At 36.4% G+C, this 72,089-nt stretch overlaps 1 protein-coding gene across 1 annotated transcript; it reads left to right on the top strand.

The window, feature by feature from the left end:
• The first annotated feature begins 47,535 nt into the window (after positions 1 to 47,535).
• LOC125240438 lies at positions 47,536 to 48,552 on the top strand. Its single transcript, XM_048148330.1, has one exon. It carries the CDS (start codon positions 47,536 to 47,538, stop codon positions 48,550 to 48,552), a length of 1,017 nt encoding a protein of 338 aa, XP_048004287.1.
• Positions 48,553 to 72,089: the final 23,537 nt, after the last annotated feature.

Below are 72,089 nucleotides of genomic sequence, written 5' to 3'. Positions count from 1 at the left end.
GACAATTTATATACTTATATTGAACCCCACCAAAATACAAGTTCATGGTAAATACGGTTACCCAATAGGAGGATTTTTCTCCCGCGGACGCGCGTTATCCTGCGAGCTAGCTGAGGACTGTTAAGGGTGCCTTTTCACCAGAGATGTGTTATGGATGCTTCTGATATCCACAATCAGCTTAGTCGAACCCGTTCCTACTAGCGCTACGCTTTGTGAACAGTGAACGTGATTGGTGGATATCAAACACTATCACGTTGCGCATCTCTAGTGGAAAGGTACCCTAAAGGGCCAGCAACGCGCATGTGGAGGCTCTAGATTGGCAGGCGTCATAGGCTACCGTAACTGCTAATCACCAGGCGGATCGTACCCGTATTTACCATGGTGTGGGACATATGAAAAAAATTACATTGCTGAAATTTATGTTTTAATTACTTCCTTTCATCAAATTTATGATTTTTATCATTTTTTTATTTTACCATAATAGTGAAAAATATTTATATTTTTGCTAAACATCAACGCTATACAAAAATTTGCCGCCTAATTCCCCATAAGTTGATACCAGAGACGATTTTTAAATTTTAGTATTATTTTTCATACAACTTTTCGCGGTCGAAAAAACGCATTTTGCATAAATATATTTTACTATATTTTTAGTATGTCAAAAAGACACACACAAAGAACTAAAAAAAACAAACTTCGGTTCTGTGGTAATTATTATGACCCCCAAGGCTATATCTCCTCTACTAACCGCAGACTGGCGATTATTGATTTTAAGAAAATGATTGACATTGTTTCTTAAAGTACTTTAATTGTACTTTCAAATGATACCAATATTGATAGGTTATGATGAATAAGATTAGAGGTATATCTGCTTGAAACGAATTTTGCGCGAGGTGTAATTTGGTAGACGCCGAATGTATGGGAACGCGTGTCAAGCGGTACTCCCCGCCTACAGGTATGTGCTTGTAGTTTGCTTATTTATTATCCGATCGTAGAAATTTAAAAAGCAACAGATAGCTTAATAATGTAGTTAAATGATTTATATCACATATTTTTTAGCTAAGTGGCCGTTTTCATTGCCTTTTTGAGTCACAAAAATCAAAAAAGAGAGTAAAAAAAAAGTATTTTTTGCATTATTGTTAATTAAAAAATAACTAACAAAACTATACTTTTCAGTTATAAGAAATCTTAATCAGCATGTTATACGCTTTCAATCGACACTTCATTTTTCAAAATTGGATAAGGGTTCTAGACAAATTGACAAAAAATTGAATCCCGGGACCGCGATCTTTGTGACGTCATAGTTAACCCCCCCACAGTCTGAGAATGCGACAAGTCATTATTTCGTACTCAGTAAAGTCTACCGATCACAACGATACCACTTGTCAGCAGTATACTCTCCAGTCACATCAACTTTTTCCGAGACCCTCTCGCCGCTCTACTAAATGAAAATACCCGCTTTCAAATAACTAAAAACGGTTAAAATCGGTTCACGAAATAAATAATTATCCCATAAAAATAACCTTCCATACTTTAAGCTCTCGCACATTAGTTTACTTAAATTGCCGATAGATGTCGCTGTACGAATGACCGGTCATTTCCTATATATATATATATATGTCAGAAAATTCTATAAGGAATTGAAAATCATCATTTCCTTAGTCTTTTCTAACCCATAAAGTTAGTGTTTAAAAAAAATCTTATAGCAAAAAAATGGCCGACTGACCGAACTAGGTAAAATGCAGACATTAAACCTCGATACCTGTGGTCGATACGAACTCTACATTATCCCAAAGTTACATCCTTGAGAAAATGAGGAATGTCTGGCGGCTCTGGGCTTTTCTCTTAGGCCATATTGAAAGTTTGTACGGAACCCTCGGTGGGCGAGTCCGACTCGCACTTGGCTGGTTTTTTTATTTGTACGTTTGCTTATTCGTAATGTAAAACAAGTAGGGTAGTTACACCATTAGATGACCTACACCCAAAAATTACTGATTGGTCTGAAAATGTAATTAATTAATTCACGAATTATTTTACGCACCCGGAATTATTTTTCTTAATCGCAGCAACTCATCGCCGAAGCTTAAATTTGAATTCCCAGGCAAATTGAGCCACGCACACGTCCGTGACCGGTCGTCAAGTTTGAGGTTCATGCCAAAGTCTCATTTTATATGGATTTCTTATTAAGGGAAACCCTTCAAAATTTATGCTTTTTAATTCGTAAAAAAACTCATATTACATTTATTGTCATATTACATTTATTGTCCCAATGGTTTCGTTTTCTTTCATTACTTGGCACTGAAGCTTTAGTAGTTTCATGTGTTCTGCCTACCCCTTTATGGGATACAGGCGTGATTGTATGTATATTCTTGACTAATGTCTCTATTGTTTACATTATTAGTAATTGCGTTTTTTTACTTATTTATCATGAAAGATGAACGACGGTCAACTTGTGGACAAAGGCTCATTTTTTCCAAATGTTATTATAAATTCGAAGAAAATAGATAGTGGTACTATTTTTTAACATCAAATTGATTATATGTTGGTTGTTGATATTTTGACCAAAATATGAAGAGTTTTTTTATCTAATAAGGCTTTATTTAAGTTCATATTATTATTTGTATGAAAACGGGATTGTTCAACTAAAGAATCTGTACCCAAAACGTGAACTAGGAAAATTTACTGGTTCATTATTGGATTCCAATAAATGAATTTTGTATCAAATTAGTTCGTTCAACTCATTAATGTTGTGTCCAAATCATGAACCAACTAAACTGATTCGTTTAAGTTTTAGGTAGCGGTTTCAAGCGTACGCTTAAATTTTCAGAATATATTTTATTGAACGATTCCTCTTTTTTAAATATTGTAAAACCATTTTATATTAATACCTATGCATTTACAATAGGGGCAAAGTTAAATTGTTTCCTACAAATGCTATTTTTGTCCCCACCTGTTCATTTATTTGAATAACACCGTTGATATATTGGGCACATTATACTGACTTTATGCTGGTATTGCTGGTTCATCTATCGGGGTCAAATCGTTCAGAGATGGCACTCTATTCAACTATTTCAACTACTGGGAATTTTGACCCCTTTTGAGATATAATTATTTTTATTAAATTACTGAATAATACGAGGCCCGAAAGTAGCTTATTCTAAACTCAATTAAATGCAGTACCACATAAAAAAATATATTCTTGAAAATGAGTTACCTACATCATATAGGAAAAAAAATCCCAAGTTAGGAAATTCGCTTAACTGTTCATCTTTTGGTGATTTTACCCTATTATCTCCCATTTTTATTAATGAACAAGAGCTAGCGAAGCATTGCAACTTGGGTAATATTTCTTTCGGATTTTCCCTGCAGGTCACATTTCGCGATTCTAGTAAAAAAATGTAAGCCGGTTTGACAGTCCCATTGATTTTTTTTAGGCGGAAGTGAGCTTAAAAGGCGCAATGTGGGATCATTAATCAATACAACAATGGATGTTTATAGCTTATTGGTACACCAACTACAGTTCATAGAGTCACAAGTATTAATAGGCCAAGCATTATAAAGGTGTACAGAACAATGCGAGGATCAAAATTGTTGAAGTCGTATTTTTTTTTAGACTTGTTAGGACCTTAACATATCCAAAGTCCCCGGCCGTATCCCTGAAGCCAGATGGAAGAAGGTTCCCTTTCTTAGGATTTTTGATTATATATCTCGAAAACTATGCATCCTAGTGACGTTATACCTATTATAAAACAATAATGGCTAATTATCTAAATGTGTTACAGGTTTGCTCCTATAAAGATTTTCTACATGTAATCATTTTAGTTCGTAGTACCAAGAACAATTTAATACTGGACTGACAAAGCACATACAAAAAAGAGTACCCCTGAAATGTATAGTCCTTTTAGACTTAAAACTAGATGGCGCTGTTTCGCAGCCTGAAAGTGGCCAAAATCATATTTTCCCCAAATATTTTGGCGTGTTTTTATTTTTATAAGAGCAAATTACATATTTCTTTATTTTAAAATCATGATATCACGTCAATACACATTTTGAAAAAAAAAAATTGTAGGCATCTGATCATCAGTGCAGTTATGATAGTATTTAATAGGTGGCGCTAATTAAACGTAATAGTTAAAATCTTTCGGATTATTCGGGCCCACGGTGTATATTATAAATATAAGTAGTAAATATAAGTATATAATAATTATAAGTAGGTAAGTAGTTCCCTTTTGCATATATTATGTATAATAAGAAGAAAAACAAATATTGTGACACTAAAATTGTTCTTTGTCTTATAAGAGTTATAAGGGAACAAAGTTGTTGTTTAACCGCAGGTGCCAATATTGATACCCGAGCAAGCTAAAGATGTCTCTATTTGACCACGAGCGTACCGAGTGGTTCAGAATGTGGAATCCTGAGCGATGCGAGGATTTCTAAGCACATAGGTTAAACAAATTTTACGACCGAGACTCGCATAATATTTTTTAATACAGTTGCTCAAAAAGTGCCCGTCTTTTGGCTGTTTAGCATGCGAGAAGTTGTATTTAACGAACTAGTGCATAAAAAGTAAACGTTTCTTTTTACGACTACTTACCGAGCTGTTTTAATATTAGTCTAGTCTACTAAGACAGAATAAAACTATAAACATACTATTAGTGATTAATGTTTAAAACATTGATATTTCATATGTAATTGCTTACTTTTAGTCATACTAAACATAATTTATAATATGGTTTATACCATAGAAATATTACATATAGAATACTAGTTTCCATACAACTCATCGGCCAACAATGAAGCCAAAACCCGATCAATGTGTGCGTGGAACGCGCCTGTTTACGCTCACCCCACGCACACATGCATATTATAAAAAATGTTGCCAGAGAAAAATGATTTCGCTCGAAGTTGGGACTTTTACAAAGTCGTTGTACTTGGTTTTAATAATTAATTACTAATTATTTTTAGTGCGTGTTCCATGGAAATGTTGTAAGTAATGGTTGAAATTAATTTATTTTAAAAATATACACATATTGACTGCCTATACAGATAAATTTCTGTTTGGTTACCTATTAGGTATCTAAAGTAACCGGGTACAACAGGAACCCTTTTGATATGGTGCGACTCTGGCCGTCTGTCTATCTGTCACATTTCTAAATATCTTAAGAACTGTTCTACTTATGCTATCAATTTGTTTTTAACATATACGAATTGGGAGTGTTATTATAGTGCTAACACATGACCGTACGAGGACCCTGCCTCACCAAAGTCATCCAATTACTATTTTGTAATTGGGATTCTTTTCTAGCGACAGGCAAAAACAAATTTCATTTTAATTTATTAACATTGATTATTCTACACATAAAATAAAACTGTCATAATATCGAAAGTTGTAGTAGTGTGAAAAGCTTTTCCTTCGTATTTTCCGGGAACGTTCGTATTTCTCATGCTAGTTCAGTCAATTTCAGTACTTCCTGTACTGATACTGACTGAAATACGAGTACATTCGTACGTTTCGCAGACAGAAGCGGATTAGTAGGAAATCTAAAATGAAGAAACATTATAACATAATTCTTAGCTAGAATTAGAATTTCGATAAAACAATAAAGTGTTGTCTATATTTTTTCATTTTAAAATGTATTTCATTAAATATACATACAAAGAACCTAAAATTGTTGTTACTTATATTTTAAACATCATTTGGCGAAAAAAAAATCATTGGCCTGGCAACATTTATAAGAAATGGCGGACGATGAAAATTTCAATTTGAGTATTTACTATTTCGTAAAAATATCACCTTAAACTCTATACTTTCACGCGGAATGTAATATCGGGCGGTTTATTTTTATTATATGTTGTGTTATAACATCCGTTCTCGACACAAACTACAATATTACTCGCAAAAAAAATTTTCTTCGGGAGATGTTTTTAGAACGACTTGAGATTGAGTACTGCGAGGGCCGTTCGGATACAGTCACACAAGTGCGAAAAAAATTCGCACTTGGCATGGCTGCACTAATATGTTCGGAAACACTATCTAGAGTTATAATTAATCTGAGGTTTATACTTTGAAAAAGTGGCTCATAATGAGTCGTGTAAACAGAAAATGAAATGGAACGAAACGCGTCGTTTGTCATTTAAAGTAGTGGCGTCTTACCAATTTAATGCAAGCACGTTCAAAAACCTTAATATGTTACGCGATTTGTCATAATTAATTATATTATGTTATTTGCAATACTTCGAGGCATAAGTGAGTCGATTGTATTAAAATGTAGATATAAATAAATAAATAAATAAATAAATATTATAGGACATTCTTACACATATTGACTGAATCCCACGGTAAGCTCAAGAAGGCTTGTGTTGCAGGTACTCAGACAACGATATATACACAGTGTGTTTGGTTAGCGGTGTCGGAGATTTTAAGGACGTAAACTACAATCAATTTTATCGATAAATTACCATGCGATTTTTTTTGTGTCAACGGTAATTAAATGGCGGCAATTTTAAAATTTCAAAGAGCTGAAACCGGGTGCTCGTGGTATTTCTGAAATTATCAGTCTGTTATCGGTCCTATCTTTGCAAAAAAATCTCATTAGAGAGCTCATTGAATAAGCAAACTAATTAAGCTAATTGTTTGACTCAAGTATTTGAACAACGAGGTCAAAAAAAATATGAAAAATAAATAACAGTAATAAATTTACCTAAATTTTTCAATTAATTTCATTTTGCATGAAAACTAGGTCATTAAGATAGGTTTTTTTTGTTGTTATTTGTTAGAACAGGATGTAAGCTAAAAAACAACACCATAATCACAGTAATACCTTAAGTACTTTAGGAATTACAGGAGGTCAAACATGCACCATAAAATTCGGATTTTTTGTAGGAAGGGAAAAAAATAAACAAAGTGTTGCTAATACTAAAAATGTAATAACGTAACGATTCGAATAAGTTAACTTAACAAAAAAAATAAAACAAATTAAACTGTTCAAAGGGCCCCCCTCCATTTTGAAGACAAGCAGTTGCTCTTATCGCAACTTGCTGCGTAGACCGTTGAATCATTTCATTGTCTTCTCTTAACACGTTGCTTTCTTCGACGATTCTCCTTATCAATTCTTCTTTAGTCGCAGGTATATCGACGTATACTCTTTGCTTCAGAGTGCTCCATAAAAAAAAATCGAGTGGTGTTAAGTACGGTGAACGAGGTGGCCATGCAGACGATATGCCCATCTCGTCCAACCCACGGGGCATGGTGCTAATTTAAGTAATTCCTCACATCTCTTGCAAAGTGTGGGGGAGCTCCGTCCAGTTGCAAGATCATCCTCAATCTGTAAGCAATGGGTAGTTCCATTAATGCATCCTGGAACTGCGTTCAGCGCAGGAATTCAAAAAATCTCGGACCGTTCATTGTTCCTGGTAAAACAACTGGCCCAATTAAAATATCATCGATCATTCCTGCCCAAACATTGACGGAAAATTGATGCTGGAACGAACTTTCTCTCACTGCATGAGGATTTTCCATTTGCCACAGGTGCTGGTTGCGATGATTAGTAAAGCCCGATCGGGTAAAAGTGGCTTCCTCTGTCCACATGATGCGTTTCAAAAACGTTTCATCCCCGCGTGTTCTTCTGACAATCCAGGCACAAAAAACTGATCTTGCAGCGTAATCAGGTTCGACGATGTCCTGCACTCTTTGAAAATGGTAGGGATGTAATCCTTCTCTTTTTAGGGTTCCGTACCAAAAAGGTACAACAGGAACCCTTATGGTGCGACTCTGTCCGTCTGTCTGTCAGTCTGTCACATTGTTAAATATCTCTAGAACTACTTATGCTATCGATATGAAATTTGGAATAGTTATAAACATTGTGAACCTCTACAAGTTGAAAGAATTTTTTTTTTAAATTAATTAATATAAATGATAGAAAATGGCCAAAATGAAAGGGGGTCAAACTGAAAATTTCAAGTAACTAGGCCAAGTGGGGTATCGTTAGAAAGAGCTCAAACTGTACATATCAAAACTATTTTTTATGATTTTTTGGTTGTGGAAAAAAAATGTTTTTTGAAGGAAAATGTAAAAAAAAATACCGTTCCCCCCCCCTTATCTCCGAAGTTTACCAACATAAATTTATGAAATTTTCACCAAACATGGCTATTATAATGAATATTACAGGAAAAATAAAATCGTACACGTATCTTGAAAACTTTTTTTTTAATTTATAAAAAACCTTTCAGATTTACATTTTCAATTTCAACACCCTTGCGGGTGTTTATTGTACCTGTATTTTTTAACAAAATAACAATGAAATTACCTGCTTTCAAATAGAGGCAAAATGGTTAAAATCGGTTCACGCAATAAACAATTATTCTATAAAAATCATCTTCCATACTAGCTCGCGCGCATTAGTTTACTCAATTTACCGATAGATGTCGCTGTACGTTGAACGCTCATTTCCTACATCGCGTTTTTCCTGATATAATGAGGTCGGTTCAGGAGCGTCCTTGCGACATGTCGTAAGTCGTAAACTATTGAAGTCGAATAGTCTTGATTTTTAACCGTCGCCTCATATCTCAAGAAGGACGGTTATCAAGTCGTCTGTATGTTTTTTTTTTTTTTTTTTTTTATGTTTGTTCCTCGATATCTCCGTCGTTCCTGGACCGATTTTGAAAAATTTTTTTTTGATTGAATGTATATACATACAGATTGGTCCCATTTTTCTCAGAACCCAGTTCTGATGATGGGATCCTGGAGAAATCGAGGGAACTCCTCAAATCTGAAAGGCATACATATGGTGATTTTTGTGTTAATAAAGGAACAGTGATAGCTAGCGGGGTTGTGGACTGTTATTATTGACGTGAAATGATGAAAACATGTAATAAATGCACTAATTTTAATTATTGGTAAACAAACACAAGCTTAGTTTCGTGACAGAAGGCAGACTGACGACTGATAGATCATATTTCATAACATGTGGACAGTTTTTGAAAGTGACATAATTTTAAACTATGAAGGAGGTCGCGCACCAGCCAGTCGCCAACATACCGGACCCCCAGTGGAACACTAACCACTGGTGGCTACTGGCTGGGTCGCGGCTTCCTAGGTAAACTTTTGTTACCCTTCCTAGTGGCTACAAACCACGAGGAAGCGTAGGGTCAGCGACCAACACCACATCACCCTCACCAATTTGTCATACAGGGAGCGTAGTAGTCCACGGGAGGCGCCGACGAAGTTGGTCCCGCTGTCGGAAAACATACTTAGTGGTAGGCGATCCTCGGCGAACAATCAAGTGCCTGAGGCTCATGCGCTATCTGCAGTGAGTGAGTGCACAATTTCCAGGTGAAGCGCTCTGGTTGTGAGACATGTGTATAAGGCAACGTATCGTTTCTCGCGCCGTCTGTATAGCGTTACCAGAATAGGGCCAAAGTAATCAAGGCCGACGTGGGTAAATGGTCTTTTATGATGATCTAGGCGTTCTAGAGGTAAGTTACCAATCTGAGGTTGCATAGGTTTCGTGTTCCATCTCTTGCATTTTAGACAGGAGCTTGCTACGCTGCGAATGGTTCCTCTGGCTCTTGAGATCGAAAACCTTTGTCGAAGTTCATTTAGAACGAGCTCATTAAACTGATGTGAGGCTTTTACATGTTCGTGAAAGATGATGAGTCTTGAGATGTAATGGCGGCCGTCAAGAATCATGGGGGATTTTGTCTCGTTATTCACTCCTGGTGCGGAAATAATGCGTGTGTCTTGACGCATGAGGCCTTCTTCATCAAGTATAGGGGCGAGTTTCTTAATCCGACTGTCCTTGGGCACTGGCTTCGAGGATCGCAGGTTTGTCAATTCCTCTGGGAAACTCTCTCTCTGGGCTTGCCGAACCAACATCTTCTCCGCTTCTATGATGTCCGCTGCGTGAACCTGGTGGGGAGATGTGGTGTGGTCAATATACAATTTAGAATTTGGGTGTATTGGTCGAGAGAGTTTAAGCCGGAAAAGTCGTGCGCCCTGGAGAACGCGGGCGGTGGCGCGAAGTAAACGCAGCCATGAGTTAAAACGCGTCGGATCAGGTACCGAATATGGAAGTGGGATATCAAGGAGCAGAATCAACAGATTTGATTTTAGCTCGGGGTCTGGTGAGGTCTCTTCCTCGTTGATGTGTCGCTCGGTCGGCCAAGCGGACGTCGGTTCAACAAGAAACTGTGGACCAGTGAACCACCGATGAGATGCTGTAAAATCAGTTCTTTTTGGTTTTGTCGCATCGTCGGCGACGTTGAGAGAGGTAGGGATCCACCTCCAATCGGATGGATTAGTGGTTTCCAATATCTCTCCCAACCGGTGTGTGACGAACGGTTTAAAAGCGCGCGCGTCACTCCGGATCCACTTTAGGACAGTAGTTGAGTCGGTCCAGAAAGTGGTTGCGGAGGGTTCAAAACGATGAGCTTGCAAAATAGTCTGTGCGAAACGCGACGCGATGAGTGCAGCTTGTAATTCCGATCTTGGGATCGAAATCGGTTTCAGGGGACTGACTCGGGCCTTGCTGCCGACGAGGGCTGTCGACACGGAGTCATCGCTGTAAGTAAAACGCCAATAGGCAACACAGGCGTAGGCTTGTTCGCCACCGTCAGCGATTAAGTGCAGCTGAACGTCTGACAAGTCTGACCTGACCATGTACCAGCGCGGGATTTTTATATCGGCTGCGATCCGTAGCTGTGCAAACCAGTCTTTGGATTCGCTTACGTACATCTCAGGTAAGTCTGTGTCCCAGCCAATGCCTGCCCGCCATAATCTTTGAATTATAATACGACCCCAGATCACGACTGGCATCAATAGACCTAAAGGGTCATAGACTTTCATGACATTTGATAACAGGATACGTTTTGTCAAGGTGCCGGTCGGTATCTGGGGTACGGCACGAAAACCTAAACAGTCTAGGCGTGGGTTCCATTTAACACCCAAGACGCCGACATCACTACTGGGAGGCAGGTAAACGTCAGATGTGGCGTCGCTTCGCAGTTCTTTGGGGACGAGAGACAACGCCTCTGGGTGGTTGGAGGTCCACGATCGCATTTCGAAACCACAAGATTTGTGAACTGTGACAACATCGGCGGCCATTTGAGCTGCGTCAGCAACGTTGGTGTGGCTTCCTAGGTAGTCGTCCATGTAGTGGTCTTCGATGATTGCTTTGCAGGCGGCGGTGAAGTTGACTTCGAAAATCTTCGCGTTCTTGTTTTTGATGTGGAGAGCAATGAAGGGACTTGAAACTGCGCCGAAAATCATTGACGACATGCGGTATTCCTTGAGGTCGTTGTTCTTGTCGCGCCAGAGAAAACGTTGGGCGTCTCTGTCTCTTGTGGCGATTTTAATTTGGGGGAACATCTCTTTAATGTCGCCGTTCAAGGCTACTGCACCTTCTCTGAAGCGGAAAAGAACGTCGAGTAGGGGAGACAATAGGTCAGGGCCTTGCAGAAGCATGCTGTTGAGGCTTACGCCTTTCGTCGTGGCAGCCGCGTCATGAACTGCTCTCAGCTTTTTCTTTTGAGGATGAAATACACCGAAAATGGGCAGGTACCAGCGAATGGAGCCATCTGGGTTTACACAAGAGGTATTTGCTGCAGGCCGATGGTGATAGGTCTTCGGATCGCACTCTTCGGCGTATCCCTTGCTGATGATGTCATCAATGAACTGTTGAAAAGCTGCGGCAAACGACGAGTCCTTTGACATCTGTCGCTCGAGGGCCTTGAAGCGTGAGAGTGCCTGTGGGTAACTATCAGGTATTATTTTAGGTAGTTCCTCCTTCCAAGGTAGGCCTACTTCGTAGTGGCCATCGTCAAGTTGGCGAGCGGATAACTCAATAATGTCTACGGCTCGTTGGTCTTCACTGTTTTGACGTGGCGGGTATTTTGTGATACCCAGGGCGTCAATGTCGTATTGTCGTTTTACAAGTGTGTCCAAATCTTCTGTAACGTGATGTATAAAATCGATTGGTTTTGACGACAATGAGTGTGCACCATGGAGTACCCAACCTAACAATGTTTTAGAGGCGACAGGGTCATTCTTCTTCCCGCACCGCACTTCCCGGCTCAAAGATAGATGCCAGTCAGGCGCGCCGATCAGGACGGTGGGATAAGCATCCGTATTTGAAAGTTCTCTTGTTAGACTCGATAAATGATCGTAATCCGTTAAATTAATCGTGTTTGGATATCGTGCGCGAAGTCCTAGAGGTTTCACGGCTCGTGCGTTTTCGATTAGGTAACGATCAGGGTGGTTTCGACCGCGTACATAAAAATCAACATAACTTACGTCGAGTTCCGTTGACATATTACTAACACCTTCGATGCGAAGACGCTCCGGACTCGTCGGCTTCGCTCCGATGCGTGCTGCTACGTCGGCGTCGATGAGCGTTGAGATGCTGCCATCGTCGAGTAGCGCTGTTGTCTCGAACGCGATTAGTTTTAAAAAACTCTTACATGTTTTTATCTTATGAGACCCTTGTTTACAATACGCACAATGTTCAGAGGTTGTCTCGTTAGACACCGTAGTATGTATTGTTTCCTTTTTTAATGGAAATTTCGGAGCATTATTTCGTGATACGTTTGAGTACGCTGGTGGCGTTGGCGCCTTGACAGTACTGTCAGCAACAAAATTAAATTTTAATTGTTTGTCAGCCTCAATCAAAAGGAAACGTGACAATAATTCAAGTTTTGTAACACTCTGTTGCTCTGGCGTGTGAGCAGTTGCATAATCTGTAAAGCGCGACCTAGTGTGCTCACTCATTTTTACCAAGATGCACCGAAAAAGCTCCGGGGAGGATAAATACTCCGTTTGTTTGAGTATTGTGAGCGTAGTAACAAAATTTCGTAATTTGTTCGCTAACGTATTTAAATCCTGAGCAGAACTTAGCTTTTGCGTGTTCCGTAGGTCAGCGACTTCGCGGGCGACCAGCAGCTCCGGGCGCGCGTACGTCTGCTCGAGCGCCTGTACGACGTCGTCGGGCGAGCCGCAGGTCCACATGAGGGACGCGACGGACTGGTACGCTTGTCCGCGGACGGCGACGTTCAGGCGATCCAGGTTCTCTGAAGGGGAAAAGTTGATTTTACTTCTCTCATAACTACTTTTAAAGGCCATCCATTGACCGACATCACCTGAGAATGTAACTAGCTCGGGTTTCTTTGGTCTGTTTGAAAGTGCGTTTATAGCCTGAGAAAGTTTTGTTATAGGGTCTATTGTGGAATGTTCAGATGGTGGTACTGGTAGTCTTGGTGCCACGGTTCCGTAGTTATTTTCTAAAAGGGCTTGAGTAGGTTTCGAGAATGTTGCTCGGTTGACAGTTGGCACTTTGAAAGATACCGAGTTGGCTGCGGCGGCCGGCTGTAAAAGAAGTCCTGGAGCGTCGCTCGAGGTGACAATCGGTGCCTCACCAGGTATGTTTTCATGGAATGCTACAGTCATGTTAGCATTTTGTTCCGAAACCCAAGTCGTAGTGCGCCTTTCAGCGTTATGATCAGAAAAATACGAACTACGTGAATTGACAGACTTATCTGAAGCTTCCAGAGCGGCGAGTCTTGCTTGCAGCTCCATTTGTTCCGCTTCGGACTCGAGGCCTGCGAGCTCGCGCTCGCGCTGTGCCTCTGCCTCGGCTTGTTTCCGTGCGAGTACGGCTTGCTGACGCGCGAGTTCGAACTCGAGCTCCGCCTGTTGCCGCTCGCGGTCCGCTTGTTGACGCGCAAGCTCACGTTCACGCTCCACCTGACGCCGCATAGCTTCTGCTTCGAGAGCAAGTTTCTGTGCGCGGACGGTTGCCGCAGAACGCGAAGAATGTGTGCGCTCGGTGCGCGCAGTATTACTGTGAATACTAGAAACAGGTTTAGACGGTCGTGCTTTGACATCGCCTTCGTTTTGCGAGCTAGTTCGAGCATCCAGGCGTTCAGCGTCGTGGCTAGGTTGTGCCACGTCGCCTCGTATGCTTGAACTGCTTGGCAATGCCGAAGCACCGTCGTCCGTCGCAGCCAAACCCGGCCGGGCGCTGCGCGGTGAACGTTGACGACGTTCGCGCTGCACCCGGACGGATTCCGTAGCCGCGGGGTCTGCCCTCGTCTTACTACGTGTTTCCATCGTAAATAATGTAGAGTAATGTAACTAGATAAATGACAATGAAACTACAATGACTTACGTGAAAATAAAAAATTGAAATTTAATTTCGACGGAATGGTAAAACTACGGCGAGAATGGACCAAAATGATAGCTAGCGGGGTTGTGGACTGTTATTATTGACGTGAAATGATGAAAACATGTAATAAATGCACTAATTTTAATTATTGGTAAACAAACACAAGCTTAGTTTCGTGACAGAAGGCAGACTGACGACTGATAGATCATATTTCATAACATGTGGACAGTTTTTGAAAGTGACATAATTTTAAACTATGAAGGAGGTCGCGCACCAGCCAGTCGCCAACAAACAGCATGCATTTAGGTACGGAACAGTGACATTTGGTGCAGTGGAACTGCTGATGATGGCCAGAACGGAACTCTTCAAATCTGAACGGTACGCTTTTAGTGACTTGGGTATTTTTATACGAACAGCATGCACTTTCGTACAGAACAGTGACATTTGGTGCAGTGGAATTTCTGATGATGGTCAGAACCGAACTCCTCAAATCTGAACGGCACGCTTATAGTGACTTTGGTATTTTTATAAGAACAGCATGCACTTTCGTCCAGAACAGTGACATTTGGTGCAGTGGAACTGCTGATGATGGCCAGAACCAAACTCCTCAAATCTGAACGGCACGCTTATAGTGACTTTGCCATTTTTATAAGAACAGCATGCACTTTCGTCCAGAACAGTGACATTTGGTGCAGTGGAATTTCTGATGATGGTCAGAACCGAACTCCTCAAATCTGAACGGCACGCTTATAGTGACTTTGGTATTTTTATAAGAACATCATGCACTTTCGTTCAGAACAGTGACATTTGGTGCAGTGGAACTGCTGATGATGGCCAGAACCAAACTCCTCAAATCTGAACGGCACGCTTATAGTGACTTTGCCATTTTTATAAGAACAGCATGCACTTTCATCCAGAACAGTGACATTTGGTGCAGTGGAATTTCTGATGATGGTCAGAACCGAACTCCTCAAATCTGAACGGCATACTTATAGTGACTTTGGTATTTTTATAAGAACAGCATGCACTTTCGTCCAGAACAGTGACATTTGGTGCAGTGGAACTGCTGATGATGACCAGAACCAAACTCCTCAAACCTGAACGGCACACTCATAGTGACTTTGGTATTTTTGTAAGAAAAGCATGCATTTAAGTTCAGAACAGTGACATTTATTTAGTTATGTTTGTTAAGCATATGTTTTGAAGCAAAGTTTGTCAAGCTTCGATTTCTTATAATATAATCGGATTCATGAGGAATTGAGGAAACTCCTCAAACCTTAACGTTATACGTATATTCATTTGTGTTTCCATCTAATAATTAAAGCATTAAAAGCAGTTTTAAAAAATACTTACACATTTCTACATAATCCAACATTCGCAAGTAGCTTTCACCAGAACCCGAAAGGCGACGGTTTTTTTTTTCTTAAAAATTATATTTGGACGTTGTCTAACAATGAAATTGTATATTAAAATATTACTTGTTATGTGGGAAATTGAGTCTTGAGGGATTTAGTCAAATCTGTAGAGTTCTATGAATAACATTTTGATGATTCAACTATTGAAAGTTTGTACGGAACCCTCGGTGAGCGAGTCCGACTCGCACTTGACCGGTTTTTTTTTATTATTCTCCATATTGTCCACAAATTTAAATTCATATGGTTGCCTATCCTTCTGATACTTAGTCGAGGGTCTCTGGTTACTGGTCAAAATCGAGGGGGGCACTTTGAACAGTTACTTTTATTTGTTTTCTTAAGTAGTTAAATTAACTTATTAGGTAAGTTACGTTATTTTTTTTTATTATTAGCAACACCTTGTTTAATTTTTTCCCTTCCTGCGACAAATCTACATTTTTTGGTTCATGTTTGAGGACCTCTAATTCCTAAAGTACTTAAGGTATAACTGTAGTTATGGTGTTATTTTTTAGCTTACATTCTGTACTAACAAATGACAATAACAAAAACCTATCTTAACGACCTAGTTTTCATGAAAATTTTAATTAATTGAAAAATTTCGGTGAATTTCTTACTATTATTTATGTTTAATAATTTTTTTGGCCTTGTTATTGAAATAATTGAGCCAAACAATTAGCTTAATTAGTTTATTTATTTAATGAGCTCTCTAATGAGATTTTTTTTGTAACAATAGGACCGATAACAGACAAATAATTCCAGAAATACCACGTGCACCCGTGTTCAGCTCTTTGTAATTTTGAAATTGCCGCCATTTAATTACCGTTGACACAAAAAAAAATTCGCATGGTAATTTATCGATAAAATTGATTGTAGTTTACGTCCTTAAAAGCTCTGGCACCGCTAACCAAACACACTGTATAATATATAAATACTTATATACATAGAAAACATCCATGACTCAGGAACAAATAAATGCCCTTACCGGGATTCGAACCCGGGATCGCGGCGCAGCAGGCAGGGTTGCTGCCGACTGCGCCAGACCGGCGGTCGTCATATATATTAAACAATCGTCCCAAATCGTAAATGTTATGTTTTTATGGCACACAATGAAATAAATAAATTGTGTTGGATGGATAGCAAAATCGAAAATATGAACGTAAGTTTAAAAGCTTCAAAGATAGGTGAATTGTCAAAAAATGCGTCAATGTCAACGCGAAAATTGGGAGTTCGGATTGTTTATCGTTTTAGTTCGTTGTAGTAGTGTTCTTTCGCAACTATATTAAAAAACGTCGTTCGTCACACGTGCGAGAATGTCATTCTTCACTCGTCTCGAGTTTTGCCACTCGCGTGCCGCTCGTGGCAAATGTCTCGGGACTCTTGCAGTAATGACATACTTCTCGCACTAATAACGAAATGTACTATTTCACCACACCCAACACGAGGCAAATATGGGTACTGTAAAACATCAAACTAAATCAAAGTCATATTTTTTTTAATTTTATGTCAATTTAAAAGTCAAATCGACGAGCCAGCTCTGCATCGCATCATATTTTTTTTTTTATAAAATTACACTGCACTCTTGTGGATAAAATACAAGTTTGTAATTTTTATTTGAAGTATCATAAGGGCTTTATTCAGTTGGTGTGGTAAAAAATACTTAGTACTTAATTATTAACTACCTTTGTCTTTCACTAAGTTAACAATCTTGTTTGTTAATTGCAAATCATCATCATTGTTTTTACTAGGAACGCTTGACTGCATTATTCGCCAACGAGACGCTACATTATTTTTATTCATATTTGGTAATTGTACCGAACACTTTGCTATTTAACATTGTAATCAATTTAATTTGTAGGTAAGGCACTTATTCAAAACTGAAACCGGGACTTATTTTAAATCAAGAATCAAGTAATCTGCTAAATACAGCAAGAATGAACATCGACTGTGAAAAAAGTAATGATATGGTACCGCGTATTTAAAACGGCGAAGTGTATGACTTGCACTTCGAGTGCCATTGACGGCTTACACATTTTGATCCTTTAAATATTAAATTAACTTCTACGATTTCAAATTATGTTCAGTCGTGTCTGAAACTTTCCTTTATTGTTACAGATTTGTATAAACGGTAACAAAAAGGAAAGTTTCATACTAATTTCCTGGGAGATTTTGGAGAATATGTTAAGTAAGTATTGCTCAGTTTCATGAACTCTTTACCGCCATATCAATTTTTATCAACGTATAACAAACTTTTTAAGACTTGCGCATGAGATTTTTCAAAGTTTCACGATATATTTTTTAATTTGTAATGTTACCAAAATACTAATATGGCCGTATGCTTGTTTACCACCGACGTAATAATGTACAAAAAAGTGGCTTTTTCGAGACTATAGCATGTTAGTTCGGCTGCCCTACGCAGAAATCAAGTATCTCAAAATTTTCCAAAAAATGGTTTTTTACGTCATTCGATTCATTTTTTCAAAATACTTCTTTCAGTATTTTTTGGAAATTTTTATAATGTATATTTTTCAAAATATAGAACTTTAAAAAATTCAAGTATCTTTTTTTAACGGGATATTCTACGCTAAAGTCAAGTATCTACCCTATTTCTATCTTGAAATCGAGTATCTTGCGAAAGATACTTGCAATTCATATTAGATGGCTAAGTTACTTGACTTCAGAGTTGAAATATTGATATTGATTGCGAAGTTACTTGACTTCAGCGTAGAAATTTTGATATTTATTGATAAGTTACTTGACTTCAGCGTAGAACTATTGATATTCTTTGCGAAGTTACTTGACTCCGGCGTCTATCGTTTTGTTATGATGTCAAAAGCTTGTAATTACTTATACATATATTAATTTGGGTTTCAGGTAGAAATTGTCTTAGTATTAAAAACAACCAGATGTAAACAGTAAAAGCACGAGGAACTTGTCTTATTTACCTCTAATATGTAACTTCTTTTATACAAAATACGAAAATACATATAACGAACATACTTACATAATTATTGCATGTTGGTTAGTTGATCAATAGGCTACTAGCCTCCTAGTTAAATCAGCTTCTTTTTAAGAACTGTCAAAACGAATTTGAAAGACTTGCTAATATGGAATTTATATGAAATTGAATTGAGTGACGTCACGGTCAACTCCGTTACTTTATATATTTCTACCTGACTTATTAAATAGAAATTGGATTTAAAAATAACTGTTGTCCATGTTTTTCACATAATTATCTGATGCTTTATTTCGTGCATGATATAAAATAATTTATTTGAACTACAGTCAAGTTCCCTATTATTATAATTAAGTAAGACTATAACTTTCATTATTTTTTTCTGTCTTCAAGTATTTAGGTATTTGACTACTGTACTTAATTAATATTGTGCGTTCCACGGGAAATCGCTTTCGAGGTTTTTTTATGATTGAAACAGTCTCCTACAACGTAAGTAATTGATTAAGTTTCATGAGTATTTTTGAACTCTTCGTGACAGAAAAACTTCTTAATCCTATAATCTTAAGACAACTTGCATTCAAACACAACCAGAGCTTCTTTTCCGTGGATTACTCCAACATTGCATTTATATTAAAACCTAATTTACACAAGCATGGCATACACTATTGCAGACTTTTTTGTAGGTCTATGAAAGATACACAATTTCGCAATACATTGTTTTGATATAGCTCAAAAAGTTTGGGCAGCGTTTTCGATTAAAGCTCTCAGCCAGCAGAATTTTGTCCGACTTGATTAGCAAACATTGACATATTTCAACTAATTCGAACAAGATCTCAACAAATTATATACCAAAACCTTTCGCAAGAATCATTCTATTTATTGGTGAAAACCGCATTAAAATCCGTTCTGTAGGCCTAGCACATGATGGCCGCGGGAGTATGTCGCCGCGAGATAGACTACCCGTCCTTATGTCATTAATACAGTTAGAAGAAGACGTGGCATCTATCTCGCGGCGACATACTCCCGCGGCCATCATGTGCTAGGCCTACTGTAGTTTTTGTTTTAGATACATTTAAAAATAACAAGCCTACCAAAGCTAAATGAAAACAGTTCAAGATACTTGCTTTCTTGTAGAAAAGCTTTAAAATTTTCTTATCGCATTCTACACAGAAAGCTGTTTTTGTATTTTAAAATGATTGTGCTAATCATTTTGAAAAAATAATTATAGTACACTATTAATGATATCTAGTATAATAAAGTTCGTCTGTTTAAAAGGCTTTCAATTAATTAATAAGCACGTAATCAGGAAAATAAAATAAAAAACGTTTTTTCGCTCTACTGTAAAATTTGGCAAAACCAAGATACTTGATTTCTGCTTAGGGCAGCCGAGTTGGCGACATATCTGACTTCATATCCAATTTAATCATTCATGGCGTTTTTATCGACTTTCTTTACAGCAATGTATCTTCACCTATACCGGTTACATCAGAAATTGGCAAGAATCCTGGATCTCTAAAATAGGTATCTAATGTCTAAAATATCAAAAACTTAAATTAAACACACTTCAAAGAATTCAAAGTTGAAAAATAAGCCAGTAAAACTATGAGCTATTGTCATATTCCGACATGTTGTTTAATTATATTCCCGTTTATATAATATCGTCACTACTTTTAAAAAAACTTGTATCTTCGTCTGTCAATAAAAAGAAAATTGTAGTAAGTATGTATGGAATGCATATAGACTTACTGCGTTTTAACTTTGAGGAGTAGCATGAGATACGAGATTTTTTCAAAGTAGTGACGATATGTATATTACTACGTGTCAGCATGGACTACAGAATCGTCCTTGGTATTAGTCAAGTAATGTAGGTATGCTTGGTAAGTCAATAAATAGTTTTGTTGACCCATCTTTTTAAATGAAGAGTATCAAGACTCATTCATCTGCTTATATATTATATGGATCGCCATACAACACAAAGCAAGTATTTATCGTAAGGTCACGATACACTTTATTACTATCGTTAAATACAACGAAAAGCAAGTCTTTTATGCAGTTAAGTTTGACCTTCAGAAACTTTTTTACTCCATCGTCATATAGACACGAGTTGCGATTTACCTTTTCGGACGGACGTGTATCGTACGATGTTTTACAGTACATTTCGACATAAGCACATAACGTACTACTTTCCGCACTAGACTAGTGCGAGAAAGTAGCTGAAGTACTTACGCAATATAAAATAAAAACGGAAATTTGTTTTATTAGATTTATAATTAATATATCGATACGTGTGAAAAGTAGTACATATACATTCAAAACGAGTAACGATAAATTAAAACACACGAATGAAGGTTACCTAAAACGAAGAGTAGAGAACAAAGGTTAAATTACCATGTCAACGTTAAATTATTGACAGAACTGCGTAGTATGCTAATGAGGATGCACACTCAAAGGTTATGACAGATGGCGCAACCCTATTAGTCCACACGTGAGAGCGAGAAGATATGTTTTCTCTCTCTCTCACATATGAATGACAGTGACATGCCTAGACATTTGCACAGGCGCCGCCTGGCGGGATAAAATGTCAGTATGCCTCCTCAAAAGCGCCATACGTGCATACCTGTATATAACCACACCCCGGAAACTGGCGATCAAATATATGAAAGAGGCGCGTTCCTAGCACACAGTCTAAGCTCGTGTAGGCGTACCATGCTTGTATGAGTGAAATATGACAGGTCAACTGTTCGCGTTTTTGACAGGTGGTAACTGTGAGGTAACCGAGAGGGGGTTGGCGGCGCTTTCAGCGGGGAGCGGGAGTGGCGATACTGTACGACAGTACTCTTTATTATACTGTGATATAACTATTAACGATAAAGGAGTAAACGACAATTTGCCTGGTGGTATAGTACTTTACTATACAAGTGCGGAAAAGAGGAAAATCGAATCAAGTGGCGATAAAGTTTTAAATAGACACGATCTACAAAATTCTCTCTTCGGACGTGTATCTGTATTGTACGAAGTTTCTCAGTACATATTATTTATGGCCCTTTGAAGTTTTTCTTCTGATTAGTGTCAGCCCGGCAATATTCTCACACCAGTCAGACAGATTTCTTAACAGACAGCTAATCCATCGCTAAAGGCAATAAACCCGATATTATGTGCCCAGAATACGTATACACATCGACTCGATTAATGTTCTAGCTTAATCAACGACTAGAAAGCGTCAAGAGAATTTGTTTTCACTGATTCTACTCGATAGCAAATAGTAATTTATTTCCTCCCAGAGAAATACATGTATTTCACGTTTTACAATAAATACAAAATAATAGTTAATGTTGTTACTTTACATTGACGCCTGTTGACGCCTTAGGCCGATTTTCCACTGCAGTAGAAGGTTTTCTATGTATTTCAAATATTCTAATATTCATTGTTTATGCCTCTTTTTCTTATTAAATTATTATTTCTGTATATTCAGCAATGACATACATTTTCAACTCATTCCTAATTATATCCTATTTTGGGTTCTATAATTTGAGAGCAGACCTATCATTTCGCTTACGCTTACTCATCCTCCTTCAATGATAAATTGATAATTTTATACAATATCAAAGAGTGGATAATCTTGGAGTGGATTGAAGTGGATGTAGAAAATTTAAAACCTTTTTTTACACTCCTTACCTACATTAAATTATGTGACGTATGTTGACACTTGTCAGGTCCGTCACAATACTTATGTCGATAAAAACGTCTGGTGAATTTTGATAACTTTTTTCAATTAATGTTAGATTATGAGTGAGGAAAAGAATATCATTGACAGCAGCGAAGGTAACTTGAGGAGAAACTCGCAGTGGGAATTAGAGATAGAGAATACATCAAGTTCTGTTGAAATAAGAGAAGACAATATTTCTGATATATATTACGCAACTAACGATATTGACTTGTACATCGTTCAAAAGGTAAACGTAAAAAATATATTCAGCTGGGATCGCCATCAGCATATTTGTGTCATTTTGGTCTAATTAGTTCGTTAGTTTATTTGGTTCCAACGTAGCGCTGCACATGGTCGATCTGGATCGCAAAATTAATACCTATATCGCTATTAATTTACATTGCAAAACGGTCTAGCATGCAAATTGCCTACAAAATTTGATCCGTTTTATCTTAACTTTAAAGCGATAACGGCGGAGTCCCGGCTCCTATTTGATGCTGATTGGCCTTCGGCCATTTGAAGATACCTACCTAACAAACCTAATCTAGCTATAAAAATGTGTTACTAAATGCGCACACACGATTGGCTGATCTTATCACGTCTCCACCTGCCATTTTGCCGATGTTTTCATTTTCAATCAAACGTAACCCAACTTATTTTATCTGATGACCAGAGGGCGGAATTGCTCATGGCAAAAATCAAACGTCAATAGAGTTGGAACGTTAAATTCTATCGACTATCGATTACACTGAAATTATCAGTATATTGTTGAGTTGTTTTCGACGTAAGTACGACAAGGATACTTCTTTATCCATTTGTTGACTGTTTTTCGTTTTGGATTAACCATTTTTTTCAAACGTGAATTAGTTTCAAAAGGACTAGTGACAGAAATGTTAATTGTAATTATATGTCATACAATTTACTTTTAATCTAATCAAATGGTCGAATAGCTAATCAAAAAGGTTTAAAGTCAGAAATGTAAAAGGAGACTGAATTTATCGATAGCTGAAAATGTCGATAAAATTTAACATTCCAACTCTATTGACGTTTGATTTTTGCCATGAGCAATTCCGCCCTCTGCTGATGACCGTTCCTTTAATATGCAAACCTCATAAGTTTATCACATGATCAGACTTTTAAACTGCTTAACGTTTTTTTTCTGCCCACCCATTTTTTATGTTGCTGATCAAATAATCAGTCAGTCAGTATTGGTTGCTCACATTAACAAATAATTCACAACAATCACAACACAAGTGGTCACACTTGTGTTGTGAATTATTTCCTGAACATGAGTTATAGCTTGACTTTTTTGTTCATTGCGGGCATGTTTTTTGTATGCTGTTCAAATTATTAAATCGAGGGTTTACTGGAGAAACCCGATAAATTGCTCAAATTGGTTTCTGAAATTCGAACTATGTGCAATTTCCACAATGTTGTTATTTCAAGGACACATTATCTCGATTTATCGGGTTTATCCAGTAAAGCCTCGAAATGCGGTTTTTTGTGGATCATGACATAACCTCTTCTTTTATTTATACATAAATGATACTTATGTTTTGTCGCTATTGTCAGTCAGGGTGTGTCAGTGACTACAGTTAGACAAAATAATTGTGTAACTACAAGGTACTCACAGAAACAATTTATTAACGCACCCATTCACCAGTACCTACGTTACATTGCCTTAGCTAGATGTCTAGCATATCATAATATATTTACGGTGTTGCCCTTGAGCCATCTTGGATGTCGCTTTTTGTGGGGGCCCATCTTGTGGGCCCACCATAGTCAAGTATTTAGTACATCATTCCATTAACTCTAAAATGGTCCTTACACCCTGGCGGGTGCTGCCTTTGCGTGTGTCCCATGATACGGGCAAGGGCAACATTATTTGCTCGGTGTACTCCTTACATTTCATTAAAGTGTCAAAAGGGCCTCTACGCGTTGTCTTCGGCTCCGCGCATGTTTCCCTAAGGTCCGGAACACCATTGTTCCGTAATGGGAAAGACAGGTATACTCTTGGGTCGACTCGTTAGTTTTTCGTCACTTTCCTAAATTTGTCCGATTCTGCTTTCGTCAGCCATTCTTTATACGTCACGATCGTCGATGGTCTTTCTCAACTATGGTCAATTTCGTTGTTCATCTTTATCTTAATCCGTCTCGTTCTTTACTCATCATAATCTTCTTTCGGCATGTTCGCTGTTAAATTTATGTATTTTCGTAGTCTTAGGGCAGTACCAACTTAGAATATGACCAAATACGAAATGACGAAAAACGATTGATTCTAAATAAGAAAAAGGCCAACAACTCATTATGGTCAAAGACAATAATGACTGCAGACTAAGTTGACGAATGAAGAATGGCTGACGAAAGCAGAATCGGACAAATTTAGGAACGCGACGAAAATCGAACGCGTCGACCCAAGAGTATACCGAAAAACACATTGTATTAATCTATAAGGAACTCTAATAATTATCACGGGCCAGTTCTAATACATAAACTATATTTTTAGAAGCAGCTCCAGCCTAGTGACCCGCCAATTCCTGCAACGAAATACGAGGCATTGACCTATATCCGATCTTATGTGTCATTAACGAGTAAAACTGATATCCTTGGTATAAACTTCATAAATTTTAACCTGTAAGTAAATTCAGTTTTAAAGAGGAAAAGGGACGTCGGCTTCTCCATACATACGTAGTTTCATTATTGTCCTCCCTGAAGATTTTTTTTTTAAATAGTTACTACACTATGTTTAATAAGTACCCGTCTTTTTGCGGTTGCGCGCTCAAGAGTTTTTTTACAACTGTAATTTAAAGAAAACGTCGTTCGATACAGTAACTCGTTAAGTAATAACATTATTTCCTGACTAAAGGTATATCGTAATTATACTCTAGGCTAGTCTCTGTGAAAAAATCAAGCTTTTAAGATAACGCGAAAAATTTGGTTTAGTACCGTTTGGTAGCCAAAATTTCGTAACCGGTTACGTATGGGGCCAGAGTAGTACCGTTTGGTAACTAAGTTTTGTAACTGGCTACATAACGGTTTGTAGCTGGTTACGGCAAAAAAATCCCATTTTATAACCAGTTACAATACGGGATAATTTTTCCCGTTTGGATGCTGGTTACCAACCATGGCTACGAATCGGTAATGATAATGATTTAGTCTCATTTTGTAACCAGTTACAATGCGGGATTCTTTTTCTAGTTCCGAAGCCGGTTAAAATCGTAGTTAGTTATCATCATCATTAATCGTTATCATCCGTGATCATGATGCATGCAACTGCGTCGAAATATCGGGAGCTCGACAAAAATCAAATAGATAATCACGGTCAATATAAGTACACAATAAAATAAAAATTCCGAGGATATCATCATTTCATCCCTTAGGACGACGAGCATAGCGAGGTCTATTACGAAAACAAAAAAAAAACAATTTTTTTGTACATCGTCCAATTTTGACAAAACATATGTCAATTGAAAGGTATTACTTTATGTAGGTAACTTGAAAAAAAAATAGTAAAGGAAAAATTAAAAAGTTTTTTTCGATTTCGATTCGGTTTTTAGTGTATAATCATGAATTTAGTTTTATTTGTCTTTAATTTTAAAAACTCATATATCGACATTGTACATCTTGTCTCTAGTTTTTTGCAGTTATTCAGTGCGATACAAAATTTCCTTTTTTTAAATTTTTTTCTTACTATTTTTTATTATTTAATTTTATCGATTTCTTTTTAAGTAACGTAAAGCAATACCTTTCATTTGAGATGCGTTTTGTCAAATTTGGACGATATGATAAAAAAATAGAAAATTTATCATTTTCATGAAACACCTCGCTACGCTCGGCTTCCTAAGGGATGACATTTCGATATCCTCGGAAAAAATCGTTTGTTATGATGTCTACTATCACCATGCAAAGCGGCTTGCTTCCATCAAAAGGCGCAACTTTTTTTCATAACTAGTATGACTACGAGGGTTGTTCCGAAAGTTGTTAGCTGCTCAGGGCTCTACTCATGTGATTTAAATAAATGTTACTATTTTGTGGGATATTTCAATACATATATTATTCAAAAGAAATTATGAGACCAATGCGGATAATTTATTATATTGTTAACTACCAAAAGTAGTTTTGTATGGAATTTCTGACTTTTTAGAATTTTTTTTTAATCGAATTTGTTATCCATATAGTTGTATAACATGTTTGGGTACCTCCGGGATTGATCAATTATGTTTTTCTGCTATTTTCCATACATGAATTACTACACGTAGGGTTTATTTGATGTACTTATTTGTAAACATTTGATATTCATCGTTTTAGGACATGGCTCATTTGTCACCCTCCACTAAGTCACTATTATATATTTGCGTAATCCAGCGCAATTATACGTAAGTAAACAGTAAAGATTCTCAATTAGTACCACTACAATAACTCTTGCAATGAAAAATAATGTTAAATCACAGTACGAAAGAGTCTGAAGAATTGATCATAAATGTTCGCGTTGGTTAGGCGTTGGTCGTCGTTCTAGTTAAATAAATATAAAAAATAAATGAATCTCTTTCTAAACCCAAATCTACATAACCTTAGTCAATAATGAAAAATCCCTCAAAACAGTATAAGAATAAAAATCACATGAATACAACCGGAGCAGCTAATAATTTTCGGAACAGCCCTCGTACGTTACTCGATAAATTATAATTTATAAACATTAAATCTCGCAGGAAGCAAGAACTCGTTTGAAGTCATCACGAAAAAAATTGTTATTTTCCTGTTAAGGCTAATAAAATTAATATACCTACCTTTTTATTACATTACAGATTATTTTGGAAATTTTTAGAATGCGCATTCCTAAAAACCTTGCCCAGTTGTTACTTGTATCTCTTCCTTGGATCATACTCAGGACAGCACCACTTATTTCTGACAAAAATGACGCCGCTATTACATGGTAATTACAGTTCTTGACATGCTTACTGATAATCTGGTATTCAATAATATTCTAAAGCTCGCGTTTCCTAGAACAGCGTTACCGTCTCCGTACTTTTGTATTAGATGGATTATGGAGACGGTTGCTATAATATATGAAGTCACCGTTATCTCGAGACTACTGGGGATCTGAAGATCTATTTATGTCATAAATTAAATACTTCACTACCACTGTATACTAGATAGTGCCGTAAAATAGAGTGCCGGATTAATTATACCTACTCACCCTGTAAGCCCTTCTTGCCCGGCGTCTGACGTAATATATACTATTCCCGTGCTCGCTGCTTTCGTGTTTGATGTGCCCTAACTGCATGGGTCCATTGTACATCTAAGGACTGATTCAAAACGAACTTGCCAAATTTAAGCTGCATTCCATTTGGTGAGGAAATATTTTTTATCACACAGCAGCCGTGTAATACTGATCACCCGGTAGTGTTATAAATTTAGCTTTAACATAGGTTTTGTCATCAAGTACTAAGTGAAAATTTTGCGTGCCCAAAAAGTCAAAAAGTTTACGTGACCTTTTTCTTATTAGTGTTCGTTGTTTCGCTGAAGTTTTTGGTACCTTAGACTTCTTCCCGGTCTTCATACCTGCACTTTTGCAATACCATTTTTTTTGGCGATGTCTCGTTCAGCGTCTGCTACGCTTCAGCAGCTACGCTTCTGGCGAATTGTACGTAAGATGTTCCTTTCGAGGTTAGGGTCACGAGGACCTCTCTGTTCATTGGTCCTCGCCTTCCGAGTTGTTGACAAGGTCCTCTTGTAGCGTTTAATAATTTTATCAACAGTTCTGAGCTTTCTAATTACTTTGCGATGAAATGATTAGGACGCATAGTATTTGATAGCCATTTGTCAACGATTAGCTTGCTGCGTTGGGCTAGATCCATATTTGCTGTTTTTTCTGAGAACTTATTGCGAAAATATTTTTTCTACTCCCGAACTGTTATTCGTCATTTACAGGGTCGTGCACAGAACTTTAAAACCCTACATAAAAGTCTATTCTCCAAAGCCAGCGCCCGCCGGCTTTCCACGCATGCGCGCAGTATCGAAAAAACTGAAAACGCATTGTTTGGCTCTATAACCATGGCAACGCATTGTTATAAAGATACTGCGCCGCGTGCGCGGGAAGGCTTTGGGCAGCTGAGCAGCCAGTGCAAACCACTGTTTCCTGTATTTTGACGCAAAATACAGGAAACAGTGTGAATTTCACGAAAGCTATTCAAGAAAACTATTAAAAACTAAGTGCATGGTCGTAGAAAAAGTATTGTATGCAACGGTGTTTAACTGAGTCAAAAATTACTCGGGGCGTCTTAATAACAATTTTTCTACTCGTCGACTTTAATCTGTCAATTAGGACACCACAGACTAAACTGTAAGTGCTTACTTTTCAGTGTTGGATAGTCTTTGACACTTAGTCAACTATAATATTTCATTATACTTCACTTTAGTTAACTGAAAAAAAAATTAAAAATAGAACTTCATACAAATTCTATACTAATTTGCGATACCTGGCAAATTTTTCTGCATCTGAAACACATTTTTCGTTATCGACCAATCACAGACGGTTATTACAAACAATTGGTTGCCAAGTAATTCGATTATCGAGATATACGAGGTAAGTATCGAAATATCATCAGCAAATAATAATATGGATTTTTCCTGTAAGGTATTTGGGAGTTAACAAAGCCCTTGCCTTAATTTGCCACCTACAAACATGGACTACATGCATGCTTGCATAATTCCAGTAGCATAATCCATACTAATAAATGCGAAAGTAACTCTGTCTGTCTGTCTGTCTGTCTGTCTGTCTGTCTGTTACGCTTTCCCGCTTAAACCACGCAGCCGATTTTGATGAAATTTGGAACAGACAATCTTTAGACCCTGAGACAAAACATAGGCTACTTTTTATTTCGAAAAAAAGGGATGAAGGGGTTGAAAAAGAGGTTGAAAGTTTGTATGGGATTTCTTAATTTTAAAAGATAAAACCATGAAACCTTTTTATTTTAGCACTTGATAAGAAATCATTAAACATATATTTAAAGTCACATACAGGTCGAACGCGATTAATTAACATTATTTTTACCTTTAAAATAAACATGGTGGGAAATAAACATTAACTAAAAGCGGGTAGATTATATTTATTTGTCTACCCCGAACATTTATATAAATTAATATCGGGTAGTTTTGTGTTGTTTACATCTCCGGTGACATTTTGCTGGGACGTCAGTCTTCCGCGACCACGGCCAGTGCAACCTGGCCGAAACGTTGGGGAAAAAGGTAAAAATAATATTAATTAATCGCGTTCGACCTGTATGTGACTTTAAATATGTGTACAAAGTGCGAGAACTTAAAGTGTTATATCATTAAACATCTTGATAAGGGATAGGGATAGGGATAGCGATAGGGATAGCGATAGGGATAGCGATAGGGATAGCGATAGGGATAGGGATACGGATACGGATAATATGGGTATCGTTAGAGGTTTACGGATAATCGGTCGGCGGTCTCTTACAATCAATGTGCTCTAAGACGATCGTTGTTTGCTTGCTTGAAGATTACGTTTGCGATAAGTATAAGCAAAATGTAAAAAATTGTAAGGGATAATAGAAAAAAGTACTTTTTACCCACCGATCATAGTGTCGGAAGGGATAACGGGCTATGTGGGATGTTTATAAAGGTTTCCCCAGCGTATATATAAATCTTAATGAATACTTTTATTACGCGGGCGAAGCCGCGGGTAAAAGCTAGTTTTGCATAAAACCAGCGTGACCGTAACCATGGCAATAACAGGCAAGAAAAAGTTTATTCGCCCTTGTAACTCTGAAAGTAGGCAAAATCCAGAAAAGTTTATTTGACATTTTACTCTTCTAATATGATGAGAAATACGCTGTTAAAATTATTCGGTTTTCTCATGTTAAACCGTGTATATAGGCCGGTCATATTGGCCGCCATCTTGAATATCTCACTTCCGGTCAATATATTCTGCTGGTTAACTGGCAAATTCGAATTCAGCGACACTAAATTAGTTTAACCCTTAAATGCATGATTTTTTTTTTAACGCGAAATTAATATATATATGTGATAGACAATGGTTTTCTGACTCTGGGAAAAATAATAAAAACAATATTTAACATCGATTTTAATACTAAATCAGTGTTAGAAGTTAAATAGGCTAAATCATATTTATACAAATATATAATTATTGGTAAACTTTATATGAATAGTTTTACTACTATTAGAAAGGTACACTATTTGTGAAACCCCTATGGTAAAATGTTTAAACTTAAAATAATTACTAACTCTGAAAAAAACAGTCTAAATCGCATACTAAAAATCGCCATAATCCTGTTTTTTTCACACTTTTTCGCCGTTTCATCTTAATCCTTAAATAATAAATAGTAAATCATAATACTATTAGGTTTTTTTTAATTATTTATAAAATACTAATAAACAATGAATAATAATTAAGTAATAAATGTGATTTTGGATAGCTACATATTGAGCCACGGGCCATCAAATATATTATGCATATATACATCATCATGCATTCAAGGGTTAAAAAACCTGGTTGCCAAAAAGTAATATAATTTTCCAGTCCCATCGTGGAGAGCGATTTTGAAAATTTTGTCACTAGACTATAAAGCACGTGCTGTGTTGTGTTTTATTTCAGGTCTTAATATTTTATGGATTATAACGGGAGTAGTGCAATTATTTTTTTCAACGTTTCTGCAAGTTAAGTTTCTCACCTTCATATATATGGGATTTTATTATCAACGACCATGGACAAGGTATCGGTATCCTAGTCAAAATATGTAGAAAACCTCATCAATTCTATCATTTTCATTGCGAGTTATATGCAATATCTGGTCATTAGATAGATTTTGTTATCAGTGGCCACGATTACTTACCTCCACCTTGCCCTAATTATTAGGGTGTCTAGCCAAAATGGCTAAACGGATCGACAGAATTTAAAGAATTTAAAGACCTGAGTTCAACATGGTTACGCAAAAAATTTAAATAAAATAAAATAGAAGCAGTTGGAATATTTGTACATTATGTATGTAACGAATTTAATAATTGTTTGTCCTGTCTAGTACAATTAATGCTCTTAAAACGCGTCCAATTTATTGTTTTATGTCCTGAAATATGTAACTTCGAAATTGTGCCTAGTCGGAAAGATCGGCATAAATAAGAGTAAGGCACCTTTTTTGGGCTTTATGGGAAATAAGTCGAGTTTAAACGGGTATTGTAGGTTAATTTAAATTATAAGTTTCGGCTTTGCTTTTGTTTGGACCTGAAACAAGAATGTTATCAACCTCATTTACGGGACATACGACGGTCTTACCTTATAAATAGAAAAATGCTAATATGTTGAAAATATCAACGTTATTTGTTTCAATATCTATCACATTACTCCCTGTGATTACATAATATAACAATTAACATGATTTTGATACGTATTTCAACAAATATTATATTTTACAAAGCTGCTATAATACTTTGGTGAATTAATGTGATAAAAATCACTTTTTTAAGGCTGGGCGGGTTGACCGTCCCCCCGCGCTGAGTAAGGCAAGACCGTCTAGTGCTCGTTGTCACGTAATTTTATATGGGAATAAGTATCAAAATCATGATCATTGTTATATTCTGTAATAAAAGTAAATAATGCTGATAAATATTAAAACAAGTGCTTGCGTGAGAATAAACAGAACATACACTGAGTGGTTTAGCATCAAAAAGGGTGTTAGACAGGGATGTGTAGCGTCGCCGTGGCTGTTTAATTTATTCATGGATAGCTGTTTGCAAGATCTGAAAGATTATGATTGTGGGTTGAGAATGGAAGGGTTACTGGTCAAATGTCTCCTGTGCCGATGACCTAGTATTACTTGCGTCGTCGGCCGAGGAGTTACAAATGATGGTAACAAGAGTGCATGCATCCTTCGAGAGTAAAGGAATGAGAATGAATGTCAGTAAGACGAAAGTAATGGTATTTGAAAGAGATGAGATTATGACAGATTGCAAAATTGAGATCGATAATGAAAGTTTGGAACAAGTGAAAGAGTTTGTGTATTTGGGAACGTTGTTTACAAGGGACGGTAAACATGGAGAAGATATTGAAAGGAGAGTGAATGCTGGGAATAGAGTGAATGGAGCACTAAACGCTTTTATGGGCAGCCAGAAAGTGTCGCAAAAAGCACGCCTGCATGGAGGAGTTTTAGTGCCTACACTTATGTATGGTAGTGAAAGTTGGGTGTGGGAGAAAAGACATCAAAGTCAAGTGAATGCCGTGGAAATGAGAGCGTTAAGAAGCATGGCTGGTGTGAAGTTGAGTGATAGGATCAGAAATAGCGTGATAAGAGAGAAGTGTGGAGTGGATGTAGATGTGGTGACAAAGATTGAGATGGGTATGTTAAGGTGGTTCGGGCATGTAGAGAGGATGGATGAGAGGAGAGTAACGAAGAAAGTATATGAAAAAAGAGTGGAAGGGTCAGTTGGAAGTGGAAGACCTAGGCGAACTTTTCTTGTTCAAATCGGGGAAATATTGCAAAAAGGCCAGGTCAGAAGTACTCGAAACCGACGAGCGTGTATGAGAAACGTTATGAAAGTGTGTGAAGCGAAAGTGATTTGTCAGGATCGTAGTAAATGGAAATCCGTGATCTCTGCCTACCCCTCTGGGAAACAGGCGTGATTGTATGTATGTATGTATGTATATTAAAACAAATAACGTTGAAATTTTCAACATATAAGCATTTTTCTATTTACAAGGCAAGACCGGAATATGTCCCCTAGATGAGGTTCATAACCTTCTTTTTTCAGGTCCAGACAAATGCGACCTCGGAACTTGCAATTAAAATATTTTTTAAGAAAAAAAAACCGTCGCCTTTCGGGTTCTGGTGAAAGCTACTTGCGAATGTTGGATTATGTAGAAATGTGTAGATATTTTTTTAAACTGCTTTTAATGCTCTAATTATTAGATGACAACACAAATGAATATACGTATAACGTTAAGGTTTGAGGAGTTTCCTCAATTCCTCATGAATCCGATTATAAGAAATCGAAGTTTGACAAACTTTGACTTGAAAACTCAATATGCTTAACAAACATAACTAAATATTTGTCACTGTTCTGAACTTAAATGCATGCTTTTCTTACAAAAATACCAAAGTCACAATGAGTATGCCGTTCAGATTTGAGGAGTTCGGTTCTGACCATCATCAGCAGTTCCACTGCACCAAATATCACTGTTCTGGACGTAAGTACATGCTGTTCTTATAAGAATACCAAAGTCACTATAAGTGTGCTGTTCAGATTTGAGGAGTTTGGTTCTGACCATCATCAGCAGTTCCACTGCACCAAATATCACTGTTCTGGACGTAAGTGCATGCTGTTCTTATAAGAATACCAAAGTCACTATAAGTGTGCCGTTCAGATTTGAGGAGTTCGGTTCTGACCTGCACCAAATGTCACTGTTCTGGACGTAAGTGCATGCTGTTCTTATAAAAATACCAAAGTCACTATAAGCGTGCCGTTCAAATTTGAGGAGTTCGGTTCTGACTATCATCAGCAGTTCCACTGTACCAAATGTCACTGTTGTAGGGTTTACCCTTGAATCGCCGACAGACACTTGTTCGAATATTATTTCAAAGACAACGTTTCAAATAATTTCATTTCATCGACAGTTCACATCATAGAATAATCGATACAAGTAAAATCAAACCGTAGACTTTTACTTCGTAGATAAGTTATTCCAAGTGTACTTTATATCGTTGTATTTCATTTCGTGTCTTTTCATTTCATATTGTTTTACATTAAATACAATTTATTACGCATAATATTATTTCAATTATGATTTTTTCTTAAATTTTACAATTTGTAAACTATTTGTTTAGTCACAGTTATAACCTAACCTAAACCTACTTTAAAAGCTGTTTGTTATTGTGCAGAGTCGCAGTTCTAACCTAACCTAAACCCACTCTGTAAACTGTTCTGTTTGTTTTTGTGTGTGATCACAGTTCTAACCTAACCTAAACCTACTATATGTATAGACCATTCGTTGATGTGTAGGGTCGCAGTTCTAACCTAACCTAAACCTACTTTGTAATACGTTTGCTTCTGTGTAAATCACAGATCTAACCTAACCTAAACCTATTCTGTAAACTATTTCATTTTGAGTGTGGTCACAGTTTTAACCTAACCTAAACCTAATTTAAAAGCCATTTGTTGCTGTGTAGGTCGCAGTTCTAATTTAACCTAAACCTACTTAGTAGGCCGTTTGATTCTGTGTGATCACAGTTCTAACCTAATCTAAACCTACCCTGTAAGTAATAAGACTAATAAGTTTACTAATTAGAATTTAGATAGTAAGCTAGCAATAAGGATACAAATTTGCAGTGCCCTTACAGGGTTCATAGATGTTCACAAAATAAATACTGTAATAACTTTATGTACCTATGAATTTGCAATAAATTACTGATTACTGATTACTAAGCTGGTCGTTTTTGTGTGTGGTCACAGTTCTAACCTAACCTAAACCTATTTTAAAAGCTGTTTGTTATTGTGCAGGGTCGCAGTTCTAACCTAAACCTTCTCTAATATGGTCAGTTTTATTATCCCTTTACGACCGAGAAAATTATTTTCTAAAATCTCATAAAAAATGCATGTGAACAGTTTTCAATGGTCTCCAAATACTCGTAAAAAATAATATAAAAAATTATATTGCCTTTAATCAATAAAAAAATCGCATGCAGGAAAGTGACGTTCAGGACCTATATGTAAATGCACAAAAGGACACGTAAAAAGTGACTAAATATCTTATTTTAGATAATAAAACTTTTTTTTATAATCATCTATTATTCGTTTTTACATAATACAACGATTAAAAAACTAAAAAAAAAACAATTGACGAAAAAAATCTCATTCCAACTATCACTTACTTCGTATGTAAATCTTTCAAACATTTATTTTTGCGTGTAATGCAAAGGTACACGTTGTTGCAACGTTGATGCAACGTGTATTAGTTCGACTGGATCAGGATTCGAATGGGGAATGCAGGTTTTGGGGGATTTCATATCGTCAAATTTAGGCAAATGATTAATAACTATCAAATATGATAGATGCACGGGGCTGGCGAGCTCTGACTCTTTCTGGGCCTCACAGGTGTTTTACCATGTAAAACGTCATTCGAACATGCTTCTCTATTCATTACGCCGTTTTCTTGGTGCTTTAATGAGCATTGCAAAGATTTCCAAGCGGAAATCTAGTATAAGTACTTTGCGTCTAGGGAGGCCCATGGCGTCGTAAACAATTTTGTACGTATGCCCTCCATGCATTCACCAAAGCTAAATCATTATCATTGCGTCTCAGAAACAATTGACGGATCGTGTATTTTTAAATCAGTTAAAGTATTTGAAGACGAAGGTTCAAAAAACAGCGGGTCAACCTCCAAACTTTCGTTGTCACGCCATTCAAAAAGGTAATAAGTTGATTCTTCAAGGCCCTCGTCAAAATTTTCAGTATCTGATATTTCACGATTGCACAACATTTCAAGGATTTGTTCATCACTTAATGGACGCCCTATAGAATATAAATATTGAATTACAAACCGAAATTTGTAATAAACCGCGAAAATATTTGATTATTTGTTCGAAATTCATTTTACGCCCAAAGGCCGAATACACATAAACGTGCAGATATTTATGGAAAACGGATTACGGGCTACGACCGATCCTACAAATTCGTGCACTTCTTTTTTACGATCTTATTAATAACACGAAATCACTTAATTTTAGTCTTAATTCATAATTAATAAAACCACTAGCTCTTTAACAGTAAAAATCATGCATTAAATAAAAGGTTTGTCACCAAAAATATACGAAATTATGAACTTACGTGGGTCACTACTCTCACCAAAATACCGTGCCATCTTCAAACATGTCCTGCGACCGACTGACCCGGCCAACCTAAGGTATTTACTATTATTATGTGTTGCTAGTGTCTGCAGATTCGATCGGTATAGGTTTAAGCCCGAAAATACAATTTACTTTCTGTCAAGATTTTTTTTAAATAATTTGCAGGATTATATCAAACCGGTCGGAAAGGGTTATAGACGATGTGATGTGCTATGACAAAATCGACAATTTGAAGTTTCCTAGAATAGAAACATCTATAAATGTGTAGTACGACAAATGATGAAGTTTTGTAATAATGCGTCGAATAAATGAATTGCGATGTTTTGTAGTTCTGCCATTTGAAGTACTTTGAAACGAATCATCGATGAAGAAATATTAGTTGAATAGTATTTATAATAACTAAGAAAATTTCAAATAAATAGTAGTTGAAACAAAATAACTCGAAACAATTTTACTTGAACTAAACTTTCGATGATTTGTTGTCGGTGAAATGATATTCGATGAAAAGTTTGTCGGCAAAACAAGGGTACACCCTGTTGTAGACGTAAGTGCATGCTGCTTTTATAAAAATGGCAAAGTCACTATAAGCGTGCCGTTCAGATTTGAGGAGTTTGGTTCTGGCCATCATCAGCAGTTCCACTGCACCAAATGTCACTGTTCTGGACGAAAGTGCATGCTGTTCTTATAAAAATACCAAAGTCACTATACGCGTGCCGTTCATATTTGAGGAGTTCGGTGCTGACCATCATCATAGAAACATCTATATCTATCTATCGCCGTAAACCGGGAGTTCGTGACAGCGGCCGCCGCGTGCGGCGCGCCCGCGCCGGACCGCGCGCGGTGCATCGTTTCCATTTCCGAGTGGCGTAAGTGGCGTACCGCCAGTGACACTTCGATGAGACTGGTACCTTTCACTCCGACGGAAATCGAAAAAATATCTAAAACCTCGATTGCATCGAAAAACAGCACAGATATTTACGGTCTATCCGCTAGCCTTCTTATACACGCCAGTCCGGCTATCAGTTTCATTCTCTCGAATCTATTTAACAACTGCATGCAGTCAGGGAAGTATCCGGACAGCTTTAAAAAAGTAAAGATACGTCCACTGTACAAAGGAAAAGGACCTAAATCCATCATGAAGTCCTACCGTCCAATATCGCTGGTACCAGCCCCTAGCAAATGGCTCGAAGTTGGGATTAACAATAGACTGCTAGAGTACTGGCTCCCCCAAAACGTCTTATCGGACCGTCAGTATGCATACCGGCAAGGACGATCCACCACTGACCTGGTGCGCGACGTAGTATACGACGTGGTACGCGCGCGCGAGGAGAGCCGTCACGTGGCGGTTGTATGCTGTGACCTGTCGCGCGCGTTCGATACCGCCGACCACTCGCTCGTCGCGACCAAGCTCGCACATTGTGGGATCAGAGGCACGGCCCTGAGCCTGCTGACGTCCTTCATGACGAACCGAACCCAGACGGTCGTCGGCGAAGGCGGACAAGTCTCGTCTGCGGAGATGAAAAACCTGATGGGCGTACCGCAGGGATCTTGCCGATCGAATACCCTGTTTAGCTTGTTATTAAACGATCTCCCGCAGGCGATAAAAAACGCCAGCATATTTATGTATGCCGACGACGTCACAGCAGTGGTCAGCGCTCCATCTGAATATGAGTTGTGCACAGCCCTGAATGACACCGTAGGGCAACTACACGAATGGTTTAAATCAAACGGTCTGGCATTAAACAAGGAAGAAACAAGCTTTATGATGATCAGACTGAATGGCCACTCGAGTCAAAACCACAAAGTGTGTGCAGGCGATGCCCCTATACAGCAAGCGACCTGCACACGCCTACTGGGATTCCACATCGACAGGGCCCTAGTGTGGGAGACGCACTTGGACGAGCTGTGCAGTCGGCTCGGAAGCGCTTGCTTCGCGCTGCGGCGGCTTGCGCGAACAGCCGGGCGAGCCGCGGTGCGCGAGTGCTATTTCGCAACGGTGCACTCTCTGCTCACATACGGCACCGAATTGTGGGGTCGTGCCTCAGAATGGCAGAGAGTGTTTTCCATGCAAAAAAGAGCCTTAAGAGCGATGGCCGACTTGCCAGCGGACGCCTCAGTTCGGTTGCTATTCCGCGAATTTCAGATCTTGCCCTTGCCTTGTTTATACTTATACCAGGTGGCGGTGTTTACTCACCTACATCTGGATGTATTCAAGCGCAAGGGAATAAATTCCAACTACAACCTGCGCAGCAACAAGAACTCGAGGAGACTGGTGTCAGATGCGCACAAACTCGCCAAGTCAGAGCGGTCTGTATACTACGCAGGGCCCTCCGTCTACAACCGTTTACCTGATACGGTAAGAAATGCAGCTTCCGTTGCGCTATTTAAACTAAAATTGAAGGAATGGCTCCAGGAGAACAATTTTTATGATTACGGCAATTTCTTTAATCTGCCCCCCACATTGTAAAAAAAAAAAAAAAATAATAATATATGTACCTATTAAGTGTATATCTATGATAATATTTGATACTTTCTTTGCGACCTATAACATTATGTTACTAATAAAATATTTCATTTCATTTCATTTCATTTCATTTCATTTCATTTCATTTCATCAGCAATTCCACTGCACCAAATGTCACTGTTCTGGACGGAAGTGCATGCTGTCCTTATAAAAATACCAAAGTCACTATAAGCGTGCCGTTCAGATTTGAAGAGTTCCGTTCTGGCCATCATCAGCAGTTCCACTGCATCAAATGTCACTGTTCCGTACCTAAATGCATGCTGTTCCTTTAAAAACACAAAAATCATCATATGTATGCCTGTTAGATTCGAGGAGTTCTCTCGATTTCTCTAGGATCCCATCATCAGAACTGGGTTCTGAGAAAAATGGGACCAATCTGTATGCATATACATTCAATCAAAAAAAAATTCAAAATCGGTCCAGTAACGACGGAGATATCGAGGAACAAACATAAAAAATAAAAACATACAGACGACTTGAGAACCGTCCTTCTTGAGAGATTTGAGGCGACGGTTAATTAACCTGCAACACCCGTTCACAATCGACTTTAAATATTTCCCATAAAGCCTAAAAAAGGTGCCTTTTGCACTTCGTCTCAGCGATAAAAAAAATATGTCTGTAATAGGTAATTATTTGAGGCAGATTCAGTTGTAACTTTTTGTCCTTGATTATATTTATCTGAAAATAAATTACACACAAACATAAATATTATTTACTCCTGAAAACTACAAAATCTTATCATAAATTTTTCATTTGCAACATACAGTAACTTACATGAAATGTAAATGAAAGTTTCACTTTTACTCGTAACTTACAAGCTGCCCATCACTAGTTTTGGAGCCAAACTTGACACAAAGTTGCACTTGGTCCTTTGAGTTTGTATTTTTTTGTCTCTTAGATATTCTACATTTGAATTGATATTTGCTTTCCAGGTGCACTTATGAATTTAAATGGGTGAACACAAGAAACCAATCACTTATTAAAGTTTTATGCTTTTCTTTGGATGAATTCATTGCAAGAGCCTCACATGCAAACTTAACCATTCATAGTGAAAATGGTTTTTTTTATTTTCACGATGTATTTACAGGAGACAATTTTCAGATATCGCATTATTACAATTTAAGGTAACTCCGATTAATGTAACAATTTTGTAAAATTGAACGTATTTCTTAGTTGCTATTTATTTTATTTCTCATCACACTCGCTTGTAAACGATGTTATTACATTCCTACATACTGATACGTAATGAGCTAAGTGAATAGGTACCTGGGTGGGGCCTTCCACGACCTGTCAAAAATTACAAGATGGCGGACTAATGTTAGAAATGTCAGCATAGGTATTTCAATACATTTAGTTTAAAATTTGGTTATTACTTCGCGAGTGTGATGAAAAACATTGTGGGCGGCTGAAGGATTACAAACTCGAGTTATTAAAGCCTCTCGTTCAAACGGCCTCTTTTTCTTTTCTTTAATACACAGTGTATGCTATTATTTCTTATTTCTCGTTACGAAGTTTGTTCAGAACGCCACCTATCTTAAATTTGCTTTTGGTAATACATACACTTTTGCCACTTAATGACGGGAGGTCTGAAATTTACGTTGTTTATTAAATAACTCAAATACAAAGTAGGTCTATAGGTAATTACAGTTAGGTGCAACACTGAACCGCAATCTATAACTTTGTAATTGATAGGAAAATATGTTTACAATAAAATATTTTCTGTTAAGATGCAACATGGAAAGGGCCCCCTTTCCATTTGACAACTTTAGATAAATAAATAAATTAAAATAAATATTATAGGACATTATTGCACAGCTTGACTGAGCCCCAGGTAAGCTCAAGAAGGCTTGTGTTGCGGGTACCCAGACAATGATATATATAATATACTGTGCTCATAACACAAATAAATGCCCTTACCCGGATTTGAACCCGGGACCGCGGCGCAGCAGGCAGGGTCACTACGCACTAGGCCAGACCGGTCATTAAAATACAAACATACTTGTGTTCTTAAGTAGATTTATAGAAAAAAAATCCATTTAGGACAGCTCAGTCAAAAGATATTGTGACTGTTTCCTCCTCCAAAACTTAATCCAATCGGAACTAAATTTGAGAATCTGGATAACAATAAAAAATAATCTGTGACGGACCGTTTAGTGTTTTTGGCTACTTAATTGTTACCAATCTTGAATATCGCACCTTTTTTGCGCCTTAAGCGCGTTTTTAGAAAATTTTGATGGGCTCTAGCGTCTTTAAAAATAAAAATATCTAAAAAATCATATCGGTCTGGCACGGCACAGATAAAAAATATAATCTAATCTGTGTTGGAAAAGTCACTGAATTAGCTACAAAACAAGGGGGAAATAGTCGAGAGCTTCTATACGGAGAATTGACCCCTCCTGTTGCATCTTATTAAGAACTAGCTTTTGCCCGCGGCTTCGCTCGCGTTAGAAAGAGACAAAAAGTATCCTATGCCACTCTCCATCCCTTCATCTATCTCCACTTAAAAAATCACGTCAATTCGTCGCCCCGTTTGGCAGTGAAAGACGGACAAACAAACAGACACACACACTTTCCCATTTATATATTAGTATGGATAATTATGGTTATTATGGTATCTTATACTGAGGAATTTTAAAATAGGATATTTTTTTGATTTGTTCCGACTGTCCCCCAAAAGCATAAAATTATTGCAGTAATTCAGCGAATCGCATTTCACCTCGAACTCGTATTTAATTTTCGCATTGTTTTTTTTTAGTGGCAATAAGTTTTAGTTAGGTCTAACAATTCCAAAAAAAGATGTACATATTTACAGTACCAGCCAATAAATGCATATCACATTTATGATTTTTTGCAGGATTGCTTATTTTGCTGGTACTTTTGTACAAAATTATGGTGATTAATACAATCCCATCAAAAACATTTATATTTTTCTAGCTGTGCATCAGCTTAAATTATGTGGCCATCTTAGGCGCAGGACCTCAGTAATGTTCTAGAGTCTTGAGAAGCCAGTCCGTCTCCCACTTGGCCAGTTTTCGTGCATGCATTAAATATTCTGTAACGTTTATGTTTTCAAACTTTCAGATCCATATATCAGAACAATGCAGATCTAGCTTTTTTTGGAATTATTACTTGGTTTTCCGTATATTTTAACATCATTTGGATATCTTCACTACTTCTTATCAATCAAATATATAAAAGGAATATATGGAAGGTATAAAACAACACTATTTTTTTGTTAATAAACGTGTTTGATCCAATCAAATAAACTTTCATACATGTATATCCCTTACATATAAAAGGTTATCAAAAGTTAATATTGCTGGTCATTCTCTAATTATGTACAGTTTCATATTAGATAACTTTATATTTCATCCTTGTCCTAAGTTCTCTAAAGTATGCTTAGGAGCATTAAGCAAATAACCTATTTATATTAAGAAATTCAATGTAAAGTACTTTAAGATATCGGCAGCTTAATTACTTTCAGAACGTTATATTCAGAAGAAAAATCATATTCGCGATTTGTTTCGTTTCAAATATACTTATAAGTTCACTTCTAAGACGTACGTTTTAAAAGTGAACTGACAGTCAATCACTAGTTGATATTACCTGACCCTTTAGCACAACTTGCCTTGTCGCGCGCGAGTCCGTACATCAAGCGCGATTTCAAGTATGGACTCGCGCGCGACAAGACAAGTTGTGCTAGAGGGGCTGAATTCAGCCAACACATATCTGTACATATTGTAGAAAACCTATTATATGAATGTAATAAAGTTATGTATGCAACTGTACATAATAGGCATGTAATTAAAGTATCGATATCGATATCATTTGCTAACCGCTCCAAAGCATATTATAGACACTTTACGGTATGTATAGTTTCATTAATGCTGAAAAAAGGGATACCTATCAAAAATTGTTATGTCAAATATTAGTAGCCCGAAAACGCTTCCCATTTTATTACTTTGCCTAAGTTTTGTTTGCCCGAAAGTACTTTTCCCCAATTAACTATTATTTTCCCCCTTTTTATTTCGCTTATGATTCGAATCAACACTTATTAAAATTGCTAAGTATCATTTGACAACTACGTTTTATGGCGTTAAGTTTTTAATCCGAAATATTTGGCAACGATTCTTCTAGTTACTGAGTTTAGAGAAAACGATAATGTGGGAAAGCAACCTAGCGACATTTCAAAAATATGGTAAAAAATGAAAGGTGCAGCGGGGCAAATCTCGACTGGGAGGCAAATGTAGGTCCATTTTTTCCATGTATTACAATGTTTTCATTATTAAATAGTGTCCACCGGTTATATATGGTAGGCGTGTTCAGTGTTTATGGTAGGCGTGTTCATTGGATACATAATATAGAAACTTAACATCATAGAGTAATATATAATAACTTAACATCATAGAATAATGGAAAAAATGGATTAGTTACAATTGTCTCCCAGTCGAGATTTGCCTCGCTGTCTGTACCTTATTATGAATTCTTCCTTCCTCGCTGTCTGTACCTTATTATGGATTATGAAAATTCGGTGAACCGTTTTCGGACAAGTGAGTGAAGTGAATTGTTTTCGGATTTCAGTTTAAGTGATAATCAGTCAAGGGATTTTCGAAACTTCGATAGGTTAAGACCCATTTATTAAGTACTAGCTTTTGCCCGCGGCTTCGCACGCATTTGAAAGAGACAAAAAGTAGCCTATGTCACTCTCCATCCCTTCAACTATCTCCAGTTGAAAAATCACGTCAATTCGTCGCTCCGTTTGGCCGTGAAAGACGGACAAACAAACAGACACACACACTTTCCCATTTATAATATTAGTATGGATAGGTACCTACTGTTTTTTTGTTATAATTACAGTTACTTCATGTTGCTCATTGGGTGCTTGCTGCTTTCTTTGCTTGCGTGTCGGTGTACTTATGGATATATGATACGAATCATGATGAATTTAAAACAGTAGTACTCCAAACTTCGCAGTTGATGGAAGATAAAGTGGTAAGTATGGGCTTCTTTATATACACCAACGCCTTCGTTGTTGTTCAAATTAAACGAAAGGTATGTTTTTTTATATTGAATTAACCAAGTTTAGTACTCTCTTAGACACAGTTAGTCTCATGGTAGTGAGATCTGGGTGGCTAGCCGAATGGCACAATCGCTCACGAAACGCTCACGAAACGAAGCGCTGGTAGATATCTATCTCTATCGCGCTTGCGTATTGGCGCGACAGAGCCAGCGGCGTATCGCTTTCGTTTGGCGTCGGAGAAATGCCATTCGGCTACGGGGCCTGGTGCCGTAGCCGAATGGCATTTCTGCGACGCGAAACGAAAACGAAACGCCGCGAAAGGTAGTCTGCCTCTGTCACGCCATTACGCAAGAGCGATAGAGATAGACATCTACCGAGCGTTTCGTTTCGTGAGCGTTTGTGCCATTCGGCTACGTACCCTGGGTACTATCTCTATCGCTCTTGCGTATTGGCGCGACTGAGGCAGACTACCTTTCGCGGCGTTTCGTTTTCGTTTCGCGTCACAGAAATGCCATTCGGCTACGGCACCTGGTCAGAATAAAAAAGGCCTTTGTGTACGTAGCTTTCGGAATAAACGCCAACAAGCGTTTCTTATTAATACACTCTTTTAGGTATATTTCGCCGTTTACAGTACGTTTAGTAACAAAGGGCCAGATCATGTGTCGGCTTTCCAGTCGGGAGCAGCGTGTTTTCGATTGGTGTCTCTTAGTTCATCGTCCCACATGTAGGTAGTATTTGTCTCCCGCTACTTGCGTCGGATCCAGAGGCACGTAAGTTTCATCATCGAAAACGAAAAATAAGTTTTGCCCGCTGGGGATATTGTCCATAAAAAGCTTAGCTGCACACTTAAGAGGATACGGTAGCGAAAATGCTAAAATGGAAATGAGCCCTCTTTCAACTTGGGAATTTTAGTTAAATATACAAGTATTATTAACAAGATTTATCGAAAAAAAATTGTCCATTAAGAACAACTCAGTCAAAAGATATTTCAAAAAAATCTTTAAAATCGAGGTTCCGCTCTCGACTCTTTCTTCCTTCAAAATTTAATCAATTGGAACGAAATTTGAGAATCTGAATAACAATTAAATAATCTATGTCGGACCGTTTAGCTTTTTTGGTGTATTGTTACCAATCTTGAATATCGCACCTTTTTTTGCGCCACAATGAAAAAGGCCCTTTTTGGAAATTTTTGTTTGGCTCAAGAGTCTTTAAAAAGCAGAATATCAAAAAAATCAAAACGGTCCGACACAGATAAAAATAATAACAATCTGTGTTGAAAAAATCATTGCTCTATCTTCAAAAACCAGGGAGGAAATAGTCGAGAGCGTTTGTATGGAGGATTGACCCCTACCGTATCGTCTTAATACATTGATCGATCTGACTTTTATTGTACTTGGGGCTGCATTTCTTCTTTCTGCTTCTTATTCCAGCTGCTTTCTTTACTGGCCGAGAAGTACATAGACAGGGTCAAACCAAGTTCGCGTGATTGCCACGCGGTCGAATTTACTGCGATTCTGTCTCGCCTTCTTTAATACTTTGCAATAGCTGGTTTTGGCCAGGAAGTGGCCTAAATCCTACTTGATGTTTGTCTACGTACCGTTTGATCATATTTTAGATCGTCTGGTCAGGTACAATTTGCTTGCGAAAGTGTTGCAAAGTCATAAGAAACGTAAAATACGCCAATTTAATACATACGGTCATGAACATCTTTTTGGTTGTTTCAAGGACTTAATTATTATTAAAAAAAAATTAACTCTACAAATAATAGAATATAAAACCCGAAATCGAGACTGCAATGTTTTTAACTAGGCATGTAGTTTATGACAATTTGGACTGATCATAAATTACGCATTTTTAAACATAAAAACTTTGTTGTCCATTTTTGAGAAAAATAAATTACGTAATTTATTTATAATTTGTTTACTTAATTTATTATTTTCCACTTGTACCATCACGCTCCTCGATTGTTAAGCCCTTTAAACTGTTTGGCTACAACCTAGAACCCTAAGTGGCTCAACAATCACGCGGCGTGACTGTGTGTTGCAGGGTGCGTACTTGGAATTTCTAACAGAGTCGATGACTACTCCTCCCATACTACATATACTGACCTCAAGGAGCAAGCAAGAGGTACCTAAAGTCGGACAAGCAAGACCAGAAATAAAATAAGCACGAACTAAAATGGTGTTTCCCTAGTAAAACCAGATTTCTCGTCAAAGGATCTAGCCGGAATTCTATAGTGAATCTGCCCCTGGCTTAAATGCATATCAAATGAAAGAACTTATTATAACTATCTCAGTTTAATTATTATTTTTAATTAAGTAGTTAAGAAATAATTTATGAAAACAAGCAAAAAATTACCTTAACTCCTAAATCACTACGACTAAAATTTAAATAATTTATAAGAAAAAAAAAAACCGCCGCTTTTGGGGTTCTGGTGAAAGGTACTTGCGAATGTTGGATTATGCAGAAATGTGTAGGTTATTAAAACTGCTTTTAATGTATTTCTTTGATTATTTGATGAAGACACAAATGAATATACGTATATATACCGTTAAGGTTTGAAGAGTTTCCTCAATTCCTCATGAATACGATACCTATCCGATGACAAGAAATCGATCTTGACAAAATTTGACTTGAAAACTCAAACTCTTAACAAACATAACAAATTTCCTAACAAATAAATGTCACTGTTCTTAACTTAAATGCATGCTGTTCTTAAAAAAATGCCAAAGTAATAAAATTGAATCGAGGTAAGGAACCTTAGGCTTGGCACAACTTTGTCTAGATTTCATTACTTTTTAGGGTTCCATACCAAAACGGTACAAAGGAATCCTTATGGAGCGACTCTGTCCGTCTGTCACATTACTAAATATTTCGAGAACTATTACTTATGCTATCGATTTAAAATTTGGCATAGCTATGAAAAGTTAACCTCTACAAATAGAAAGCATAATTTTTATTAACTGTACTAGGTCAAGTGGGGTATCGTTAGAAAGAGCTCAAATTGAACGTAAATAAACTATTTTTTATATTGGGTTGGCACAAAAGTAATGACACACTCTACAAAACTCTATACATTTCCTTTCTTAAGTTAATTGTTTTCGATAATATTCTAGTATGTTGTAGAACATTCTAGGTACTTCTAATGTGAGGGTATATAAAGCCGCCCTCGTGATTGGTTTAGTGAGATTGAAATAAAATGGACGAGCGACAAGTTCGAACACTTTACTTATACGAGTACTTTTAGGCCACAGAGCGCGGGCTGCGGCTGACAATATCAACACTGCATTGGGCGCTGGAAGTACAAGCCGTGCCACGGTGTCCAGATGGTTTGACCGTTTTAAATCAGGAGACAGGTCCAGGCTCAGCCTTGAAAGTCAGTCACGGTCAGGGCGACCACCTGCATTCAGTGATGACGATTTACGCCGCGAACTAGTCGAATCCTGATGCTACTACTCGTGAATTAGCGGAAGCACTTAACTGCAGTCACCACGCTGTGGAATACCATCTGCATGAGCTTGGGTATCGAAAAGTTTTGGCTCGATGGGTACCGCATATCCTTACCGCTTAAAAGTTTTGCTTTGTTGTTTCTGGGACTCGCAAGGCATGCTGTTTCATGAACTATTACACAATGAAACCGTACAACAAATATTCTACACAGATCACCGAACTATCTTCTGCTATCAAGAAAAAACGACGAAGACGAGCCACTGTAATTTTACTACATGATAAAGACTGTATCGATAATTATAGGGACAACTGTTTCTGGCCACAATTTTTTTTAAGTTTGTTTTTTAACATAAACGTCACATGCAGGTCTTAGGTGACATGTCAGAAAGCACATATTTCAATATTTATAACTTGCTTTGTTTAAATTTGGCAAAATGAAAGGCCTCACACCAGAGCAACGAAAACGGATCGTGGACAAATACGTACGTGAAAAAGGTATTTCTATGAGAATGATCGCAAAAATTGAGAAAGTGAGCCGTTCTGCTGTTTTTAATGCTATCAAAAAGTATGGCCAGGACCTGTCCTTTAAAGATAAGCCAAAAAGCGGCAGAAAAATTGGTTCACATAATCGCAATTTGGATTCCAAAATATGCCGAAAAATTAAAACATCACCAAATGCTTCAATAAGAGATGTGGCCAAAAAGTGTAAAACAACGGTAGGCATGGTCCAGCGGGCAAAGAAGCGGAACAACTTAAGGACCTATAGAAAACAACGGAAACCAAAACGATCTCAAAAGCAGGCCGCAAGCGTAAAAACTCGCCTTAGAAAATTATACGATACTGTTTTGACCAAAAATGAACAGTGCATAATACAAGATGACGAAACCTACGTGAAACTCGATTATTCAGTACTGCCGGGGCCACAATACTTTACTGTCCGCAAAGGAGAACAACTGGACGAGGGTAAAACGTCAATATATGCTGAAAAATTCGGGTCAAAGGCAATGGTATGGCAGGCGATATGTGAATGCGGCATGAAGTCCACAGCGTACATTACCACTTCTACAATGACTACTGACGTTTACATCAAAGAGTGTTTAAAGAAGCGGATTTTGCCCTTGATTCGACGGCATAGAGGGTCTACTTTGTTTTGGCCTGATTTGGCCAGTTGCCATTATGCTTCTCGGACTAGAGAGTGGATGGAAGCGAACGGTGTCGAATATGTAGAAAAATCCATGAATCCACCCAACTACCCTGAAGTCCGACCAATCGAGGAATACTGGGCTATCATGAAGAGGATACTTCGGCAACGATTTTCCTCAGCGGATTCTGTCAAAAAATTTAAAAAAGATTGGGTAAAAGCGGCCAAAACTGTCACTGTTAGTGTTGTCCGCAACTTAATGAAGAATGTACGAGTCCAAGTTCGAAAAATCGCCAGAAACCAGAAGTAAAAAACCTGAAAACTTAATTATAATGCTTGAAATATGTTTTAGTTATATTACATAATGCCACCAACTTATGAATATATAGATTGTGTAAAATATGTCATTTTTTAGCTGTCCCTATAATTATCGATACAGTCTTTAACGCTCGACCTCATGTCGCATCTACCGTTCGCCAACAGCTGCAGAACTTGGGCTAGGAGACGATACCCCACCCACCTTATTCTCCAGACCTCGCACCATCAGACTTTCATTTGTTTAGAGCCCTGAAACGACATTTGCGGGGTAAACAATTCAATGATTTCCATGATGTACAGGTGGAGTTGAACAATTTTTGCGAGGCACAGCCATCAGAGTTCTGGGCGAAAGGCATCCAAACTTTGCCGGATCGTTGGCAAGAAGTCATAGATGCTAATGGTGATTACATCATCGACTAAGCTTTTTGTATTGTAATAATGGGTAATTCCATGTAACTAAGGAATTTTCTTTAAAAACCTAACTAGCTATATTTACTTAAGTAATACGACTATTTTATCTGTAAAGAGGTCTGTTATCTAGTTCTGGAATCGTTTTGTTCTATTATGAATATTTTAGAAGTTTTCAAATATTTGACTGACATCATCGAATGTAATGCCAAACTACGAATAATTTATACGACAAAAGTTACCATAAATTTGCCAATTCCTTTGAATATAAGTGCTTGGAAACGATTATAACGCAATAATTAGCACTTAATCGTTTTGTTACTGGAGGATTTACTACGCAGTGGGGTAAGTAACAAATGAATTCTAATAGTACGGTCTAAATTTACGTAATGAAAGTGACCGAAACATGTAAAAGTTTGTTTTGTTCAAGTCCTCCAGTTATTTTGACCTAGTGTCATTTATTTTCTCTTAAATTGCTTCACTCCTATACCCTCCGTAGCACCTATTCATCAAAAAATATAAGGATAGGATATATTATTGTAATTTCTGGTTTAAACATGTAATGAAAGTGACCGGTCACTTTCATTACGCTGAAATTATGAAAGTGACTTATATTTTCTTTTGTAGAAATGCCACTTACAAGTGCTTAAAAAATGAGGATTAGGAGAGAAAAGTTGAAAAAAGAAGGAAAATATGAAGAATATAAAAAGAAAGTTAATGAAGCTGTTAAAAAGAGTAGGCTCAGAAAGAACAAACGTAACTTAGCAATGATGTCGACCTCTAAAGCTAAAAAGTTAATACACTCTGACCGAGAAAAAAATAGAAAAAGAGTCGAGAAGTTTAGAAATAAACATAAAGTAAGTGGCATAACTGCCCCAACTGAGAAAGTAGCACACAGTAGCAACAGTGCACTTGGAAAAGCTACAGCAAAAGTTCGCCGATCTTTGCCAAATTCCGAAGAAAAGAGGAAAGCTGTTTTGGAGAAACTCATTAAAGAGAATAATGGCCTTAATCATGTCGAGCAGAATAATACAAAGAATCCTTGTATAAGGTCGGCTTTGTCGTCAGGTGTCGTAACTATGGTGCAAGAGTTTTATATGCGTCCGGACATAAGTCGAGAAGCTCCAGGACTCAAGGACTGCATATCAATAAAAAACTCTTCCGGAGAAAAGGAAAAAATACAAGTACGTCATCTTTTTTCATCAATAATGGAGACTTATGCTATATTTATTGAAGAACATGGCGACATAATCGGCAAGAGCAAGTTTGCTGAGCTTCGTCCCAAACATGTGTTGCTTAGTAATAAACTGCCCCACAACACATGTTTGTGTCGCTATCATGAGAATTTTATAATGGCTGTGAAAGCAATTAATAACATTAATCCAGAATTCCCAAAGTACGATAGCCAGTTTGTATCAAAATTCACGTGCGATAACGAAACCGATGAATGCCTCTTGCGGAAATGCGAGAGATGCGTCAACTTGTTGCAGGAGAAATTAAATGAAAGCGAAGCATGTTATGAATCTGCCGAAGTAACCTGGCATGTTTGGAAAGGTGTAGATGGAAAATTATCTAAAGTAATAGAATATGGTTCTGCTGATGACTTGAAGCAGTATATTCTTGGAATTTCCACACAGTATTACGAACATTGTTTTGTAAAACGAAATCAAGCAAGAGCTTATCAAGTAGACAAAACTGCAATTTCCAGCTGTGATTTCCCTCCAAACAGTGCTATGGTTCAAATAGATTTTGCGGAAAAATACACGTGTATTGCACAGGATGAAATACAGTCATTTCATTGGGCTCAACCTCAAGTAACCCTTTTCACGACTTCTATGTGGTTTGGAGGCAAACAACATCCCATTGTACTAGTGTCTGACAATCGTCGTCACAATAAAGACACTATGATAGTTTACTTAGAAAGAATAATGGAGGAACTACCGGAAAACATTAAATAAATTCATTGCAGCTGCTATGGGCGTCTTAGAGCAGAAAACAAATAAGAGAATCGTATGGAATTTCTTTGCAACGTCACATGGCAAAGGAGCGGTAGACGGCATTGGAGGATCGCTAAAAAGATTCGTTAGAAACTTGGTCTTGCGGAAAGAAGCGGTCGTTTTTAATGCACACGAATTTGCTGAAATTAGCAAGAAATCGAACGTCAAAACCATTGAAATTACAAATGAAGAGATTGAAAGTAGGCATAAAAATATGAAGTTGCAGGGAATATTCAACGGTGCTCGTAATATTCCTGGAATTTCTAAGGCCCACATAATGTTTATAGAAAACGAGCAATTACACACCTCTTGCGTTTCCAAAAGTGTGAATAAAAGCATTAAAGCTTTATAAACATTAACACATTATGTTATGATGCATATATGATATGTTCTGAACTGTATTTCGTTGTATTTCTGGTAGGTTGTCGAAGGTAATGTGAGTGACCAATACTTTGTAATGTAAGTGACCTTATTTGTTCACATGTATATTTTACTTGAGTTAGTTGTTTGCCGAAACTCTGTTAATTATTTATTCATAATTTCATCACCATTGAAACTGTGTAATTACTTTTTCATAAAATGTATCTTATAAGCAGAGAATCTACCATGAAATACCAAAGTAAGCATCGTGTTCCGTTTTTTGTAATGTAAGTGACCAGAAGTTGTTTATTTTTAAATAAAGTATTTTATTCATATCGCTATTTTGCTTCATCCTATGCACTTCTTAGTCCTGTGTTCCAATTACAGGAAATAATATTAACAATATAGACGTCTTCTCTTGAAAGATACAACTCTTTGTGTTGTCATAATTGAGTCAAAATGTAATGTAAGTGACCATGGAATTACCCTAATAATAAAAAATATAAAACGTAAACCAAGTGTCTCATTACTTTTGTGCCAACCCAATATTTTTTTTGTTGGGGAAAAAAAAAGAATTTTGATGAAAAATGTAAAAAAAATATCAATCAATAATTTTTAGAATGATAAAAACAACTGACCAAAAGTCTGATGCTTGATTGTAGATTTCTAATAGATTTTCCTGTAATCAAAAGATAGAGGGCTCAATTATTTTTTTGAAAATTTTAGGTCTACTTAATAGTTTCGGAGATAAAGGGGGAATGGCCTTTTTGCCTATTTTCTCAAATTACTCCTTAACTACTTTGTTTAAAACTATAAAAAACCATATTCGAAATGATTTTAATTAGCTCTTTCATTTGACGTATACCACCAAATGTAGTCCCGTCCCAATGATTTAATTTCATTTTTTATTATATTTAAGTTACATGTCCATCTTTGGGTAACAGCTTTACAATGTATGTGAGTCAAGTTTCAAATAAATCAGTTCTGTAGTTTCGGAGAAAATTGGCTACGACAGACACACAATGGTTCTGTTTTCCATTTTAAGGTACGGAACCCTAAATATAACTAAACATTTTCTTCCTTTTCCTATCTACGTAATTTTTTTTCAAAGAAAATATATATATCAGATCTACATACTCCAACATTCACAATTCGCATATTTCACCAGAGTCCCCAATGGAAATCGGATATTTTTCTTAAAAAATATTCATTACGTTTATAACTGGCTTGGTTAATAATATAAACTTGCCTACCCTTTGTTACAGGTCAAGTTAAGTACAGACAGCGCAGTAATATTAACGTCAAACACATTATTTTATTTATTTCGTGCATTCGTTTTAAATAAGCTGCTGAAATATTGTGTATACCTTACTAAAGCACAACTGCATTTAGTTTATAGTAAGTATGTATGCATAGATATATGCAATAAGAGTTTTAAATGATTCACGGTTATTTTCATTAGACTTATATTGACCGGGATATAGACCGTGATTACCTTTTTGATTAGATCAGAATTGAATGATTTTTGATTAGGAGGGTAGATCGCGCGCTGTCTACGCAACTTTGACATCCGCCTTCATCAGTTTTCCGTTATCATGATGCATGCAACTGCGTCGAAATATCGGGAACTCGACAAAGATCAAAAAGGTAATCACGTGATGCATAATGCATATTGACAATTATCTAGTTAATTGTCATTATTATTATTGTGGCCCATGCCAATGATTTTGAAACTTTTTTTACAAATAAATAAAAATCGGCCAAGAGCGTGTCGAGGCACGCTCAGTGCAGGGTGCCATAGGTTCCCGTCTGTCACAATTAGTGTCCCCACTTAAGAGTTCAACAATTCGGCAATGTCCCCACCCCATCAACATAGGAAAATTCATATCAGCGCGAAGTTACTCAAAGAATACCGTCATCTCTCAGGAAATTGGGTTACTAATTTATACAAACTAGATGGGTTGTGTATGTTGGATTTTCGTTGAAAAAAATTGAATCCCCGATTATTAGCTTCCAATGTACCGGATTCTTGTGTCGCCGGATTTTTATAACTATCATGACAATCTATTAAAATATTGTGGCATTACTTGTCTGACCAAAAAGAGTAGAAATTAAAAAGTGGCAACATTGTAGTGTGATCCCTATCAAATCAATATGTGTGAGAAAACGGGACGACACTACGATGTTGCCACTTTTCAATTTACACTCTTGATTATCAGACTGTATCATGCATGAACATTAAGAATAATATAAAAGTTAGTGTCCAAGGTCCAGTAACTGATGGCAGTTAACAAAGTAAATAATAGGTATACTCTGTCAATCAAGTCTGTCAGTAAATAAGAACAAAGAAAACTTTTCTTTAGGGTGCTAGAGAAAAGGTTACCTATAGTTTTCTTAGTTCTTATTTACTGACAGACTTGTTTGACAGAATATATTAGAAAGTGTAAATATTGTGACTCACTTGTTCAGTCATTAAATTTCTTTGTTTATACATATACTGGATAGTTTTTTTTTTAAGTATGAATAGGTAGACGTTTGACCACGATCACACCTGATGGTAAGTGATGATGCGGTCTACGGCGGAGCACGCTTACCTATGAGATACTTATTTACTCTTGCTTTAAAGAGATTTGGATTGTACTCATGCGGAAACACAGACTCAGGCAGGGCATTCCGCTCCTTGGCAGTTCGCAAAAGAAATGCTGAAGCGAAACGCTTAGTGCGTATTTTTGGAATACTAATCGTGAAGCGATGCCGCATTGCCGATTGTCTGGTGGTCTTATGGTGAAATAGGGACGGAGGAACAGGGTTGTACAGTTCCCCTCAGCGCACTCTCCGAAATGTATCCTGTAAAATACCGATAAGCTGGCAACCTTCTGACGATGCTCCAGGCTTTGTAGTCGAGAATTGGTTAGCTCGTCGTCATTGATGATTTTCTGATGAGCGCCGCAAGCTGGTTTTTCGCTGAACCATCCCACAGGTGAGAACAATATTCTACACACGACCGGACTTGTGCTTGGTAGTAACAGTTAAGATTCTAGGTTCTTCGATAATTTATTTTAATTTAACCAATACATGTCTGAATAGTCACATTACGTAAAACAAGAGCTTGTGGCAAATTGATCGGCAAACATACATGTTAATTTTAAGAGAGCAGTAAAAAAAATGTTGATTTGACCGATGTCACGTGTGATATAAATGTTATTTTTGGCAGATTAGTGAGGTACAGTTTAGGTACAGTTTATTGATATATGTTCCAGAACAAACATAGCTCCCACACGGGGAGACACACGGCTATGCGACCAAGCTGACGTCAGAACGGCGTGTCTATGTAACTATCTATTTAACGCTTGATTGTTTAGGTACAGTTTTCTTCGCTATAGGTACAGTTACTTGGTGCAAATTTTGTGACTATTCAGACATCTCTCACGCCATCCTGACGGACACAATTAGTAAAGTGTTTTTTTATACTTGTACTAATACGAAACAAGAAACCGACTAGAGAGGAATCCGGTGAATCGGGAACTAATCTAATCCAATTAAAGCACTTGTCATAACATTAAAAATCGAAATGGATCAGTGTATGAGATTTGACCCATTACTTTTATTTAAATAGATATTTCTTTCCAGCGGACTCCAATATTTTCATTCTTTGGCCGATATTTTTTGATTCCATTCAGATGGATAGCATTTTGACTATTCCATTGTCAATTTTAATATTAGTTGTGGACTATTTAACATTTGTAAGTACATTACACATTACACTTATATTGAGTAGTAAATGAGTAGGCACATAGTTTATGGACCTGTGTTGATAAAACATTATTTATTCGGTATTGTTGTCCTTAATACGTGGTTAACATCTTTCGGCTTTTCCGAGCCTACGGCGCGGCGTACACTGCACCTATACATTTTATTCCAATAATAAAGACATTGAATGATCGAATAACTTGTTTATATTTTAGATAATAACTCTCCAATGCCTGATTGAGGTTATAGTTTGTGAGTGGCGAATGCTGAAACGATGGCAAGCAGGAGTAGTACTGTTCATTTTGGCTAATATACATCCGCAGAAATGGTTTCCAATAGTAAGTACGTTATTTGTTGAGTTGAGACACGAATCAAGTTGATTTTTGACAAGTTAGTGTCTGCCCTAGCAATTTCTATTGGGCTGGTTTTAATGTCACGCGGACCGATCGCGCTGTGCGATCCACACGACTAATTTGTATTAAATACTGTATCGTTAAGTATGAAGACAACTTTGAGTAGCCATATTTATTTGCTATTATATTTTTTTCTTATAACAAGATATGGGCTTAATAAGTCACATAATAAGGTACGCATTTTGTCCTAGAAACTCAACATAAAGCATATGGTTTAGACAGTATTGACGTAATCCTTCCGAGTACCAATTACGATTTCGGACAAATGCTACTAGAGAATTCACAAACTGCGTAAAAGATGATACGATTGCGAAAAAAAATTGTACGATGCGAACCTCAACTACACATGATCCACAAAGAAGAATATCTGGACATAGTAAAAATTGTACGGTGCGAACCTCAACTACACATGATCCACAAAGAAGAATATCTGGACATAGTCTAGCCCCTGTTATTAAAAAAAAAATATTTAGGATCTGTGTATGGCGGCCATTTAGAGAATGTGGCATGGCGCTTACGCTAACTCCGACTTTGATGTCGAATTTATCTATCATACAGCGTTTATATCGATCTGGTTTAGGGACTGTTTAAACACTTTGGCCTATGGCTAAATTTTTTATCTGTTTCTCTCATGCTGCTTGCATCAAAAATTAAGGGCAATCCGAAACGTTGCTCAAAAATACGTTTTTTAAATTACCTATATAAATTCACCGCATTTATTCTGCAAGTGCCCAATTGAATTGAACAACCATGAAGAGGACTCTTAACCCTTAAATGCATGGTGATGTATATATGGATCATATATTTGATGGCCGGTGGCTCGATATGTGGCTATCCAAAATCACATTTATTGCTTTCATTATTTATGATTATTTTATAAATAAATTAATTAATTAAATAATATACAGTGAAACCTGGTTAAGTGGGACCTGGATAAGTGAGAAACCTCTTTAGTTGGGACCCAAGGTGTGGTCCCGACACTTTCGCACCGATTTACCTAATATAAGTGAGATAAGCCTTTTCGATTTTATAGTCACATTTCCCTCTATTAGTGAGACAGAGTGTGTATTTCACCTCTGTTACTGAGACTATATTTGAAATGTATAATTATGAACTTAATTGTTTGTAAAGAATTTTATAAAAATTTACCTCTGTATCTGAGACACAGTCAATCTATGACCTCTGTAACTTGGACTTCATTGAAAATCTACTTCAATATTTTTAATAATTCTTAGCATATCTTTAAATTACGCGATTGATCCTTTTTTTGTTCAGATGAGTTTAAGGGTTTTCTTGATTATTACTAAAATCTCGATAATTGACACAAAAATATTAAAAAAAAATACTTTCATAAATCCTAATATACCTATAAAAGTTTTATGACACAAGGACGTTAGAGTCTTATATTTTATTTAAATACAAGGCTTATTTACCTTTTCTTTTAAGTAGTAGGTATGCAACTAATATTAACTATATGCAAAACACCTTATTTATCACCTCTATAACTGGCATACCCTCTATTCTGGCCTCTATTAGTGATACCCTCTGTAAATGAGACAAACATTTTATTATGCCTGTCTAACTGAGACCCTGAATAAGTGGAATACCTCTTTAAGTGAGATAAATTTTGTCGTCCCTTGAAGTCTCACTTATCCAGGTTTCACTGTAATTATTTACTATTTATTATTTAAGAATTAAGACGAAATGGCGGAAAAGTGTGAAAAAACAGGACGATGGCGATTTTTAGTATGTAATTTAGGGTGATTTTTTCGGAGTTAGTAATTAGTTTATGTTTAAACATTTTATCATAGAGGTTTCACAAATAGTGTACCTTTTTAATAGTAGTCATTTTTTTTAAATAAATCTTACCAATTACGATATATTTATATAAATAAGATTTGGCCTATTTAACTTCTAACACTGATTTAGTATAAAAATCGATCTTAAATATTTTTTTATTATTTTTCGCAGAGTCAGAAAATCCTTGTCTATCACATATATTAATATCTCTTTAAAAGAAAAATTCATGCATTCATGCATTGAAGGGTTAATAAAAATAAAAAATCAGACTTTATATCAAATAGTGCTTACTTAGATCATTTTATAAAAAATACAAAATTATGCACATGTCCACATTTAGACGAGGTTTTTTTGTCGATACAGTCCTTAAGTCGATGTTGCCGGCCGCTTTCCTTTAAAACGCTCCCTAATAGTCCGGACCTAGGTTTTATTTTTTTTCCTGTTCAGGGCATGGCATCATGGCCGGCGCATGCATGTATACTACTTAGGTGCTTTTCTGAAACATACAATGAAATAAAAATCCAATCCATCGGATGGATTCCATCCAATCCTTGGCTCCCGACATTTTAGTTTGACATCATGACAACAACATTTAAAAATAAAACCTGCTTTTTATCAAACCAGCCGGCAGTATGAATGACGATATTGTCAAATATAATAAGTTACTTTGCAAGCCCTGGGCCTTGTAAGTGGTATGAAATCCTTTTTCAGGCTTCTCGAGATGTTGCGCACAAAAAGCGATATTACCCAACTAACAAAAATTAGTCTTATAGTGGCTTATAATGCCAAAAATAGTACTCTTATAATAACCTTGTAAACCCTTTACAAGAGGGCATTTGGGCACACCTTATAAGGCCAAAAACCTTATATCCCCCTTGTAGTTGCTATATTATTAGCTTTCTTATCTTGTACGTGTTTTATTATGGCATGCAATAAGAAAGTTAACCTTATAATGGCAAGAAAAGTGCTTTTAAAAGGCTAATGTACTAATAAGAATCATATTTAAAGCTTTAATAAAGGCAATTATACTTGTAAGAATCATATTCAAAGCTTTAATAAGGGCAATAGCTCTTGTACACGTTTTGTGATCATCAGATATAAGGGAGTAAAACTCATAACGGCGAAACAGGATGCTGTTTTAAAAGTTTATTGTGCTTTTCGTAGTGATTTATGTGTACATCATCATCAAGTCATCCATTTTGCAAGTTAGTAAACGGTAAGTTAACTTTTACATATTACAATTATTTGCTTATTTATTATGAAAACTGTGTGGGAATCCAATTTCATGGTGAAATGTGATATAAAATGTGTTGTATTATTAATGCGCCCTTGTATTTCAACGGTTTTGTACTAAAAATGCGGTTAATTAATTTTGACATGCCTTGAGCAAGGCTGTTATAAGAGTAAAAGCAGTAAGCACATCATTTACAAATACTCTATAAGAGTAAAAACTTTATAATAGCCACCGGTGTTACTTATGATTCGCCATTTTATATATCTTTAGGGTTCCTTCTCACAATTAGTGAAATCCCGAACCTTACCATCTAGTTAAATATTTGTAACGGATACCAGTTAAAAATTCATAACGTTATCGATAGAGAGCAGATTTCAGGTAGCGATTTAAATATTAATATGAATATGACTCGCATACAATATTTATTATTTTTTCTACACACGAAAAAATGTATGGGAACATAAAAGTAAAACCCTTTTTGGATGCTTTTGTGAATATTGGGCAAAAATTATAATGATAATAAATAAAAATAAAAAAAATATTTATTTATACTTATTTCTTTAATATTTCTTCTGCGCATTGCACAGTAAAAACTTCTATTATGGCTCAAAGAATATAAAAATGAAAATAATTCGCTTCTTATATATATTTAAATTGAAAGTCCATTATTTAGAATAAAATACTTTAATTTATAAAATAAAAAATAACATTAATTTAATCTAATTCTTCAGTGAAGTTTGTGGTGTGCGATGTAGGTAATAATAATAGATTATAAACCACATGACATGTATTTAAAAAATTGCACTAGTCATATCCATATTAATATTTAAATCGCTACCTGAAATCCGCTGTCTAGTTATCATGTAAGGTGACGAACCCAATCATGGACAGTTTAAGAAAAAAATTTGCCAGTTTTTGATATTTCACTGATAAATGTAAAAATTCTACCGCCAAGCGTGTTAAATCTTGAATGTCCTATCCTTCTTCTACATTTCAAGCGTATTGCAGAATAGATACTCCTATTGGTTTCTTCATAGTTAACAAATTAAAACTAGGTGTTTTTTCTCCAATTATGGACGGCAGTTCTCCAGTAATGGATCCCCCATTATGGACAGTGAAATAAGTTTAAAATTTTACTTTTAAAGCCAACTGATACGCAATGAGTCTTTTTTATACACCATAAATACAATTAGTTTGGGTTATTTTAACATAGGATTGTTTCTTGTAAATTTTGGTTTTGTAAATTGTTCCTTGTCCATCATAGGAGGTAGGCAGTTTTTCGGGTCCAGTAATGGACACTCGCAAAATAACATCATTTCTTTATATCTTTGGAGCAACAAACTAGTATGTTTTATTACCTTATCTCATGCTTAATGCAGTAAGTAAAACGCATTCAAGATTACACCGTGCGTTATTTTTTTATTATTTTATACATGAACTCATCTCTCTTAGCAACATTACTAAGAATTCGTCTTGATATTTTTTTCAGTAAACTGGTGAATTTTATCTTGTTTCCAAATCCTTCAGAAATAACCGAATTAATTGAAACTTCAAAATGAAACAGCTCTACAACTCTAGTTTATGGTACATAGCCGTCAGTTTTTAGAAACGTATTTTAGATACTTATTTTTAAGGATTTGTGTTTTTTTGTCCATAATGGCATCACCGTCCATTATGGGGTATTTTTACTTGGAGCAAAACTTTGAAATTGCATTTTTGTTCGAGAGACCATTCTTTTTAAACCGGTATTTTGGGGAACGCTTTGATAAAGGTTTGGGTCGATTAACCGGCATAGAACAAAATAAAACCGTGTAGTCCGCAGCATGTCAGGTAATACTGATATTTTCAATATTTCATTAGGAAGTTATACCTAGAATTTTCAATTTAAAACAAACTTGTGCTTCGGAATATTTAATCTTCTGGTGCCTTATTTTATTACTTCCTATTGATTTATTGTAAATGCTGAGTCAAATACTCTATTTGATATTTATTATTATGGTTATTTTTACAGAATCTGTGGATGAGATATATAGTCAGCCGTTTTTAGTGACGTGAAGATGACAAACTTTTCTCCTCCTCTTAGTAAGTAAGTGCTATTGAAAACCACAGACGATTTCAGTACCGCCATCACAATGGACTTTGTGTCGATAACTATAAACAGCCTAGCCTAAGACTTCAAATAAATATTTTTACATCGTGAGCAATAGAACTGAAAATATTAATCTTATAAAGTTACTTGTATCGGTTTGGTTTCGTTGCACATAAATAAATATCTTAAAAAGTGAGTTTGTCTTTATTTGTCCTCAATTTTAATCTGTCTTAGTCCCAAAAGGATTACATATAAAATCGGTTTCTTCTTAAAATAGCCGAACATTGTATTCACTTATTCAGATCGTCCAACATTCACAATGATACCCCGCAATAAAAGATTTTTTTTTTTATTTCAGACCAAAGTCCATAAAGTAAGGAATACACTTTTGGAACTTATTCTAATAAAGTTAATCTTAAAAATTAATATTAGTAGGTACTGATGGATAAAAAAACTGAGTGCCTTGGTAATAGTCTCTTATACGCTCAGTTATGTATAATTGGCCACCTCCGAGTACATGCTAGTCTGGTATAACCGGTGGACACTCTATTTAATAATGTAAACATTGTAAAACATGGAAACAATGGACCAGATTACATTTGCCCTCCAGTCGAGATCTGCCCCGCGGCCCCGCTGTACATATATACCTTAACATTTTTCACCGCAGAGCTACAGACACCTTAAATAAGAACAAAAAATATAATTATTAAGCTAAATCCAAACTCAATTCATCATTTAACGATATACCTGTATTACTGTCACTGCTGCTTGCCTGCATATTCATATAATTATTCCATAATGGCATCCTCTACGGAACCACTAATCGATAAGTTGGGATCAGATTGTTCACATTCGCTGGATTTTCAAAATGACGAATCAAGTTTTATGAAAACTTTTAATACGACACTTTCAAGAATAATGCCTTTATAATTATTGTATAAGAGAAAATGTATTGCTTTAATTCTTTAAAACACTTTATAAAATGCTATAATTTGTTTGCTGGATAGACGTTTTATTATATGCTCCTATGAGGCATAAAGCATCATAGTTATCTTATGCATTACTTTTATAAGAATAATTGGCCATAACAAAAGCTTTTATAGTGCTTTGAATATTATACAGCGAAAAGGCATTTTAAATGGCTTCTATAAGAATACATATTTTTAAACCCTTATTGCAGTCATATACATTGGACTTATTAACGTGTACATGGCCAAGTTATAAGAGTAAATGTACTATTGGCCAAATCCTCTTATAATGAGCTACTATAAGAGTAAATATTTTTAAACCCTTATTGCAGTCATATAAATTGGACTTATTAACGTGTACATGGCCAAGTTATAAGAGTAAATGTACTATTGGCTAAATCCTCTTATAATGAGCTACTATAAGAGTAAATATTTTTAAACCCTTATTGCAGTCATATAAATTGGACTTATTAACGTGTACATGGCCAAGTTAGAAGAGTAAATGTACTATTGGCCAAATCCTCTTATAATGAGCTACTATAAGAGTAAATATTTTTAAACCCTTATTGCAGTCATATAAATTTGACTTATTAACGTGTACATGGCCAAATTATAAGAGTAAATGTACTATTAGGCCAAATTCTCTTATAATGAGCCGCTATAAGGAACTCTGGCATAATGAATGCTATTTTAAAACTACTATGAGTGTTTAGCCCTTATAGATTGATTTTATAAGGATATTTTGTTTGTTGGGTAAGTAAAAAATAACCGGCCAAGTGCGATTCGGATTCACCCACCGAGGCTTCCGTACAAACTTTAAGACGCTACGGGAGCGAAAATGTTAACGCCGTGGCTTGCGTGGGCGACGGTCGCGTGATGGTCGCGCGACGGCGATGCGACGCATACGAAATGAAACCTTATGGTCCAAGAGCTGGCAGGATTTTGGAGTAGGTCCTTGAGGCAACTTGGAAAGGTGCTCAGATGCTTCTCTGATCATAGCCAACATCAGGTCTGCAAGTCTGGCAGCTGGGGAGCGGGGCTTTATCGAGCTATGAATTTTTAAAGATTTAATTTTTTGAGGCCCAAAAAAGGTGTTTGAGGCAACCTGGAATTATTAAAAAGTGAAAATAGAGTTCCTCAGAAGTCGCATAGTATTTATGCCAGATCATTTGGCCGGGTCCTTCACCGTGCCAGAACGGTACAAAGTGGTAAAAAAAAAATTCCAAAAAAGGTTCTTGAGGCAGTCTGTCATTTTTACCAGTGAAAGATGAGGGTCTAAATAGCCATGGAAAAATAATGCCATGACATGAGGTGGGGTCCGTACCCTGCCATTCGATCTTGAAAGTCAATTTTTTAGTTTTTCGTAAATAACTCGTAAACGGTGGCCCACAGCAAAAAAATATGTTAAACAGAAAATATCTACATAAAATTTCCTACAAGAAAGGTTATGTATGTTTTTTCGATAGGATCAATATATAAATGGATAATTTAGTAAGAAAGTTTTTTTTAATCGATTACATGCTCCGTTTTTCGTCAATACCTCGTAAACGGTGGCCCACAGCAAAAAATTATGTTAAACAGAAAATATCTACATAAAATTTCCTATAAGAAAGGTTATATAAGTTTTTTCGCTAGGATCAATTTTTTAGTTGGAAAGTATTTTTAAATAGATATTTGGGCAGTTTTTTGTTGATAACTCAAAAACGGTGGCTCACAGCCAAAAATAATGTTAGACAGAATTAATCTACATAATATTTCCTACAAGAAAAGTTCTATAAGATTTTTCGCTAGGATCAATATTTTAGTTGGAAAGTATTTTTAAATAGATTTCATGGGCAGTTTTTTGTTAATAACTCGAAATCGGTGGCTCACAGCCAAAAATAATGTTATACAGAATTAATCTACATAATATTTCCTACAAAAAAGGTTCTATAATATTTTTCGCTAGAATCAATATTTTAGTTGGAAAGTATTTTTGAATAGATTTCATGGGCCGTTTTTTGTTTATAACTAGAAATCGGTGGCTCACAGCCAAAACTAATGTTTCACAGAATTAATCTTCTTAATATTTCCTACAAGAAAGGTTCTATAATATTTTTCGCTAGGATCAATATTTTAGTTGGAAAGTATTTTTAAATAGATTTCATGGGCCGTTTTTTGTAAATACCTCGTAAACGGTGGCCCACAGCTAAATAAAATGTTCACGAGCATAAAATCTACATAAAATTTCCTGTAAGCAAGGTTCTATACGTTTTTTCGCTAGGATCAATATTTTTGTTGGAAAAAATTTTGAAATAGATTACATGGACCGCTTTTTGTTAATAACATCAAAAACGGTGCCCCATTACCGGAAATAATATTAAACAGAAATAATCTATGTAATATTTGCTACAAGAAACGTTATGTAAGATTTTTCGTTAGGATCAATATTTTAGTAGGACAGTATTTTAAATAGATTACACGAGCCGTTTTTTGCAAATAACTCGAAAACGGTGGTCCACAGCTAAATTAATCTTCAAACATAAAATTTGCTACAGTAAAAGTTTTGTACGTTTTTTCGCTAGGATCAATAATATTCAAATAGATTTATTTATTTATTTACACAAAGAAAATTACACAGTATGACAGTGTACAAAACTAAAGCACCGTGGATGTTAAATAAACATTACAACAAGTAACACAAAATTAAATATTAAATAAACAGCAAAATCAAAACATTACATACCATAACATAACTAATAAATAACAGATGAAGGCATCCAATCACACACAAAACCTCATGCATTCGTCACGTATAAACGCCCATCTGCTCGCAAGAATATCAACATTAGGTGCCACGTCTAAAAACTCATTCACTATTTGCAGTGCACAAACTAGCGGTGACTTGCGGCAAAACACGGTTCGAGCGGCCGGCACCGCCAGTAGGGGGTGCCTACATTCATGAAAAGCATATTTCGTCACAGGGGGAACAAATAGACGTACCAGCTGGGATACTAAAACCGGGCAATCTGACTCCCCTTTCAAAATACCTCATGCAACAGACATCAGCACGACATTACGCCTAACTTCTAACGAGAAGAAACCCAACGTCCCCAAAAGGAATTTTGTTAGGTACAAGAATCGGTAATACCCGTACATTTTTTTATAAAAGAAACGCAAAAATGTTTTTTGGACCTTTTCGAGCAGCAGGATGTAGGGCGCTTCATGGGGATTCCAAACGGCTGAGGCTGTCTCAAGCTTACTTCTCACGAGGGCAGTATAAAGAAGCTTTATGTCAACAAACCCAATCCTGCGGTAACAGTCTGCAGCAAGCATTGTCATGTGCTCATGAAAGTTAAGGTGGGAATCTAAAACAACCCCCAAGTCCTGTATCGATGTGACACGGGCGATGGGTTTCCACCCCAGGAGATACTGCCTACACAGGGGACTACGCGCTTTACAAAAAGTAATAACCGCACAGTTGTCAACATTGAACTGAAGTTTCAGAAGTTTGTTTACAAGACTCAATTCATAAACCCGATCAATATCACTTTGTAAAGATTGTAAGTCAGAATCTTCCTGGACCCTGTAAATTAGTTTCAGGTCGTCAGCATAGAGTAGGCATTGCGCATGCTTAGGCACCAAGGCCAGATCATTGACCATAACACCAAAGCATCCGTGGTGCACATATTGCCGTCTATCACGTAGATAACTAGCAAAAAGGCAAAGCAGTTCAGGCGAGAAACCAATGCTGAATAATTTGCTTAAGAGTACGTCGTTATCTACGCGATCAAAGGCTTTTTTGAAATCAAAGTACAGCACGTCCACCTGCATCCCTCTATCTAAGTAGCGCAAAACGGAATCAACCAAGGTTAAGAGGAGGCTGACTTCTGGCGTTCCTCAGGGCGGCATTCTGTCTCCTCTCCTTTTTTCTGTCTTCATAAATCTAATCACTTCTAGGATCCTCTGCTCTCATCATTTATACGCTGACGACCTACAAATATATACGCAAACTGATTTAACTCGTTTAAAACAAGCAGTGACGAAAATTAATAATGATTTGGCCAATATCTCTACCTGGTCTCGTAATTTCGGCATCAATGTTAATCCGGACAAATGTCAAGCCATCATATTCGGAAGTCCTCGCTTGCTTTCTTTAGTAAATGTCGATCAGTTGGCTCCGATCCTTTACGCGGGCAGTGTGGTTCCTTACGCGCCGGAAGTGAGAAACTTGGGTCTATTAATGGATAGTGGTCTGTCTTGGGCTCCGCAAGTCTCGGATGTTTGTCGCCGGGTAACGAATATGCTGCGGTCTTTTTACAGGCTTAAACACTTTTTGCCGGTTAGCACGAAAATGCTCCTTATTCAGGCGTTAGTATTGCCTGTAATAGATTATGGTGACGTATGTTATTCAAACATTACGCAGGAATTACTAAATAAATTGGATCGTTTGCTTAATAACTGCATCCGATTCATCTACGGGCTCAGAAAGTACGACCATATTTCCATCTTCCGCCGAAAACTAAACTGGCTCCCGATCCGCGAGCGTAGGTCGTCTAGAATACTTTGCATGCTCTATACTATCCTGTTTAATCCAGCTGCACCAGATTACCTTCGATCTAAATTTCAATTTATAACTCCTCGTCCCGATTGCGATCTTCGTAAGTCTCGAAGCCTTAAGCTCGCTATCCCCCTCTATCGCACCGGGTTCATGTCCAACTCCTTCGCTATGCAGGCAATTCGTCTTTGGAACGATCTCCCTCTCGCAATACGACAAGCACAGAGCAAGTTTTCCTTCAAACGTCAATTACGTAAACACTTCTCGCAGGTACACCAACGTTGTTAGACAGTAATGGTTAAATGGGTACTATATATATGTATATATATGTATATTATATATTTTAGTTAGTTTATGTATGTATATGATTGTACTTATTTATGTATGTATATTGATGATGCATATAGTATTTAGATAGTGACTTATATCTATTTAAATTTCTGTTTTATTTTCCGCACCAATTGTAAGTTTCTGTTTGGTCCAATGGTTGACTGGTAGAGAATGCCTTAAGGCATTAAGTTCGCCATTTGTACTTTATGTTGTGCAATAAAGGTTAAATAAATAAATAAATAAATAAGAGGCCTTATTCCTAAAGAAGAGCGTTTTTTGCAAAATGTAACATTTTTCATTCAAAATTATAAAGATACTTAAGTGATTATTAAAAAACTGATAATGTTCCTAAAAGAACATATCTTAAGCTAGTTAATCATAAGAAAATATTTTAAAATATGTCTTTTTATACTTAAAACAAATCAGTTTCTTCGGAAGACGTTTTTAAATTTCGTAGTGGGATAACTCGTTTAGAATCGTGATTGTGCTGTTAAATATGTTATTTGGGGTAATAAATGATCACAATCCTATTTGTTACATCCAGCACGGGAAGCATAAAAAAATTCAGATTTTCAAATTTCGTTCCGATTGATTAAGTTTTAGAGGACGAAATAGTCGAGAGTGGCACCTCGATTGTTTTCTATAAACCTAGTTAATAAATAACAAGAGTATATTTAACAAATATTCCCTATTTGAAAGGGGGACATTTCCATTTTAGCATTTTTTCGAGTCGATGATAATGTAAGGTTTGATGGCTACTAGAAATGTCACGAACCAAGGGTAATTCATTAATGCAAATGAAAATTTGCTTCATTTTGTAAGACTAACATGGACACATCTCTTTGTAGTTGACTGTACATTGCAGACCTTACGCGAGCATTTCTTTTTTTATTGACAACAAAAAAATTTTTATTGTTTTAGGAAATTTTAGGTCAATTGTACTCAGAAACACGAGTACTTTCAATCTCACTGGGAGACAAAAAGTGTCCCAGAATTTCCATACATTTTTGTTACTTTCTTTTGTTACCCCATACAACATGTACGGAAAATGGTAACAAAATAAGAAAAAATTGTATGGGACAATTTTTTTAACTACTAGGATTGAAAACTACTAATATACAATAAATGTTATTAATTAAATGTGTTAACACTAGTAAAATCGAAAATTCGTTACTGAACTATACTGTGATTAACCGTGTTACCCTTGTTAAGTCTGGTTAGCTTTAGTCTTAAATATTTTTTAGTCATTAGAATTGTTTCTTCAGCGTAGGAAAAGTAAATGTAATATGTAAATGGTAATGTTTGGACTGACTCCACGAGACAGGCCTAGCCTAGTGTGGTGGTCAAAGGTAAAATCTAACACTTTTTGGCAAATAAACTATTTTTATTTTATTTTTATTTTATTTATTTTAAAAAGCTAGTAATTCTGAGTAGATATAGCATTTTTTTTTTCAAAAATATCACACTTCATAAAAGTGGCAAAAAAAAGAAATGCTCACGCTATGGCTTGCGGGGGCGACGGTCGCGCGATGGTCGCGCGACGGAGATGCGACGCATATGAAATCAAACCTTATCGATATGGAAGTAGACGATGCGATGAGACGCGACGGCGACGGTCGCCCCTCGCAAAACGGTTTACATAGACTGTGGCGCCCCTATTAATTTCTACTCTTTTTTGCCAGACTATTAATGCGGTAAATGTCACCGGTTAAAACTTTGCCTCAAAAAGATTTCTAAAAAAGTTTAAGCGCGGAAATTAAAAAAAATATACCTATGTTTGCTCGGATTTATCAAATACCTATACTTTTCAAATTTCAAAATGAGTTCAGACAAAAGTGATGTGGATGTGGATTTAAACTGTAGTAACCTATAACTGCAGTAACCTTTCTTATAGGAAATTTTGTGTAAATTTTTCCTCGTGGACATTTTATTTAGCTGTGGTCCACCGTTTACGAGGTATTTACAAAAACGGCCCATGAAATCTATTTAAAAATACTTTCTAACTAAAATATTGCTCCTAGCGAAAAATCTTATAGAACCATTCTTGTAGGAAATATTATGTAGATTACTTCTGTATCACATCACTTTTGGCTGTGAGCCACCGTTTTTGAGTTATCAACAAAAAGCGGCCCATGTAATCTATTTAAAAATACTTTCCAACTAAAATATTGATTCTAGCGAAAAAACGTATAGAACCTTTCTTGTAGGAAATTTTATGTAGATTTTTTCTCCTGAACATTTTATTTAGCTGTGGGCCACCGTTTACGAGGTATTTACAAAAAACGGCCCATGAAATCTATTTAAAAATACTTTCCAACTAAAATATTGATCCTAGCGAAAAATATTATAGAACCTTTCTTGTAGGAAATATTAAGAAGATTAATTCTGTGAAACATTAGTTTTGGCTGTGAGCCACCGATTTCGAGTTATAAACAAAAAACGGCCCATGAAATCTATTCAAAAATACTTTCCAACTAAAATATTGATTCTAGCGAAAAATATTATAGAACCTTTTTTGTAGGAAATATTATGTAGATTAATTCTGTATAACATTATTTTTGGCTGTGAGCCACCGATTTCGAGTTATTAACAAAAAACTGCCCATGAAATCTATTTAAAAATACTTTCCAACTAAAATATTGATCCTAGCGAAAAATCTTATAGAACTTTTCTTGTAGGAAATATTATGTAGATTAATTCTGTCTAACATTATTTTTGGCTGTGAGCCACCGTTTTTGAGTTATCAACAAAAAACTGCCCAAATATCTATTTAAAAATACTTTCCAACTAAAAAATTGATCCTAGCGAAAAAACTTATATAACCTTTCTTATAGGAAATTTTATGTAGATATTTTCTGTTTAACATAATTTTTAGCTGTGGGCTACCGTTTACGAGGTATTGACGAAAAACGGAGCATGTAATCGATTAAAAAAAACTTTCTTACTAAATTATCCATTTATATATTGATCCTATCGAAAAAACATACATAACCTTTCTTGTAGGAAATTTTATGTAGATATTTTCTGTTTAACATATTTTTTTGCTGTGGGCCACCGTTTACGAGTTATTTACGAAAAACTAAAAAATTGACTTTCAAGATCGAATGGCAGGGTACGGACCCCACCTCATGTCATGGCATTATTTATCCATGGCTATTTAGACCCTCATCTTTCACTGGTAAAAATGACAGACTGCCTCAAGAACCTTTTTTGGAATTTTTTTTTTACCACTTTGTACCGTTCTGGCACGGTGAAGGACCCGGCCAAATGATCTGGCATAAATACTATGCGACTTCTGAGGAACTCTATTTTAACTTTTTAATAATTCCAGGTTGCCTCAAACACCTTTTTTGGGCCTCAAAAAATTAAATCTTTAAAAATTCATAGCTCGATAAAGCCCCGCTCCCCAGCTGCCAGACTTGCAGACCTGATGTTGGCTATGATCAGAGAAGCATCTGAGCACCTTTCCAGGTTGCCTCAAGGACCTACTCCAAAATCCTGCCAGCTCTCCGTCTATTATCGATATGGAAGTATGAGACGCGACGGCGACGGTCGCGCGACCGTCGCCCACGCAAGACACGGCGTAAAATGGAAAGGGGTCCCCCTTTCCATTTGGGAATTTCAGTAAAATGTACTAGTGTTATTTTATTAACTAGATTTATAAAAAAAAAATGTCCATTAAGAACAACTCAGTTAAAAGATATTGCGAAAAAATCTTTAAAATCGAGGTTCCGCTCTCGACTGTTCAAACCTTATTTAAACGGAACGAAATTAGAGAATCTGAATAACAATGAAATAATCAGTGTCGGACCGTTTAGATTATTTGGCTAATTGTTACCGATCTTGAGTACCACACCTTTTTTTGAGCCATATTGAAAAAGGCCGTTTTAAAAAAAAAAAAAAAAAATAGCAAAAAAATCAAAACGGTCCGACACAGTTAAAAATAATAATAAGTAATTTGTGTTGAAAAATCATTGCTCTATCTTCAAAAATCAGAGAGGAAATAGTCGAGAGCGTTTGTATGGAGAATTGACCTGTATCGTATCGTCTTAAAGTTCTGTACAAGGTTAAATAGTTGAATCACCAATATGTATAAATCTATAGACTTGACTAGATCACTCGAGACTTAATTTCCCCCATAAGTAATATTTAATATACAATTTTATTTCAATAGTTTATGTCATATCGTAAAGACGCTCCTTAAAAATTATAAAAATGCGATGTAGGAAATGAGCGTTAATTGTACAGCGACATCTATCGGCAACTTAAGTTAACTTGAGTATGGAAGATGGGATAATTATTTATTTCGTGAACCGATTTTAACCACTTTTATTTTATTTGAAAGCGGCTATTTTCATTGTTATTCTGTAGAAATTAACGGGTGTTAATTATACCAAGGGTAAGGTGTAGCAAGGGTGATTAAATTGAAAATGTAAATCTGAAAGGCTTTTTATAAAAAAAAAAAAATAACGACGCATACGATTTAATTTTTCCTGTAATATATATTATAATAGCCATGTTTGATAAAAACTTCATGAATTTTATTTGGTAAACTTCGGAGATAAGAGGGTGGGAACGGTATTTTTTTAACGTTTTCCGTCAAAAAACTATTTTTTTCCACAACAAAAAAATATAAAAATAGATTTGTTATGTACAGTTTGAGCTCTTTCTAACGATACCCCGCTTGACCTAGTCACTTGACATTTACAGTTTGCCACTCTTTCATTTTGGTCATTTTCTATAATTAAGATTAATAAATAAAAAAAATAATACTTTCAATTTTTGGAGGTTAACAATGTTCATAACTAGAGAGAGGATTTCATGTAGCGATTTAAATATTAATATGGATATGACTCGCATAATTTATTATTTTTTCTACACACAAACAAAAATGTATCGGAACATAAACCCTTTTTGGGTGCTGTTGTGAATATTGGGCAAAAATTATGATGATAATAAATAAAAAAATGTTTGTTAATTTTATGAATAGTTTATTAATTTAAGTTCTTCTTCTATAGATGTTTGAAGAGTGCGATGTAACAATAATAGATTGTAAGACCTTATTATAAACCATACATGTGTTAAAAAAATTGCACTAGTCATATCCATATTAATATTTAAATCGCTACCTGAAATCCGCTCTGTAATCATAACTATTCCAAATTTCATATCGATAGCATAAGTAGTTTTCGAGATATTAAGTAATGTAATGTGACAGACGGACAGACAGACAGACGGACAGAGCGGCACCATAAGGGTTCCTTTTTGGTACGGAACCTCAAAAACAATATTTCATTGCATGTTTGAGAAAAGTGATCTACCAGGTGATTCCTGTTAATGAGTCTAACGATCTGGCGAATTTAACGGAAAACAAAAAAACACGACGACAGGAAGTATGAGACGTGATTCGTCGATGAAAAGTATTTTGACATGCTGTAGTGACTGAATATGCATATTGTTATAAAAATTAAAAGGAAAAATAGTACAACTCACTGACAAGTTTCTTTCTTTCAGATTAATTGGCTCATAGTATATCTAATTCGTGCTGCTACATGTATTGAATTAATAATAATTACCTTCTTATACCCATTGAGTAGACTCACGGAGGATATAACGTTTCATAACGGGATTGCTCCCTCTCTT

Source organism: Leguminivora glycinivorella, chromosome Z (genome assembly GCF_023078275.1).
Source record: "Leguminivora glycinivorella isolate SPB_JAAS2020 chromosome Z, LegGlyc_1.1, whole genome shotgun sequence".
NCBI lineage: Eukaryota > Metazoa > Arthropoda > Insecta > Lepidoptera > Tortricidae > Leguminivora > Leguminivora glycinivorella.
The sequence above is the reverse complement of the archived record's forward strand: the minus strand, read 5'-3'. Positions and strand labels throughout refer to the sequence as shown.

Coding starts and splice junctions, on each gene's coding strand:
- LOC125240438 (XM_048148330.1), top strand. CDS start 47,536: ATGAAAGGCCTCACACCAGAGCAACGAAAACGGATCGTGGACAAATAC.